General features: G+C 39.0%; 4 protein-coding genes and 1 non-coding gene across 5 annotated transcripts; 3 read left to right on the top strand and 2 right to left on the bottom strand.

Moving 5' to 3' along the window:
- Positions 1 to 32,793: 32,793 nt before the first annotated feature.
- Positions 32,794 to 39,109, bottom strand: creld2 (CRELD disulfide isomerase 2). Its single transcript, XM_030149510.1, is given in 11 exon segments — positions 32,794 to 33,152; positions 34,543 to 34,683; positions 34,775 to 34,870; positions 35,425 to 35,508; positions 36,144 to 36,242; positions 36,369 to 36,545; positions 37,736 to 37,827; positions 38,007 to 38,117; positions 38,509 to 38,591; positions 38,722 to 38,807; positions 38,810 to 39,109. Coding segments are annotated over 11 exon segments (1,077 nt in total). The 5' UTR covers positions 38,859 to 39,109; the 3' UTR covers positions 32,794 to 33,093.
- A 126-nt stretch (positions 39,110 to 39,235) lies between these two features.
- alg12 (ALG12 alpha-1,6-mannosyltransferase) lies at positions 39,236 to 43,489 on the top strand. The gene is given in 13 exon segments (XM_030149509.1): positions 39,236 to 39,531; positions 39,961 to 39,974; positions 39,976 to 40,091; positions 40,221 to 40,226; positions 40,229 to 40,393; positions 41,299 to 41,367; positions 41,370 to 41,492; positions 41,601 to 41,704; positions 41,812 to 42,035; positions 42,523 to 42,692; positions 42,784 to 42,859; positions 42,935 to 43,005; positions 43,008 to 43,489. Coding segments are annotated over 13 exon segments (1,452 nt in total). The 5' UTR covers positions 39,236 to 39,372; the 3' UTR covers positions 43,163 to 43,489.
- Positions 43,490 to 44,016: 527 nt separating this feature from the next.
- On the bottom strand, positions 44,017 to 51,726 carry zbed4 (zinc finger, BED-type containing 4). Its single transcript, XM_030149507.1, is given in 5 exon segments — positions 44,017 to 46,260; positions 46,262 to 46,408; positions 46,410 to 46,439; positions 46,441 to 48,773; positions 51,570 to 51,726. Coding segments are annotated over 4 exon segments (3,750 nt in total). The 5' UTR covers positions 48,592 to 48,773; positions 51,570 to 51,726; the 3' UTR covers positions 44,017 to 44,838.
- Positions 51,727 to 52,846: 1,120 nt separating this feature from the next.
- brd1a (bromodomain containing 1a) lies at positions 52,847 to 67,919 on the top strand. Its single transcript, XM_030149512.1, is given in 24 exon segments — positions 52,847 to 53,291; positions 54,600 to 55,588; positions 55,590 to 55,604; positions 55,606 to 55,912; positions 55,915 to 55,999; positions 56,442 to 56,613; positions 56,950 to 56,989; positions 56,992 to 57,080; positions 57,231 to 57,264; positions 57,267 to 57,325; positions 57,327 to 57,359; positions 59,030 to 59,113; positions 59,115 to 59,146; positions 59,148 to 59,265; positions 59,268 to 59,340; positions 59,475 to 59,513; positions 59,516 to 59,553; positions 59,555 to 59,783; positions 60,989 to 61,570; positions 62,113 to 62,254; positions 62,493 to 62,626; positions 63,304 to 63,413; positions 63,787 to 63,941; positions 66,231 to 67,919. Coding segments are annotated over 23 exon segments (3,726 nt in total). The 5' UTR covers positions 52,847 to 53,291; positions 54,600 to 54,616; the 3' UTR covers positions 66,415 to 67,919.
- Positions 58,753 to 58,825, top strand: trnak-cuu (transfer RNA lysine (anticodon CUU)). The gene has a single exon. It is a non-coding gene; the product is annotated as a tRNA-Lys (tRNA).
- Positions 67,920 to 72,089: the final 4,170 nt, after the last annotated feature.

Here is a 72,089-nt window from a genome sequence, read left to right as displayed (position 1 = left end):
GGCCTATGATTAATTCCGAAGAACTTATGGAATAAAAATCCTCATCGATTTAAAAAAATGTAAGAATCTTCAAGTGTTGCGTTTTCATTGGCACTGAGTATATAAATGATAAGTCGAGGCAGAATATTGATAAAATTGTACTTATATTTCTTAACAAATTTTGGACAGTTTGTAAATGTAAATATTGACATAATTGTTTTGGGGTTTTTTGCACTAAAATGATTTGGAGTTGTCATTTGGGGGCAGCCATCGCTCAGATGGTAGAGTGGGTCGTCCAATAACCGAAGGGTTGACGGTTTGAATCCTGCTCTGTCCATGTGCTGTTGTGTCCTTGGGCAAGACATTTCACCCTCCTTGCCTCCAGTGCTGCTACTCGCACTGGTGTATGAATGTTTGGTGGTGGTCGGAGGGGCCGTAGGCGCAGATTGGCAGCCACGCTTCCGTCAGTCTGCCTCAGGGCAGCTGTGGCTACAAATGTAGTTTACCACCACCAGAGTGAGAATGAATAATGGATCCTCTGTACGTGCTTTGAATGCGTTCAAAGAAAAGCGCTATATAAATCTAATCCATTATCATTATTATTATTATTTATTGGCTATCATGCTATTATTGGTCCGGCCCACTTCAGATTAAATTGGGCTGAATGTGGCCCCCAGAAGAAAATGAGTTTGACACCCCTGCTCTACAGTAACAACCATTGTGTTTCTATGGCACTGGTGTATAAATAAATCTGAAGGCGTTACTGAAACAGAGGAGTGTGAACAAAGCTCAGCCTGGTTGAATCAGTTGTTTCTTCACCTGTGGCAGTCGTCAAGGTGAGAAGTCCCTGTCTGGTGTGTGTGTGTGTGTGTGCGCACCTGTGTGTCACTTCCACCTCCTTCATTGGACCTTTTGATCCCAGCCGTCACCTCACATATGTCAAACACATCCTCCATCAATGCCCAGCCTTGTTGTTGCGATCATGTTCCCTCTCTCTTCTCTCCTTATGTCTTCTTCCACATTCATCAGGGTGAGCCCAATTTGACAGTTTGGATTATCTAATAATGACATACGAATCTCCCCATTAATCACCAGTGTGAGGAGATATTAAAAATAGTACAAAAATACAGTGGCCGACAGGTGCAAATGTGCTTCATATACAGAAATGACTTGGATATTAAAAGAACGGGATTCATATAAGAAAAGAAATGCAAGAGGAAAACACTGCAAATAAGGAAACACGCTGTAAGAAAAGAGTGATGCAGAAACTAAAACAAATGCAAGAAGAAAGCGCTGCATAAACCAAAGTGCTCCAGACCTCCAGGGGCAGCGCTGAGTTTTCACCTGAGAAACAGACAACGGCCAGAAGAACAGTTTATGGTGGAAGGATTGGAGCGATGTTTGATGTGAGAGAGCACACAGAGATGTAAAGGTACATTTTTTTTTTTTTTTTTACGTGTGGGCTTAATCTTTTACATTATTTTGAAGACCTTCCACTATGAACTGTTCTTCTGGCCATTGTCTGTTTCTCAGGTGAAAACTCAGTGCTGCCCCTGGAGGCCTGGAGTACTTCCATTGCATGAGTGGATATGCAGCATTTTCTTCTTGCATTTGTTTTAGTTTCCGTATTTGCAGTGAATGCATGTAGTTAAACTAAAGTCCTTCACAAACTGGACGCATGGACTAAAAACAGCACTAAAGTATCAGTAGCTGGGTTTCCATTACCCTCAGAAATGTGCAAAATGTAAATTGCACCATAGAAAACTGGTAAAGGAAACACTGAAATGTCACAAAAACTGTTAAAGATCACAAAGAAGTTTTTACATTCTCATTAGATGGTTTTTAGGACATTTTGGTATAGAAGTATAGTATACAGTAGGGATGCACCGATACCACTTTTTTCCAGACCGAGTATGAGTACGAGTACTTACATTTGAATACTTGCCGAAACCGAGTACCGATACAAGTACTTAATAATCCCATTCCAGTTCTTACTTCCTTTTGTAAATGTGCTTTATTGTCGTTGTCATTAGTCTGACTGGAAAAAAGTGCTCCTACTTATATTTAATGTGTTGGAATGAGCATTTCTCAATTAATCCACCAGGGGGCGCCGCTCTGAATTAACCATACTGGAGAAATACCACGAAGAAGAGTAAAGTTTTTGAGAAGAAGAAGAAAGTCAGTAATAACTTACATGGAGACGACAGAGGCAACACTAATGTGATACTAATATTGCAGCGTTTTCGCTGGTAAGGTTTAACAGCTTAGCTTCAGCAGGTAGAGAAAAGAGAAATGAGAGATAAGTTTCATTTTCACTTCCGCTGGCAACGGTCCTTACCACTCTGTACTCCTGCTGGTACTCTCATTCTGGGTACGCATCCACCAGCACCTGGAAAATGGATGGAATGTATGCTGAAGACGGACAGAACACTGCGTCCATATCTGTCTGTGTCTTTAACGTTACTTGCAGTCAGCATTACTTTTATCAACGTCATTTATTTTGAAAAATCTCCACACTCTTCACACTCCCCACACATTATTCCACCGCCGCATACCTGCTGCACTGAACTGTGAATGTCAAATGGCTGTAAGTGGTATCGGTGCATTTGTATCGGATATCTTTTATGAGTACGAGTACACACACTGAGTATCGGAGCCGATGCCAATACTCGTATTGGTATCGGTGCATCCCTAGTATAAAGTGTAATGGAAACACATGTTGGTCATTCTCACCCATCTGTGCACGGTGGTTTTGCTCAGACCAAACGTCTCCCCTATGACCCTGGACTCAGAACAGGTGGTTCTAGTTTGTACAGGCCAATAGACACTGGCTTTAGTGGAAGAACTGCTTCCAGAGGGCAGGACAAGTCTGGGGACACCACAGGTTCAAGAACATCACACAGATCATTAAACATTACCTGGGTCTATCAGGGGTAGTACAGAGGACCCAAAAGCAGAAACACCGCTTAAAGTCTTTAAACAGTTTATTAACAGACAGACTATAAGCAGACAAGGAGCAGGCAGCTGGAGAGTCAGAGACCGGCGGTAGGTCGGGAGCCGGGGGAATCCAATCTGAACCAGGTGGGTGCAGGCTGAAGATGTGGTCGGGGACAGAAGGCGGTTCAAACATCCAGGGCTCAGGCGGAGAGGCGAGGTGAAACAAAGGCAGGTCATTACCAGGGGACGAGGACAGGCAGGTGAGGTCAGGCAGGTAAGCGGGGTCGAATCTAGGCAGTAGGCGGAACGGGTCGGAATGGGCAGGGTCAGGATCTAGAAACAGGCTCGGAGAATAACGCTGGAGAGTACACACTAGGTGAGACAATCTGGCAAATGACCAGAGCAGAGAGAGAGAATATATATGCCCCCAACTACTGGGCCGTGGCTGCGAAAGGGTTAAGATGATTAGCAGGAGCAGGAAAGAGAGAATGAGGAGGTGTGGCCAAGGGAGAGAGAAGGAAAAGAGAGCAGAGTAGATAGGGATGTGACAGGGTCATTCGGAAATTCTGGATCCACAACTTGTTGGCGAATTCCTGATGTACAATTCTGTCCCATAAATCCATTCTGCGTGGGTGCTGCCATAAATAATACTCCTGCCTTGGGATGATTCTACGTTCCCTTCTTTAGTTTCAGACAGTCTGTGCAATAGCAGTAGATGAACAGACACTACAGTGACAACACTGTGGAGGTTTGTCATCAAACTCAGAGCAAACATCTTCCTTAAACCAGCATCTTGTGAGAATTATACAGTATTTTATGTGAATTATGACATGTTGTGAGACAGGACTTTACTAGAATTACAAATCAGAAGCCAAACACTCTTCAATGGAAACACCTACAAGTTGCAATTGTATTTTGTCGAAATTGTAGAAATATAACTTTTATTTTGTGGAAAACCATAATGGAAACCCAGCTAATGATATGAATTTGCGGCAGTTGTTCAATAAAATATTTAAATGTATTCCGACCAGGTTGTTTAACAGAAATGTCTTCAGTCTGCTTGGTTCATCATCCTCTGTTCCTCTGAGTCCATACCCAACATCCAGAAAAAAGGTGCATATGATTAATGTGATGTTATACAAACTCCTCACTGTCCTGATAGTTTAGTTGAGCGGTAGTAGGAGTACTAGTTATGTGCTGCTCACATATTGTCTGTCACTGCATTACCTTTATCATTTTTGTCTTGTATAGTAAACAAAGTGTGGCTGGAATTCAACAGGTCCAGCTCCATCATTATCACATCACAGAGTTCCATTAACACAAATGACTGGTTAATGCCTCAGAAAAATCTGCAGAAACAAAAACCACACCACTTTTTTCCTGTAAAATATTTATGTCCATGTAAAACTACTCTTGTATTCTTGTTTTTCATCTCTTCTCCCATCATTTGACCAACTATTTGTGTTTGTGTTATGTATTATTTGTGACATATTTCACTACGATTGTGCAATATTTGTCAAAGCGAATAAAACACAGATGACAAATAACTGGTATTGAGGCCATTTAAAATAAACCTGTGTCTGTATGAATAAAGTGAAATGCCAAAGTGGGACAATTTGTATTCAATAATCATGATATAGTAATTTATAAAATAACCTGTAGAACAAATTCTGGTCCACTGAGTATATAAGATGCCATTCAAGACCTTTGTCACCTTTAAATTATTTACATGATTTGAGGAGCAGCTTCTTCAGACCTCCTGCTGAGCTGCCACACATCCTGTCATGTCTGTGGCTGCTCTACATGAGGTCACGTAGAGCTGCCTACAGCACATAGATCCACCATGCATACTGTGGGCACTGGGGCTAAAAGCAGGATTTGGTCACTGAGTTCATTCCCTGGTAATGTCCATCCAGCATGTTTGCACTCAGTCACACACAAATGCATGAACCCCTCTGAACCCCACTGCCATATAAACAGGCAGGCATGTTAGGAATGCCCACGTGCATTTACAGACATGTTTTGTGCCACCGGTGGCATTTGTTTGGTTAATCAGTCGGAGCAGGCAGCAGGGTCTTTTGTTATTGGCTGGGGTGCAGGGCGGGGCCTGTTGGCTGAAAGAACCTATGAGCATCAGCAACATCCTGCTTCTTTCAACTGGGAATACAGGATGCATTCCTGTATCATACAGCATTGTCTTCACATATAATACCAGAGAGAGCAGGGAGAAGGAGGACACAGCTCATCTGTCACTGACACTCCTCCTCTCTTCTCCTCCTCCTCTCCTCTGTTCCTCCTCTCCTCTTTTCTCCTCTCCTCTCCTTTCTTCCTCCTCTGTTCCTCCTCTCCTCTCCTCCTCCTCTCCTCTTTCTCCTCTCCTCTTCTCCTCTCCTCTCCTTTCTTCTCCTCTCTTCTCCTCCTCCTCCTCCTATCCTCCTCTCTCCTCCTCCTCTCCTCCTCCTCTCCTCTCTTCTCCTCCTCCTCTCCTTTCTTCTCCTCTTCTCCTCTCCTCTCTTCTCTCCTCCTCCTCTCCTCTCTTCCCCCTCTTCTCTCCTCCTCCTCTCCTCTCTTCCTCCTCTCCTCCCCCTCTCCTTTCTTCTCCTCTTCTCCTCTCCTCTCTTCCTCCTCTCCTCTCTTCTCTCCTCTCTCTCCCTCCTCTCCTCCTCCTCTCCACTCTCTTCTCCTCCTCCTCCTCCTCTCTCCCCTCCTCTCCTCTCTTCTCCTCCTCCTCTTCTCCTCCTCTCCTCCTTGCTAACAGAATAAAAATATATTTAATCTGACTTTTCCATGTTTGTTTTTTCTTTGTTTTTAAAGTCAGTCTTTACTTAATGCTTCATATGTCTGTCCATATTAGTTCCCAGGTGAATTTTCATTCTGTATTGTCCTGTATGTATGTACTTGTTACCATCCCTGCAGCTATTTGTTTCCACTTCCAAGACTTAAAATGTCCTCAACACAAATAAATACTCTCATTAGAATTGCATGCCAGTATTGTAAAAGTTAATGCACACAGTTGTATAGTTATAGTCCGTACAGTGTATTTTTTGTTGCAGCTGATGTTTTAGTGAACAGCTCATAAGGAAATATATTCAAAATTGTTCAACTGTATGTATCACACAGGTTTTACAGGTCATTATTGGGTCTAAATAGATGCAAACCTCTCTCTGTGATAAAATCAAAGTGGTTTTGATATGCTTTGGAAGTATTTCCAGAAGATCTTACCTCATAAATCCATCTCTTACCTCTAACCCTCTCTTTGGGATTAACATAAATTTACCAGAATCATTCAAGTTCACTGGAAAAGAAGCTTGAATGGTGGTTTCTCCATCCTGTGACTGTGAGGGATTCCCAACAGTTGAACCTCAGTGGGTCATCACCACTTTGACATTACATGGGAATCCTTGAGGTCAGTTGTGACTCATTATGGTAAGACAGCACTCGTGAGAATCATCAAAACTCTTTCTCGGCCTCATCCAACCATGGGACTTTGTGAAAAGAACCAGTGTGTAAAGAATTACTTTCCGTTTAATTGCAACACATGCAAGGGGCGGTCCTCCACTTTGGAGCAGATCTGAACTAACCCCACAGTTACTCACAAGCAGGACGCAATTAATTTAACCCAGGGAGGCCAAATGATCAGCATACATGCAGGGGTCTGACTAAGAGCTGGGAGGAATTATGGGTTTCATAAAGGGGTGATTGTTCAGATAGCAGTTTGCATCAGATTTGATCATAAAACACTCACGGTGGGACAGAAACACCAAGTTAGGGGGAGGGGGAGTGACACAAGCCTTGTATTTACCTCCTGAGCAATAGTGCCAACACAACAAGGCTATTGTTTTGTTATTTGTGTGATGTGGCCAGGTGAGGGGGAGAAGGTGGGTGAGAACTCCTGAGACAGCACCTAATAAACAGAGGCGTGCTCTTCACAGCACATGTATTGTTTAAACTGAGGACAGGTGTGTCTTTGTGAGTTAAGGTATATAAACAAACTAAAAAAAGACTGAAACAGCATTCAAGACTGTCACCTTCTCATTTTTCCCACTTACATGCTCTGGTCACCCATGTCTGCAGGTCACGGTGGTGCTGGGTGAGTGGAGAGTCATGTCACACACACCCCCACCCCCATCCTCACCACCACTCCCCCACCTTCAGCCCTCCTGTGCCCAGACAGAGTGGCCTGTGTCTGATAGAGGAGCAAAAGGTGATGCCAGTGGGTCACACTGAGCCTGTTGTTCTGCGTTTGAGGAGCAGGGGTAGAGAGTAGGGGGTAGGGGGAAGGATGGGGAGGTTGTGGGAATATAAGTCAATGGTGGTGTGGCACAAATGTAGCAGAGGTTATGTATAAAGAGACAAGGTCAGAGAAGATACTGAAAATGGAATCCGAGAGGAGAGCAGGACTACGGGTGACTGCAAGATTAACAGGCATGTAAGCATGTGTTAGTTTGTGTGCGTGTACGTGGCAGAAGTTACATCTGTTCCCAGTTACTCAACCCACCCACCCCCCCACCTCACCCCCACTGCACCTCCATCTCCTTTCCTCCCTGGCTTGTAAATTGTAGCATTCTGTGAGTCATGTGGGGCTACGAGGGGCACAGGGTGTTCGCTGCTGCTGCTGCAGATGAGATGCAGCAGATTAACAGTCTGATCTTGTACTCCTGCAGCCTCTACTTGTGTAACCACCTCCTCGACAGGGTGAAAGTTGAAAACCATTACACATTGTTCACATTTCACTGAAAGCGGATGAGCAGCACTGAAGAGGTTTTAATGAGTTATGGGGGTTCAGTAAAGTAAACTGAAACCCATTACTCATTTATCATAGGTCAAGTGAGATTTGACCAATCATACCATGTGTAGAGGTAAATTGAGCAGCTGGCAACTATTGGATCTTTTTGGTGAGATTGGTATACATGGTAGAAACAACTGCGCAGAGGAATGAGAGAAAAAATAGATCATGGTAGGTAAATGTGAAAGTGAATAATAAAACCTCCTAAATGTGCATTAGAAATATCTATCCCAGGCTGAGCCACTCCTCGCACTAGTGACGCAAAGGTATGTGACCAACAGGGACTGCTTTTAGATATTATTTTTAGTTTAGTTTATTTGTTTTGAATATGCAACAAAACCAAAAAATCCCACTTAGTCTTTACAAATGAAACAGACTGTAACCAAGGTTATTACTGTTAACGAAAACGAACGAAATGATGAAAACCAGAATTGTAAAAACATTTTCGTTAACTGAAATAAATAAAAACTATAATTAAAAGAAAAAACGACAACTAACTGAAACTGTATTGTGTCCTTACAAAACTAACTAAAACGTATAAAGATTATGGATAAAATTCCCTTAGTTTTCATCTTCGTCAATGTCGGATTTATACGAAATCGATGTATTTTGCTCGAGCAATTTTAGCTGCTGGCACTGTATGATATTTAATGGAGTTGTGGTGAAGACCGGAAGGAAGTGGAGCGCCCAGGCGGCCGTACTGGATGCAGAGGCACGATTACGCCACAGAGACCTGGTGGGGGGTTGTGGCCCAGGGAAGAGCAGGCCTGGGGATGTTTCCAACACCGCACCACCACAAGGAGCGCCAGGGGAAGGAGAAAAGAAGGCAGATTCTGGAGGAGGTTAGAACGGCAGTGGAAGAAGTAAGAACATGCAGAGCGGCTGGTCTGAGACAGCAGGGGGCCTGGACCAGATGGGAGCATGCCATGGACCGCAAAGTTACATGGACGGACCTTTGGCAGGCTGAACCTCACCGCATCAGCTTCCTGATCCGGGCAGTTTATGATGTACTGCCTAGCCCAGCGAACCTTGTCATCTGGGGGAAAGCGGAGACCCCGGACTGCCCACTGTGTTCAGTGAGAGGAACTCTGGAGCATGTTCTGAGCTCCTGCCCGAAAGCGCTCGGTCAGGGCCGTTACACCTGGCGCCACAACCAGGTGCTGAAGCCAATTGCAGAAGCCATCAGCAAGGGCATCAGCAGCTGCAGCCGAGTGCACAAGGACACCCGTGCAATCGCTTTCGTCAAAGCAGGAGAACAGCCAGGGGCAGGCCGCAGGAAGACACCAGCAGGGATCCTGGCATCTGCTAAAGACTGGAAGCTCTCTGTAGACCTGGAGAAGCAGCTACGCTTCCCCCAGCACACTGTCAGCTCCACCCTGAGGCCAGACATCCTCCTGGTCTCTGAGAGCACTAAGAACATCATCATGTTGGAGCTGACGGTGTCATGGAGGACCGCTTGGGGGAGGCCCACGAAAGGAAGAGGGCAAAGTATGAAGACCTCGTCGTCGACTGTCAGAAGCAGGGCTGGAAGGCTAGATGTATGCCCATCAAGGTTGGTAGCAGAGGATTTGTGAGGGAGTCATACCACAAAGCCCTCAGCGCCTTGGGCATCACAGGAGCAGCAAGGACCAGAGCTATTAAGAACACCACCGAAGCAGCTGAGAAAGCCTCGAGATGGCTCTGGATCCAGAGAGGAAAACCATGGGGACGAGCTAATGCCTCCTGAACACAAGTCACGTCTTGATCAGTCGTGGCTGGGCCACCTGGGTGAGGTGTATAATGTTGAAAGGCCCGAAACACCTGTGACCCTAGGTACATTACTGTTCAGGTGCATCAGTAGATGTATGCAAGAACTATGGTCCATCACTTGTGGTCACTTGTGGTTTCCAGTCGTCTTCTGGTCCCCACTCTACCTGGAAACATGGAGACTAAAGTTGGGAGAAAGCAGCAGAGTCCTGTCTGGGATTCATTTGAATATGACGGAGAAGAAGAGAAAAGATACGACAAAACTAAAATTAATACTAAAACTAAACTAAAACTTAGCATTTAGGAAAAAAATTAAAACTAATAAAAACTAGCAAACCTGTTCTAAAAATGAATTAAAACTAACTGAATTAGAGAAAAAAAAGTCAGAACTAAATAAAACTAAACTATAATGAAAAATACAAAATTATCAGAGCCTTGATTATAAGAAAACAAAACAAACAAAAACCTGTGCATATACATGAAAACAAAGTATGACTTCATTTGCATATTCAAAAAGGAGTGGGAGGAAGTAGAACTTATTTAATCCCACCCCCTCTCCACAAAACAGTCTATCGTTGAGCTTCTTATCAGCGTAATATATTAAAAATCAAGTCCCTTGAATCAGTTAACCTCACTTCTCATCTTCATATACACATATCTACATACATACATACACAACCACACTGGCATACCAGAAAAATAGAAAATAAATAAATAAATATATACATACATACTTACATATACACCTACACTGACATACCAGAAAAGTAAAAAGATATATAAATACATACATACATCTTTTTCCCCAAATATATCCAGTACTGTGTCTTAGGTTAGCTTTGTTGTTTTTGCAATGAATTGAAATGAGCATTTGTGTTTATTTCTTGTACTATTTTCTTCAGATACAATAAGACAATACAAGAAATTTGTGCACAACCTTAAAAGACACAAAAACTGAACTAAATATGTTCTAAAGGTTAAAGTCACTATTTACTGTGACCCCTGACCCCACGACAACGAGTAGCACAAACAGCTAAAGGGCATGGCCAAGTGAAACTGAACATCAGGTTCAATTTCTTTTTTCTCAGCATTAAAGACATCGAGCCGAGGAAAAAATTATTAGACCACCCCTTGTTTTCTTCAATTTCTTGTTCATTTTAATGCCTGGTACAACTAAAGATGCATTTGTTTGGACAAATATAATGATAACAACAAAAACAGCTCATAACAGTTTAATTTCAGAGCTGATATCTATCTGTTTTCCATGTTTTCTTGATAACCAAAATCACTTCAGTTCTTACATCAATATCTATGATATTGTACTGACAAAAACAATGCTTTTAGGCATTCCATGTTTTCTTTTCTGTCTGTTTTAGTCACATGATACACACAGGAGTTAGTACCTGATTGCATAACCATTGTTTTTGATGACTTTTGATGGTCTAATAATTTTTCTGCGACTGTATAGCTATAGTTTAAAAAACTGTGTTTATTTAATTTGTACCTGAATTACAACTGGATATATAAGAAAATATGTGAGAATACAGTGTAAATGAAGAACAGTAAAGGCTGTAAATGAATGTATACAGCATAAATTCAGACTGTAAAATCGACCTGAGAACACCTGGGAATTTTCTTTTTTGACATAAAGTTTTAATTTCCAAATGTATCACCTCTTTGTACATAGCTTTGATTATTATTTCAGTCATTTTCAAGCACTTAAAGTAAAGTTCAAGCACTTGTCAGACCTTGAAAACACAACATTAAATAAATTAATATATTAACAGTAAGCAGCGAGGAATAACTACAGTGTCCAAAACCTAAATCCAATCCAACTTTATTTGTAAAGCACTTTAAAACAACCACAGTGGACCAAAGTACTGTACAGAAAAATAAATTAAAAACAATTTAACAGAGTAAAATACATGAATAGATTAAAAAAATAACTAAAAATAAAAAAAATAAAAATACAGAAGAATAGATAAAACCTGAATAAAACAATAAAATACAAATATAGATTAAAAATAAATTAATAAATAAAAGTACAGAAGAATAGATAAAACCTGAATAAAACAATAAAATACATGAATAAATTAAAAATGAATAAACAAATTAAAGTACAGAAGAATAGATAAAACCGGAATAAAAGAATAAAGTACAAGAATGGATTAAAAATAAATAAATAAATAAATAAAAATACAAAAGAATAGGTAAAACCTTAATAAAAGAATAAAATATGAGAATAAATTAAAAATAAATAAATAAATAAAAATACGGAAGAATAGATCAAACGTGAATAAAAGAATAAAATACAAGAATAGATTAAAAACATAAAAAGCGGTACAATTATCAAATACAAATACACAAATATCAACATTTTTAAGAGATGGCTGAATGGTGCAAACATACGTTCATATACAAGTAAATGTCTCTATGCATCTCTGTGTAAGTTTAAAGTTGGAGTAGTTAGAAACAGGTCTTTGTTATGTAATTCCTGTTCTGGTAGTAGTCCATCTGGGAGTACTCGACTGGCATGTACAAACATGTGTGAGAGTGTGTCAATGTGTGGGCGAGAGCAAGATGGAAAGAGTCAAATGAGTGAGTGTATGTGATTGTGAGCATTGTGGGTGTTTGTGTATTAGTGCGCGTGTGTCGCCTCTGTGCCGTCGATTCAGATTTTTTGTAAAAATTCAGAATTTAATTTAGTCGTTTCTAATTTTTTCACCTGATGATTTCATTAGATTGGTGCGCCAAAGCCATTGCTCGTTGTCGTGGCCAGAACTGTATGTAAGTGTTCCAGTATATTTGTGTGTGTGCGTCTGTGTGTGGGGGCACAAGCAGGCTGGTGAGTGGGCCGCTCACTGCCTTCCATTCTTTCTGCAATCAGAGACACTTCCACACTGTTTGCTTCCACAATGCAGAGCCATTAACAGCCATCACTAAAGACTCCCAGAGACAGGATGTAGGCCAAGCCGGAGCTGCTATTGCTTGGCTACAAGAACCCCACTTGGTTCCAGCATTATGTAAACCTGCCAGATCAAGCTGTGTAGTCATTTGGTCACACACTTAATTTACATTTTCAGCGATGGAATGAAGCTCCGGAAGCTGGTCTTTTTAGAACAACCAGGCAAAGACGAAAAAAAAAAAAGTATACCTGCGAATCAAAGGCAGACAGAGGGTGTTATGTCGTCGCCATTTATCATCTGACTGACTGCCATTCAGGCCAGAACAAGTGGGAGGAGAAATTGACAGCACACCAAAAAGCAGCAGCAGTGGAAACACACAGCACATTTATGTCTAAATTTAAGACGATTCCTAAAAATGTTTGACCTACTGTTTGAAAAAAATGTAAATGTATATGAAAGAGCCTGATATCTCATCATCATAACGTACAAAGTGAGACCATAACCCCCCCCACACATACACACCAAGGTTATTATTGTTAACAAAAATTAACGAAATGACGAAAACTAGAATTGAAAAAACATTTTTGTTGACTAAAATAATTAAACCTATAATTAAAAGAAAAAAATGATACCTAACTGAAACTGTATTGCGTGCTTATAAAACTAACTAAACGTACAAAAATTATGGATAAAATTCCCTTTCTTTTCGTCTTTGTCAACATCGGATTGATACAAAAGTGATTTATTTCGCCCTAGCAATTTTAGCTAGCGGCACCATACGGTACTTCACGGTTCGTCACTTGTCGTTTAGAGTCGTCTTCTCATCTCCACTCTACCTGGAAACATGGAGACTAAAATTGGGAGAAAGCAGCAGAGTCCTGTCTGGGATTTATTTGAATACGACAGAGAAGAAGAGAAAAGATACGACAAAACTAAAATTAATACTAAACTAAACTAAAACTAAGCATTTAGAAAAAATAAAAACAAAGAAAAAACGAGCAAATCTGCTCTAAAAACTAGTTAAAACTAACTGAATTAGAGGAAAAAAAGTCAAAACTAAATAAAACTGAACTATATTGAAAAATCCAAAACTATTAGAACTTTGCCCCACACACACACACTTAATTTATTTTTTTAAATTATTTTTAAATGACGTTTGATTATGTATCACTAGTCGCTTTTCCATCGGACATCTGCGCAAAACTTTACCGATATTCACTAAATGTCGAAAAAACAGAAGTGCGTATGTTGGTTTTCCATTAAATCACAAATGCGATGATTTGTTTATTTATTATCACGAGATGACACAAGAAGTCATTCCATAAGCATGGCGACAAATGTAAATATAGTGTTGACTTACAGATATATTCATTGTTGTCATATATTATCCCTCTATCTCGTACTAAATTAAAAAATTATTGGGTTTCCTGGTGTGTCTACACATACCGCTACATGTTTCTTCTTCTTCTTCGCTTGTAACGTACATCGGCATCTGTTTTTTTTAATTCATGTGACTCTAGTTGCGATAAAAGGTCTTTCAATTGCAGTTTTGCGTCATATACCATTTGCGCTACACCCAAAAAAGCACCTCTTGCCAGCGCAAAAACTTTTGATCGAAAAATGAGACTTTTGGCGAAATTGTTGTTTTTCCATTAGGTAAAATTTTATGTGCAAGTTATATTTGCGCAATTTGAGGGTCGATGGAAAAGCGACTACTCATACTCATTGACAGGTATTCAAGTCACTATTTGTTATATTATCTGTCCATTATTATTTTGTTATTTATTTTCATTGCTGTTTCAAAATTCAGAGGTGGTCAATGGGAGGGTTGGTTAGGGGGTTTATGCTCAGGGAAAACCCACACAATGTTACTAATTCATGTCAGAAAAGATATATAATGTGTTAAAATTTCAATAAAGATATGTGTTAGAAAAAAATGTAGAGTGAGGTGACACCTTTAAATATCAGTAAATATCACCCCTCAAGAAATGATGGTTTCACAGTATAAATATACACTTTACGCAGTTAACCCTTTCATGCATAGTGGTCACTCCAGTGGGCAGTTATTTTCCAGCTGTTCTCTTGTATATTCATGGGTTTTGTTGTTTTAGTTCCAAATCAGCCAACACAGTGGACGCTTATGCACCATCCCATACACTGACATTCATACCATTACTGTAACTTTACTGTTCTATATAATCCTGATCTGCAGTAACATGTCTGAGTGCAAAAAAATGCAAATTGTTATTAGATTATAGTTAACAGGATTGATTGATTTATTGATTTATTTATTTTCATTTTTAAACAAAAAGTTGTTGTTTTTTTTCCATATTATTTCAATGAAGTAAGTAATAACTAATATTAGAGTATGATAAAATGTGAGAAAACATCAAATTAGCAGCATTAAAATGTTTTTATTTAATAGTTTTCACACAGTATATCAGTAAATGCATGTTTCTTTGCCTTTAAAATTTAATACATGGTGTCCAGCTGAGTGGACATTTTTGTAACTCCATGAAAAATAGGTTGATGAAAAAAAATTAAATTGCATTGTTTTCTGTTTTTTTTCTTTTTTTTTTTCATGCCTAAAGAGGGATAAAGACACTCAGGAAAAAAAAAAAATTGATTAAGTTTCTCATAAATCGTGCATGAAAGGGTTAATGTTAGTGTGTTAAAAAGTCTAATTTTTGAGAATGACTAAGAAATCTGTACGTCTCCCACTCGAGGGGAAGTTAGGAGGTGATGAGGCTGGCAGTTGAGGAAAGGAAATGCTGATTAAATTTTTTTCATTTACATCTTTTTCAATACTATAGACAAGCAACATCAATGTTCATCCCATGTGTAATTAAAATGACGTAGCCTACCACTGTAACCCTGCCAAGAAACGGATCTGACATCATTCTGAGTTTCTTCATTTGTGCTACTTGATGCAAACAAACACCACCTGAGGGAATTTTCCACCAGGGGGAAAACATAAGGGAAAGTCATGGTGTTATTTGCGTTACTACATTTCAGATCAATGTCTTTTACTGGCCCTTTATGAGGCAGAAGATCAGAGCCCTGAGGTGATGAGCCCATGCAGGCAGCAACACAGGACAGTAAACAAAGACAGGCCGCCTGGAGGAAAACTCTGCACTAGATGATTCCTGTCCACAGCTGTGTCCAGCCTTTGATTCGCTTGTGTGTCCAGATGTTTCTAGCTATTAACTCAGTATGTGTGGGCCACGTAAGACCAAAGACAGACTGCCTTTCACAGCAAGATCACCACCTAGTGGGCAAATGTATAAACACAGAAGAAGAGAGCGTCAAATACCTCCTGTCAAGGGGACCTGAACTTTAACCCTTTCCTGCATTAATTATGTGAACCTTAGTCAAGATTTTTTTTTCCTGAGTGTTTTTATTCCTCTTTAGGCATGAAAAAAAAAAAACAATATGATGGAAATTTTTTTAATGAACCTGTTTTTCACAGAGTTACAAAAATGTCCACTCGTGTTTACCATGTGTTTAATTTTTTGAAGCAAAGAAACATTTATTTAAAACACAATATCAGAAAGTGATAAACTGTGTGAAAACTATGGAATAAGAACATTTTTAATGCAGCTAATCTGATGTTTTCTCACTTATTAACCCTTTCATGCACGAATTATGAGAACCTTAATCAAAATTTTTTCCTGAGTGTTTTTATTCCTCTTTAGGCATGAAAAAAAAAACAATGCGATTAAAAATGTTCTTCTGAAAAATAAATAATAATAATTAAAAAAATAATAATAATAACAATAATAATCTTTTAAAAAAATTAAAAATACATAAAAAAATAATAATGAAGAAAAAAATTTTATGAACCTGTTTTTCATGGAGTTGCAAAAATGTCCACTCAGCTGGACACCACACGTTTAATTTTTGACACACAGAAATATGTATTTACTGATAAATTGTGTGAAAACTATGGGGAGGGCTTGTGATTCTGGGGCTTTATGCTCAGGAGAGATCTACATAATGTTACCAATTCATGCCAGAAAAGATATGTAGCGTCTTAAAACTTTAATAAAGATATGTGTAAAAAACAACAACAACAACAACAACAACAACGAAAAGAACAACAAAATCCATGAATATACAAGAGAACAGCTGTAGAATAGATGTCCACTGTAGTGACCAGTGTGCATGAAAGGGTTAACATACTCTAATACTAGTTATTACTCACTTCATGGAGATAATATGCAAAAAAAACAAAAAAAAAAACACAACAAAACAACTATTAATTACAGTCTAATAACAATTAGCAATTGAGTTACACTAACATGTTACTGCAGGTCAGGTTTATTAACCCTTTCATGCATAGTGGTCACTACAGTGGACAGCTATTGTGCAGCTGTTCTCTTATCGTATTTTCAAGGATTTTATTGTTTTAGTTCCATATCAGCCAACACAGTGGAAGCTTATGCATCACCTCATACACTGCAATTCATACCATTACTGTAACTTTGCTGTTCTTGATAAACCTGATATGCACTAACATGTTTGAGTGAAAATCAGGCGGTTGTTATTGTTAGACTGTCATTAACATTAATTTTTTTTTTTGCATATAATCCCCATAAAATGAGTATGTTAAAATGTGACAAAACATCAGATTAACAACATTTAAGAAATTATTTCATAGTTTTCACACAGTGTATCAGTAAATACGTGTTTCTTTGCTTCTAAAATTAAACACATGGTCTCCAGCTGAGTATACATTTTTGCAAGTCCATGAAAAATAGGTTCATAAAAAACAATTTCAATCGCAGTATTTTTTTCATGCCTAAACAGGAATAAAAACACTCAGGAAAGAAAATCTCAACTAAGGTTCTCATAATTCTTGCATGAAAAGGGTTAAGAACAGGAACGTTACAGTAATGGTATGAATTTCAGTTTAATGGATGGTGCATAAGTGTCCACTGTGTTGGCTGATATGGAACTAAAACAACAAAACCCATGAATATACAAGAGAGCAGCTGTAGAATAACTGTCCACTGGAGTGACCACGATGCATGAAAGGGTTAAATACCAGGGAATAGACAAAAACAGGCACCTAATACCAACCCTCTTACAACAGTTGAGCTAAATAGAAATGGGCAAAATTTTATACTTTAGCTTTATTTACCTGTTTACCCAGTCTCAGTGGGATCTTTAAAATCAGGCAAATTACACATTTTCAATGTCATATCAATCCAGTACAGTCCAAGGTTTTAATAGTTTTGGATTTTTCCTTATAGTTTAGGTTTTATTTAGTTTTGACTTTTTTTCTAATTCAGTTAGTTTTAATTGGTTTTTAGAGCAGGTTTGCTTGTTTTTATTAGTTTTTTTTGTTTGTTTTTTGTTTTTTTTACATCCTTAGTTTTAGTTTAGTTTTAGTGTTAGTTTTAGTTTTTTCATATCTTTTCTCTTCTTCCCTATTGTATTCACATAAATCCCATACAGGACTCTGCTGCTTTAGTCTCCATGTTTCCAGGTACAGTGAGGAACAGAAGATGACTCTAAACCACATGCCAACAGCTAAAATTGCTGGAGTGCAATAAATCGATTTCATATCAGTCCGACATTGACAAAAATGAAGGGAATTTTATCCATATTTTTTTTTACATTTTAATTAGTTTTATAAGCACACAATACAGTTTCACTAAGGAATTGTTTTTTTCTTTTAATTATAGTTTTTATCTATTTCAGAAAATGTTTTCTCAGTTCTACTTTTCGTCATTTTGTTAGTTTTCGTTAACGATAATAACCTTGGTACAGTCACATAACCAATATACAAATAAAACTTTATATTCCATAGTAACAAATAATTCAGTGTGTTTTGTTCATGGCATGATAACTATATCCCAATGAAGCGGAACTACAATTAATTTCACCTTCATCTACACTGCAAAAACCTAAATCTTACCAAGTGTATTTTTCTCATTTCTAATCAAAATATCTCATCACACTTAAAATAAGACATAATCACCTAAAGAGTAACTTTTCAGTGAGATATAAGAACATATTTTTAGGCAATACATCTGGAAAATTTTATTTCAAGAAATCTTACCAAGATAATTTTCACTTGTTCCATTGGCAGATTTTTTTGTTTAATTCAAGATTTTATTTTTTTTTTTTTGCTTAATTCAAGCAAAAGAAATCTGGCAATGGAACAAATGAAAATTATCTTGGTAAGATTTCTTGAAATAAGATTTTCAAGATCTATTGTCTAAAAATAAGTTCTTATATTTCACTGAAAAGTTATTCTTTAGGTGATTATGTCTTATTTTAAGTGTGATGAGATATTTTGACTAGAAATGAGAAAAATACACTTGGTATGATTTAGATTTTTGCAGTGTATATTTACCTTTAGAGAACCTTTCATACAATAAGCAGCCCAAAATGCATCCCAGAACAAGGCCAATGCGAGATTATATAAAGATTATATATAGGTTATATGTACTCAGATATTATATATAACTTGTCTGTTTGTAAAAATCTATGTGACTGAGCCTTAAACCTGAGTTCCAAACTCCTTACGATGCTGAACTGTAGCTGTTACATTTACAATGCCAAACATGAAATCTGTTAAAGAGATCTGTCAGTCAACATCCTGATGGGAGTTTTCCAGCTCTGAACACTGACAGGCCGCTCATGCAATGAAAACTGCTGTCAAATTATTGCACACTTTGAAGGAAACAGAATGCTAAGTAGGCAAGTAGTCTTTAAAGAATCTACTGTGTGTCCATATTAAAACCAACCGATTTAAGTATGACATGTCAAAAACAGTCAAACTTTGCAGTCAGTGTTTTGATTGATGCTAAAAAACACCAAGGTGAAAAAAAGACACAACAGGAAGTAGACTGCCTCTTTGTTTGTTTGTTGCCTAAAATAATACATTTTGGCTCAACTATTGTTTTCTAACTGTGGAAAGTGGGAGTAGGAAATGGGAGGATTTAGCAGAGTGGGCTTCATTTGGGAATGAGTGGCATGTCACGGGCCTGGCAGCTCCACATGGCAGATATATGTCCAAAAGTGCTGAGCTGACAGAGGAGTGACAGGCAAGGCTTAGCTGACCCAGCACTGCTGCTCACTCTCTCTCTCCCTCTCTCTTTCTCTCTCTCTTTGACTGCACTGACTGCAGACTCATCAGCACAGCCTTCTATACAAAACGCCCTTTCTTTCCTGGAAACCTGAATGTCTCATCCACAGAGGAGAAAAATAGCCACAAGCAAGGGCTAATTCTGACCAAACATTCAAAGTACAGCATTAGACATGATCAAACCTGCCATTAAAAGCTTCACAAGGGTTCTGTTTATGCTATGAAAATGTAGAATTGAATATGAGTCCACGCTGGCATTGACCGAAAGTAGCTTGGTCAGTTGCATAACGGCCGTCAGTGTGGTGGTCAGAAAGGCTAAGCTGATCCCGTGATCACTGCGCTCTCATTTCTAGGGTTCCCATCCAGAAAAAACAAAGCCATATGAACTGATAACAGCCAGGAAATGAGTTCCACATAGAACGACACAGAGGACCAGGCCTGTTTCATATCCAGTCCATTATAATATGGAGAAAATGGAATTGATGCCTGTTGTTGTGACAGGCCCCTTTTTCCTTTCATGTGGCCGTGCAGCTTCGAAGGCTCATAAGGGACTCCTGTCCTCTCTTATTACGTAGCAATGAAACACACTAAAGCACCCAATAAAACACGGATCAGACCCAGTCACGTTTAGGAAGCTGGAGGAAGATGTGAGAATTTTTTTTGCTGACCTGGTGCTGCTATGCAGTCGTGGCCTCAAGTCTCCATGTGTAAATGACCAAACTGAGATAGAAAAAAAAGTGTCCTGACTCTAATTTGAAGCTAGACTATGTAGTAAATGGGCCAGATTTAAAACAACAAAAACAAAAACCGCAAATGAGACTTTGGAGAGTAAAATTACACACATTTATATTTATTTGCAGCCCTTCAGCCAAAAGTCAGTGTCCCACTTGTTCCTCCAGTACTACAGTGTCAGAGTCTCATAGGTCTACATATTTAACTATTAGATAGATAGATAGATAGATAGATAGATAGATAGATAGATAGATAGATAGATAGATAGATAGATAGATAGATAGATAGATAGATAGATAGATAGATAGATAGATAGATAGATAGATAGATAGATAGATAGATAGATAGATACTTTATTAATCCTGAGGGAAATTCAAGTATTCAGCAGCTTTACAAACAGGATGAGACAAAAAACAGACAGACCTAAACACAACAGTGGGTTAGTAGCCAGGTTGGCATAAGGGTTAATATATATACTCTAAAAGATATTATTTAATTTTTAGATTATTGTGAACTCTATGTTGAAGCTGTTGCATGCCTGATTTGAAATTCCAGTTATTCCCAAATTTTGCCTGTTGAGGTAAATTTTCTCTCGGTTTTCCTCTGTTTTGATGTTCGGATGTAACTTATGTGTTTTTTTTACTCTTAACTTGTATAAAATCCCGTATTGTGTGCCTTACAGTAGATACACAACCTATGACCAATCACATTGAACAGATGAATCCTTTAAGCTGCCTGGTCTGTGTTGTCTGTCTGATCCTATGTGTGAACTCCTCTGTCACATGCACACAACCTCCACCTTGCTGCTTCTCCTCCATGTCTGTTTATATCCTCCAGTGTCAACAATCCCTGATCTCCATGGCAACACACACCATTTCTACAAGCAGGGGCGAACATGGGTCTCTGCTTCCACTAAGCTTTTACAACTGGATTTAGGGAGAAGGTGCGGAAACATACTTTGAAGTGGTGTCCAACAGAGTGAGAGAAATATGCCTTTGATGTGGGCAGCAGGCTAGTGTTTTATATTTCTGCAGGTGTTAAAAGAACAATACAGGACACTGTCTGCTCATACCAAAAATCCACTTTTACAACTGCAATGTGAAATAGGTCATACTATCACTTATTTGATGACTAATGCACATTTTGTGGCTTATTTTTGATTTTAACTGCCTTGTTTTTAGCATTATCAGACTGAAAAAAAAAGCATAAGGTTTTAGATTTTGAATTATGGACAAGATCTTGACATGCTATGTATCACTGAGTAAAGCGCTTATCTATAGTTTTCTGGTCAAGCGCCCAGATTACAGTTCATTAACTACTTAAAGGCCCAATCCCTTTTCACCCCATGGCCCCTCCCCCTTACCCTTACCCTTCCATTTTGTGCGTTCACATGAAGGAGTAGGGATGTCCCGATTCTTGATGAGTCAGAGGGGAAGGGCTAAGGGGGAGGGCTATTTGGCCCTCCAAATGGAGATTTTTAAGGACCACACCGTCAATGGACGATTTGAGTCCCCAGACGATGTGAGGCATACATGCGTAGAAGCATTTACCTCTGTCAGCCATTTTTTATGACTCCCTACAGCAACCTCACAAGGACAAATCACTGTTGTAGGAGTCAAATTATGTAAAAGTACAGAGACTTTACCTTCAAGGAGTATCTTTGTAGCGATCAGAAGTGATTTCGAGAGTGAATTTATATGCCTATTTTCAGTTTCTTTCACAGCTGAGAGCTAAATCTGAGGGAAACTGAGCAGTGGAGGGTAATTGCAGTGCCGTAGCGAGTCGTTTGTCCTTGCAAGGTTGCCGTAGCGAGTAGGGATGGGAATCGATAAGAATTTAACAATTCCGATTCCATTATCAGTTTTGCTTATCAATTCGACTCCTTACCGATTCTCTTATTGATTCTCATCGGGTGAGGGAATAAAAGATTACAAATGGGTGTGTTTGCATTAACTGTCTTTTATATTTCCATCTGCACAGAAACTATAACATATACAGTATGTACAAATAATAAATAACAGATGACTCCGGGCCAGGTTGGGGGCGGGGCGTGGGGGGTGTGCAGTGAAAGTGAAACTAAAGACACTTTACTAATTCCTCTATTGCTGCACGTCTGCTACGTGGAACCGGTTCGACTCGGCCAGTCTCCCATTGTTGTGCACCTCATTTCCTTTACCCTACCTTTGGAAACTTGTATTTGAAGGAGTACAACATTTGTTGCCCGCACCGGAAACGGAACTGGGCCCGGCGTTCACTCTGCTGCATTCACAAGTGTTGCTAAGTAGCGTATCAAATATGTGACATTTCTGTAAATGAATCACATGCTGTGGACAAATGTTTGAGCATATTGTAGGGATTCCACCCTTTTGAAGACATGGAAGCTTCAACAGTGTTCCAAGTAAGTGGACCTGGTGTCGTCTTTTTAGACCGTTTCTGCCTCAACACCATGTTGGTTACGTTCTGACCAAAACAATGCAGTGTACACGTGACGTCATCGCACATGTGCAACGAAGGCAGAATCGATAAGCAGAATCGTTAAGCAGGCAGGCAAACGAATCCAAGGAATCAAGCTACTGGGATCCAGTTCTCTAAAAGAACCGGTTCTCGATTCCCATCCCTAATAGCGAGTCATACAAGATGGCCGACAGAGTGCGACTCACATCGTCAAGAGACTCTAATTGTCCTTTGACACACACTACAAACAGAGGGGCATGAGAAATCTCCCATAATTCTGTTTGAATCATCAGCAAGATGGAGGTAAACACAGCCAAAAAGTTCAGCAGTGTGATGAAAGAAACACACAAATGTATGTGTTTTCTTTGTAAACAACTTAATCATTTGATCGATCGTTTAATGCCGTTTCAATATAGATCGCATTTCTGGGGTTCATGGTTGATAGCTGTAAAAAGATGACCAAAGCCCATGGAACAGAGATGGTTACAGCCAGAGCCGTTGGGATAAGGTAGGCAGGGTAGGCAGCTGCCTAGGGTCCCCTCGCTGAAGAGGGCCCCCGATGGCCGCATGGTCATTTATCTGTACAACTTATTAAAACCATCCATTATAACCAAACCACCAGAGTGAGGCAGCGCTAACCCTCTCCTGTACTGTTTTGTGACTGGGGCCCCCTAAACTAGAGGGATTCCCCCTATGCAATGACAAACACTATGAGGGTCATGTAGAAGTGACCTCCGCCCTCGCACACCCCCCATCACACCCCCCACTTGCTGTCAGTGGGGGAACAAACATCTGTCCACACTGAGCACGGCGGCGGCCATTTTAAAAGAACAGCAATGATGAAGCTCCTACCTTTCAGGGTTTGCAAAAAGACAAAAAAGAAAGAAGAAGAGGAAAAACACCAATGACACAGCAGTAAACATTAAGTAAACCATTGTTTTCTCCAAATAGGCTACAACTGTGTGATATGTTTGAAAGTGTGCGAACAAAAGCCCTCACATCAGTGACCAAACACACAGATAGATGTTAGCATGAGAGGGAGAGGATTCAGTTCAAGAACTGATCATATACACACAACACAACTGTGTTCTGTTGGAAGAATTTAAGGAGAGAAGAAACACAACTTCTCGATGGCCCTTTTCTACTGTTGTACAGCGTTCCAAAACTTCTTTAGAGCTAAATAATTTGGATGTGGAGGACCGAAGTACGACAGCATTAACAGTATTTAGTCCTGAAAAGCCAAAGCTAAGCCTACTGAAGTGTTTTCACTTACTCTGGACGGTTGTCTGCCCCCTGCTGCGGTCACCGACACAACTTTATTCCAAACAAAATCGTCTGCTCCTATGAATCCCATCCAGTTTGGCCAAATAATCCATCCTGTTAAGTGGACATTTTCGGTTAGCTAGCAGTTTCCGCTGGTGATCTGTCCATCCCATTAGGAGAAAAATGTCCCTTTTCCATTGCGTTTGTCCGTCTCATCAGTACGTCTGTTCCTTGTGTGTCAACTGGTTTAGGCACAGAAGAGGACTAGAGTAGGACTGCAGCAAAAGTTTGTATTTTCAAGCCAACATTTGTTCGAGTCCCTCACATCAGCTCTGTGCCATCACGATGTAACCGACTTTTTCTTCATGTTCAAGGCAAACACACAGTAACAATACATGAGGCGTTCAGGAACAATTAGAATAATTAGGAAATTACAATACTTTTCAAAATTGTCAAATATTCAGAATATTCAAATACAACATCAAAAAAATAAATAAAAAAATAAAAGAATGGCGGTGTCTGTGAACCATCTCTGTGAACCATGTAATCACAATCCTACATTTTAAACTCTGTAATTATCTATATTTCCCACACTTGCCTATCAACACATCACAACACTTTGCACCATGTGCTCAGGTAGTTTTGCTGATGAGGTCTGACGTTACATGTTGGTGCATTATGGGAAGTGAAGTTCTTCTGCAAAGTTACTATCAAATCCTCCGCACTTTAATCATATACTTCTAGAATAAGGACAAAAGGAAGCCTACTCACCAAATGCCTTTTTTTTTTTTTCTTTTTTAGGTGCTTTTCTTACATTTCTGTCAGCGCCAATTGATAGTGACAATACCACCTCCTCACAAGCTGAAGGTATTTATCAGGCTACATGGAATTAGTTACATCACAGTCTAGGAAAAAAAATCTTATCATTATAAAATCTATCACAATCAGTACTAATTGCATATTGTTATAAAATAAATAGGCCTAATAATAATAATAATTATTATTATTATTATTATTATTAGTAGTAGTAGTAGTAGTAGTATTTAAATAATTTTATTTGTTTATCCTTTTATCATCAGTAGTACTAGTACTAAATGCACCAGAAAACAGGAAATCACATCTGGATTTTATTTTTCTTCTTCGGTGATTCAACCGCCACATCTTCGCGTATTAGGGGCCTCACTTTACTTTCTTGCCTAGGGCCCCCAGATATCTTGAAACGTCCCTGGTTACAGCTGCAGACGACATAGGGAATACTTTTGGAAACAAAGTTGTTGCATTTGTTTATAACGAATAAAAAAAATTAGACAAGATCTGCACAACCTGTGAGCTCCCAAGAACGTGTTTTTTCACAACCATCTTCTTGGGAGCTGACAGGTTGTGTGGATCTTATTCACTGCTCTTTTGGATCCTGCATACCTTTTAGCAACTGAATGTGCGTGTCATTATCTTTTTCCATGCATCTGTTTGTAGTGACATCGAGGACTGCTGATGACGTAACAGGCCTGAAAGGGTTGTCTCATTTCATAGAGGAATGTTCCAACCACTACCCCTGCAGCTCTGTTTCAAGGGGTAGTGCCAAGTGCAAGGGCCAAGGGGTAGGGGTAAGGGGGAGGGCCAAGGAGTGAATTGAGATTGGGCCAAATTCTGCAGATTTTTTACAAAATGAAGTAGGCTTTTCCATGGTTTTTTTTGGGTGTCCATGAAAAACTAAGATTTTAAGAGGGACTGCAGCATCTCTTTAAAAAAAAAAAAAAAAAAAACATCACCATGAGATCAAAGTCGTCCTCTTGTCTCCTCTCATTGCTGATGGCTGCAAGAGATCAGAGGCCAGACGCTGCAGTCACACTGTAGAGATACACACTCACATGTACACACAAAAGCCAAATCTCACCATACTCCCATGTAAGCACACACATACACACAGATGCCTGCACATGTAGATGGATATGGGTGCTGGTTTAAGATCAAACAAAGGTGGAGTAATGTCAGTTCATCATACTTGTCTGCAAAATCTCTGCTCAACAGAAAACGTGCCAGCTAACATCTCACCACTCCCCGTCTCCTCCCTTCTCTCTTCAAACTGAACACATGAGAAATACACCCTGACAAACTTAAAACCTAGTGGGAATAGTGTTTTTCAGTCACTTCTCAGAGCGAGCATAGTTTTACATTGAAACCAGAGAGAAAGAACAGTATTTTTTCCACAACCATTCATTTCCAGCAGAATGGACCAACAAGGCCACGTAACATACTGAATAATTAAAAATTGCTTAAATTGGTTTTACACCCTAGGTCTATTATAGAATGGAATTTCTGCACATGAAAGGAAAACATCTGTGTTATTGAATGTTTTGCCGATCTATTATTTCATTGCTGCTTCAGGCTCAGGAACACCTTATCCTGTGTGCTGAGAAAAATCACGAACACATGATGTAAATAATTCAGATTCATATTATGTTTTCTTGTTTACTCTCATCAAAAGTCAATTGAACATCCTATAGTGAGACATGTTCATCAGTCTAAAGCTGTAAATACACAGCAGTGCTACTCAATTTCTGTAAAGAAAAACAACCGTAATCTTCTTTATACACATTATTATTAACAAATCAGTTGGAGTTATTGAACAGCAACAACATACTTCTTTAGAAATGACAAATGAAACCGTTATTCTTATTATTATTACATATATTAAGACTGTGTTTGTGTAAATTGGACAGTTTCAGCTATCATAACTACTCTTGTCATTCTGATTAAATGTGACTTTTTTTTTTTTTTTTTTTTTTTTTTTTTTTTTACAGGTATATGACATTATATATCTTACATTTCTTATACTGTGGCAGAAAATTCAAGATGTTTTATTTACAGGGTTCATATACATTTTTCAATATCAAATTCTAGCACATTTAAGAGTCAGCTTCAAAGTTTTCCAGCACAGCACCTTATCACTGGGGTAAAATACATATCTATAGGAATATATATACTCAGGATTATTTTTTTCACTTTTTATCATAATGATGTACATTGTATAATGTTATAAACACCTAAAATTACATTTCATCATAGCAAAAAGTTTAGAAATTAAAGGAGAACACAAAGTTTTATCCAAAAAAAATGGAAGTCACTTGACGTTCTTCAGACAGATTAAGATAAAAAGAATGTACCAGGAGTCGACCTGAGAACACCTGGGAATTTTATTTTTTATTTTTCAAAATGTATCACCTCTCTGTAGGTAGCTTTGGCTTGAGTTAATATTAAAAATCTATTTTAAAAAATCACATCACAGAGTCATAATTGCAAGCATATTCAAGCACTTAAACTGAAATTTAAGCACTTTCCAGACCTTGAAAACACAACATTGAAATTCAAGCATTTTTAAGGATTTCAAGCACCTGCACGAACCCTGTATTTATGTTTGTTTTTGTTGCTATTCTTATGTTAACCCTTTCATGCATGAATTATGAGAACCTTCGTCAAGATTTTTTTTCTTGAGTGTTTTTATTCCTCCTTTGGCATGAAAAAAAAAACCAAAACAATGTGATCGGGTTTTTTTTTCATCTAGTAACAAAAATATCCACTCAGGTACACCATGCATTTAATTTTTGAAGCAAGGAAACATATATATAAAACCCAATAGCAGAAAGTGATATGGAAACAATGAAATTAAAACATTTTTAATGCTGCTAATCTGATGTTTTCTCACATTTTAACATGTTCCAATACTAGTTATTATTCACTTCATGGAGATAATATGCAAAAAAAAACCTTTTTGTTTGAAAAACAAAACAAAACAAAACGTTTAAATACAGTCTAACAATTAACAATTGATTTACCCTAACACATGTTACTGCAGATCAGGTTTATCAAGAACAGCAAAGTTACAGTACTGGTATGAATTGTAGTGTATGGGATGGTGCATAAGCGTCCACTGTGTTGGCTGATATGGAACTAAAACAACCAAATACATGAATATACAAGAGAACACCTTTGAACAGCTGTCCACTGTAGTGACCACTATGCATGAAAGGGTTAAGTTACACATGTAATCTGATGTGTTCTTGTTCCTACATCTAAGGGGTCTTTATAAACAAATTTTTACATGTTTCAACAGAAAAAAAAAAAAAAAATCAAAGCTGGGTAAACGTTGGTGTTGGGAATCAAGGAGCAAAGTTCATGATGGACACTCACACTGCTAGACGACACTATGACACATTCCCCGGCAGGCAGACAGGTCCCCATCTGCAAATTTCAGCTAACTGTTTGTTAATGAGTGGTGTATAGATGTCCTTGCTTGGACACTTTAAATGCAAACCACAAAGGTAAAAACAAAAGTTCTGCTCTGCTGTAGTTCAGCCCTGGGGTTCATACATGTTTCAGGGTTCACACAGACTTCACTGCTGTATCTCTTTTGCACACAACACAATTTCTAATTCCTCTCCTTAACCCCAGGGCAGACATCCACAGTTCTGCATGCAGCCCCAGTCCTCCACCTAATGCTCCTTCTTCCTGCCAAAGTCTACAGTTTATGAAGCACCTTGGAGCAGACGGGCTGCAGTCAGTTCATTTAAAGACTCTCACAGATTCTCAAACAGCACCTTGCAAAGTTCTATATTTAAGCTCCAGTTGGGTTAGCTTTGCAAAGTTTCCAATTTGTTTGGCTTAATCGTCGGTGGTTGGGCGTCCAGCTGGGTGAAAGGAAGGCAGACCCAACCGCATCACAGAGGGCAGCAAGTTTAAGGAGTGCCTGACATCAAGGGGCGGTGCAGGCCGCTGACAGCTGAACAAAAGCACATGGTACCACATCTGGCTTCTAGTTTAGAATGCAGTTTCTTTCTCGGTGTACCTCAGCACTATGATTATCTCTGTCCCACTGCCTTACAATGGAACAAAGGGGATTGTTGTCAAAAGATAGCTATGGGAAACGGCAGTCGAGAGATTTTACTGCTGATGAATGAGGAAGAGGAAGAGAATCATATTCTCAAATCGATGCCAGAAGGAAAGGGCAGGGTGTCCTGACCAGCTCAACTAAAAAGCATCTCTGAATGGTAGAGATTACAAAGCTAACAGCTCCCTCTCAGCATGCATGCTCCTCAGTTACCCTGTCAGTGTCCTCACAGTCACCCCGTTACAGCTGGACCATGTGCTCCACAGCTGAGGTTTACTGGCAAAAGAAAACCACAATAAAGTCTAGAGAAAAGTGCACGGTGCCCCTCCAACCGCAGAGCATGGGCGCTCATGCACATGCCGCTCCAGAGTGCGCAGACCCATGCGTGCACGAGGGAGGACGTGCACGTGCGCACACACAACATGAATCCACTTCTTGATGCACATTTTGTGTTCTGAACTAGGATTCTGTAAGCCTCATGAAAGTGGAGACATTCAGTGACGATACACATTCTCATTTCAGGACAAAGTGGTTTTAGCAGCAGTCTCAGACAGGTTATAACCCCAGGAAACTTTGTTCTTAATTAGGTACCTCCAAACTAAACTGACAGAACAGATTTGTCATTGTCAGTGACTGTGATATATAATGTCTTATAAGCTCCTTAAAAACTCACACATCATCTGTTTAGACCCTCTGAGTCCATAACTTGATGAAATACTTTTCTATGCACATTGATACAGACTCTCCAACTTTTGCTTTAAATTTTGATTAACACCATTAAAGTGGAAACAAATATTATTATTATTATTATTATTATTATTATTATTATTATTATTATTATTATTATTATTATTATTATTATTATTTTTAAATATTAACAGGACAATGTGATACAGGTGCACTTTGTGATTAAGCAGTACAGTGTGCATTAGCCCATAAAGATCCAGCACTACTTTGTGGCAGTTCTCAAAGGAATTTTTCTCTCTATTTTTCTCTAATTTTTCTCTCTACCTTTCTTAAGTGATTTATCACCATTTATTACACTATTATCCTCTGTATTTCGCATTTGTCTCAGTGCAAATCAGGTGTTTTCCTGTATTTTATTCCCTGATCATGTAAATGGTCATAAAAGCTCAGATTAAAGTTGAGAGTTATTATATCAAAAACAGATAAAACTGAAGAAAAAGTGACTTTTTCAGCAAAGATATCAATAACTGAACGTAAAAACAGCTGTCATTTATAAAACTCCATGAGTTTTACTGGTGAATCAATGTTGTAGAAGATGACAGTGTTTCCACGGTAACTACAGAGCCTCTGAATGTCCAAATGGGTCATATCTGATGACCATGAAAAGATAACAAACTGCATTTTACACCAATTATTTACATGGATTGATTGAATTAGTGGATAAACATTGTACATCCGTAGATGGTTTCGGTTGCCTGCAGATGTTTGGGTCTTTATGGGTTCATCAACAGAAACATACGAAACTCTAAATGAGCCAGTAGGGCTAATTTTCATCTGTTGTCTCTGGGCAGATGTTAAAGGGCAGAATAAAAAGAATCAAGAAAAGAAAGAAGACATCACAAACAATCCTAAACAATAATGACACAATGGGGGAGTAAATGTAAAATATCTTGCTCCAACTAAAATCACCAAACCTGAGCTGTTGCACCATCTATCAGTGTGAGAAACATCCCTCAGAAAAACAGATTCATCTCCCACAGTTACTCCCGGTACCCAGTTACTCACAGTCAGCTTGTGACATTATCTCAAATTTTCCTGGACGCTCTGTTTTCTCACCTTGGTGTGGGAAACAGAGAGTCTTTCTTGTTTCCAAGCAATGAAGCATTGTATCAAATATCTCTCCTTCCTGTCACTGCTCTATGAAATGATTAACTTCACCTTGATTAACGTGGTAACATGAACAGTAGGTAGACTGAGTCAGATGCTGAGTCATCCACTCCTCTCTTAGGACTGTCATCTTATTGAACCTTGTTCATACAGACAAACAACTTCTCCTCTTGAGCTGCTGATGACACATTAGTTTTACAGGTGACTCGTGAACCTTTTAATTTTACTGTTTGTGTTGTTTTGATCACACATTTACCGGCAATGTGCTGATTAAGACACTATAAGTTGATGAGGATTTGGAATCTGAAGTATTTCAGCTTCTACAGTCACAGAAAAAATTATTCAACCATCAAAAGTCATCAGAAACAATGGTTATGCAATCAAGTATTAACTTCTGTGTGTGATGTAAGAACTGAAGTGATTTTGGTTATTATCAAGAAAACATGGAAAATGGATAGATATCACCTCTTAAATTGAACTCATGAGCTATTTTTGTTGTTATCATTATATTCTTCCAAACAAATGTACCTTTAGTTGTACCAGAAACTAAAATGAACAAGAAATTGAAGAAAACAAGGGCGGTCTAATAATTTTTTCCGCAACTGTACTTAACCCATAAAGGCCCAGTGTTACTTTTGTGGCAGTTCCAAAATATTTATTTTTCAACATTTAACTTTTCTTACATGATTTATCAGCATTTATTTATAATACTATTTTCTGATTTTGCATGTTTTCAGGGAAAATCATGTATTTTCCTCAATTTAACTTACAGATCATGTAGATGTTCATAAATGTTCAGATTAAAGTTGAGGGTTATTGTATCGAAAACAGAGAAAACTTAACAAAAAGTGACTATTTCTGCAAAGATATCATTAACCGAATGTAAAAACAAGTGTTTCCATCCACTGTCATTGATCCGACTCCATGGGTTTTACTGGTGAATCAATGTTGTAGAAGATGACGGTGTTTCCACGGTAACTACGTAGCCTCTGAACGTCCAAATTGGTCATATCTGATGACCATGAAAAGATGACAAACTGTATTTTACACCAGTTATTTACATGTTTTGATAGGATTAGTGGATCAATAGGTATTAAACAGTTTAGATCAGTAGATAGTTTTGGTCATCAGTGGATGTTTGGATCTTTATAGGTTAATGCATTTGTGGAATAAAATCATATGCAATTCTGTATATTCTTATAAAGAGAGGCTCTAAAAAAAAGTGCATAAATTTCTGTTTAGGCCAACGCGGCATATGTTATTCTTGGATTCTGATCTTCACTGATAAAGCCTTTCCATATGTCATTCAGAGTTAACATCCAGGGGTGAAAACTGGAGGGGTGGTGGTGGTAGTGGTGTGTATGCTGGGGGTGGGGGTGTGTTGCTGTGGAATGATTGCATCTCTGCTGCCTCACTACCAGCTCAGACAGGTCTCAACTGGCTGCTCCTCCACCTTTGCAGACCAGCCAAGTCAAAACAGCTGACATCACCCCTCAGGAAGCTGGGAAGTTTTATGGTAAGGTGAGACTTGGGTTAGAAAAATATGCTTTGATCCAATAGGCCACAGGAAGGTCTAACCAGAAAAGATCCGAACATCAAACCGCAGCCTAATTGTAAAAGGAGGTAGATGTCAGTGATAGTATACGCTGGTAAATCTCAAGATAACGCTTACTGTGATGTGTTTAATACTATAAAAGGCCAAGAACCAAGATGTGCAAGTATGAAACACAGCTATAGGTATTCATGATAAATCACACTCAAACATGGTCATAAATGTAACACAGCTCTGAGAAAGGAGAGTGAAAAGAGACAAGCAAAAACAGTGAGGTAACACTGCTTTGGCCAGTTTAAGTAATGCGCTCCTGTCTGGAGTGTTAATAGGGCAACAGTGCCATCTCGTGGACATTTATTATAACTACATCTTCACCCACTTCAACCCATTCATTACAGATACAGCACACATGTTGTCCATAAAGTTGGAATAATTGTGTTTTCTGATAAAATTCCTCTGTATACACATTTATACTGAGGTCCAGTTATATTTCATCCAATAAACCACATTATCACAATCAGATGAGAAGAAGTAAAAATATTGTATTCCAACTTTATGGGCAACAGTGCGTAAATGTTTAAGATAAACTGTAAGATAAGATTGAACATTATTAACCTTTATTCAACACTTTTAATGTTTAAAACCATACAACAAACACAAGTGGTACTTTGCACAGAAGAGAAAAAGCAACAATGACCAGAAAACAGCATAAAATGTCTTTTTTGTCCATTAATCCATGATCCACGGGTAGATAAAACGCTGTCATCCCCGCCTTTGTCGGTTCTAAGTGCAGACGATACACCAAGTGCTGAAGTCAATAGTTTTAAAAGGAGCAGCTTCAGGTTTGCACTAATTCCAACAGCTCTTTCTGATTTGCCTCCACTGGTCCAAGTTTTTACATCAAAGCTCTACATGTGGATTTGGAGTCCCCTCAGATGTTTCAGATTCCTCCTCTTTTTCTGAAAAGAAAAAATAGAACATCTGCACTGACAATGGACAGTAAATGAACTGAAATTTAAACCAAGCACAAGTGGCTGTTGAGTCCTTCAGTCACATCATTTATTTCTAAAATTACACCATTCTGGTGTCCGTTTGTTTCAGTTGCTGTAGTGTTAAAGTATCCGTTCACATTAGGGATATATGCAGATAATTAATTAGTCAAAACATTAAGCACGAATTTTTAACTAATTTTTCTTTGTGTGGGGGGAGATTTATGTTTCACTTCACAGAGATGTAGAATTAGGTTTATGACACTGTTTCTGAATACTGTATATGTTAAGTAATGTCTAGAGAAAGTGTTTTGAAAAATTAAATGGTTTACTTTATCCACTCCTTGGTTTGTCGGGTTTTCATTTATTTATTTAATAGATAGTATAATAATAATAATAATAATAATAATAATAATAATAATAATAATAATAATAATTATTATTATTATTATTATTATTATTATTATTATTATTATTATTATTATTATTATTATTAGTAGTAGTAGTAGTAGTAGTAGTAGTAGTAGTAGTAGTAGTAGTAGTAGTAGTAGTAGTAGTAGTAGTAGTAGTAGTAGTAGTAGTAGTTCCCACTTCTTCCAAAAAAAGAAAAGCAAATCAATTTGTCAGAATAGATAAATAGAATAGATTAGATATGCAAGTGCAGCTACTAATCTACAAATCACTGAATGGTTTGGGCACAGAGGACATGTGTGATATGTTTAAGGAATATAAACAGTGGGACTGTTAGATCTATGGACTCAGGTCGATCCAGACTAAACATGAAGAAGCAGCGTTTAGCCGTTATGCTGCAAACAACTGGAACTAATTGCCAGTCGAGCTTAGATTCTCCCCAAATGTACAATTGTTTTTATCCAGGGTGAAAACATTTCTCTGTTCCTGTCATTCATCTCATTCCTATGAATGAACTCAAGAACTTATATTCCATTGTTATCACAAGTCTTAATTAGTAACTTGATTAATGCTATGCAAGTCTGAAGGACTGTATATATTTTAAATCACTTTAATATAGATTTTATAAATTATTTTATTCTTATCAATTTTCTTCTGATTATATTTTTAATATTCTGCTCTATTACTGTTGAAGCACTGTTTTTTTTTTTTTTTTACTGGATGTTCCTTTAGTTTATGTAAAACAGATTGAATTGCTTAATATGGGTACATTTGCCTTGCTGTGCTTCATGTTTCCTTCTTCTTCTGGTCTGGGTGGAGGGCACACATTAGCTATGATCACAGCTCTTCAACTTAGCTTTACTACTCTACTTTAAAGGTCATTAAAATGTCTATGCCTAATTCATACATACAGACATATCCAAATGAGTGCACTGAAGTCTGTCCTCACCTGGTTGTGGCGTTGGGACACACTCGCCATCTTGTTCCTCAAAACCACTTGAGCAGATACACAGATAACTGCCCTTAGTGTTGACACACTCCTGATGCTCCTTGGTGCAGAGCGGCTCCTCCTGGGAGCACTCGTCGATATCTGGCCGAACACATAAAGATGTCACAATTACCAACATTATGTAAGTAGCAGAATAAACACAACCCAATTGTTCACGGTCACAAACCCATACCTGTGCAGGTGCCCTCTGTATCTTGGTACCCACTGGCACAGGCCTGGCACTTATCAGGACCTGATCCTGTGCAGCCGGAGCACACTTTGTCACAGGCTGTGGGAGATGGACAGAACACACTTTATATTACTTCAGAATAAAGAAAACTATTATTTACTGGGGAACTAAACAGCTTCCTGCTTGTGAAATGTGTATTGTGAAAGACTTCAAGGCTGCTCCAGATATGATAATCACTCAGTACTTCATGTACTATTCATAAGGTCTGCATGATGAGGAATCTACAGTGTATATAACATTGTTCGACACTACAATGGCAATATAACTTATGATAAGAAGTCAACCTAGTGTCAAAGCTGCCACCAAATTGAAACTAATTAATGACATGTATTGGGGCTTCATCTGATTGGCCAAAGGTGGGAATACATGGTCTGTATATCCAGGTCTCCGTGTGGACGGTCAAATATTAGCATGCTAAATGTAAATGCCTGGCATTACATACACACCCACCAAAAATATATGTTACATGTATATATGCCTGATTCATTGTGTTTCAGGCAGTCTGCGGGCATGCACACATCACAATGATGATGATGATTTTTGGTCAATACATACTGTGTTTCGAAAAACCCAAAGTTTTTCTCTTCTCTCACCTTTGCAGGAGAAGGAGCCTTCTGAATTAAGGCAGTACTGATCTTCTCTACATGAAGAGGGATCTTTGGAACACTCATTTATATCTGCAACACATCAGAAGACTGCAGTGAGGTAAACGGATCTCAACAAGCATAAAGCCTTTTACTACCTGTAGCAAATGGATTCCAAATCAGTCAAATAAGCTTATATCACTCAGGATTTGTTAGTTTTATAAAGACATACAGGAAATCAATCAATTACAACAGGGTTCCTACAGGTTTCCTTTTAAGACTACTTAGAACAGAATTTAAAGCCTATTTCATGGCCATACTGGCAAAAATTCATGACTCCTAGAATTTAGGAAAATCAATTTATTTACTCCAACGCCTTGATTCCCACTGATCCGAGTCATTTCTCACCAGGGGCTGCATGGTTAGCAATAATTGGTTCCTAATTTTAATAAAAATCGTCGGGCTGGAACAGGTAGAACTGAGTCGACTAACGTTACTTTCTTTGCAGTTTGGACATTTAAGACACATTTAAACAACACAGCAATCAAGTTTATGGCAACAGAACTTAAGACCTACCATATAAAATTTAATACCCTTTAAAGACTTTAAGATATGAAATGTAGATTGTAAATTCAAGACTTTTTAAGACACTGCAGGAACCCTATACAAGCGTTTTTATATTCAAAGTAGGAGGAAATGTAATTTCTCAAAAGTCATGATCCTCTTACCAACACAAGCTTCCTGATCATCTTCCTCCCACCCATCTTTGCACTCATCACAGTCCTGATTGGTTGCTCCGTTACAGGTCTTACAGGAGGCATGGCACTCTGTAATGGGCAGGAAATGCTGAATTCAGAATCATGACACCATTTTCCGTCTTGTGTACTGTGCACACAACTGCTGGTGAAATACCACATAAAACATGCAGCGACTTTTTCTGAATCAATGAGTACCTGTGCATAGAGAGAAGGTGTCGTTTCTCACTTCATTGAAATAGCCATCGATGCAATCTAAGCAGAACTCCCCTGTATAACCGTGGTCACAAGTGCACTTTCCGTTACCTCCGCGAGTCCCATCACCATCGCACATTCCATTTCCATGACAAGGCCTCTCAGAGCCCCCCAAGCAGGCTTTAAAAAAACAGAGTGTGCATTTAAGTAGGTTTGTAGAGCTTATACAGCAGTGGTTCTCAAACTTTTACAGTGGAGTACCCCCTGAAATATACTTTTTTTAGCCAAGTATCCCCAACTCTCACTTCAACATTTTTGACTGAAAAAAAATTGGCAAAATTTGTTCGTGTACCAAAGGTGTTTGTTTATATTTTCAAAACTTTGTAAACAAACAACATATATTTAACTGTAATATATAAAAAAAAAAAAAAAAAAATTTAAAGTAAATTTTGTTCAAATATAAACTGAAAAGTGCCCTCTTTCATTGATAAGAAAAATAAATAAAGTGGTCATTAATTAATAAATGAACCTTTCATCAACAAAAAAAAAAAAAAATAGTTAGCTATTCAAATAAACTCATTTTGAATATTATAAAATAGAAATGTTCTTAAAATGTTACTAAAGCTGAAACAAGATGATAGACAATAAAACTATTATATTAATGTGTTTATGGTGAGTTTATACTTCAGCATTAATTCTCAGTATTTATTTTGTATTCGGTACGTGATGATAATTTAATGTATTTTTCCAAACAAAATTCAAGTACCTCCTGGGCTTCTTCCAAGTACCCCTGGGGGTATGCGTACCCCACTTTGGGAACCCCTGTCCAGCTGTATATGACCAAATCTTTCATATGCCATTTTCCACCACATGATATGGCTTCAACTTAATACTTCTCTACTCAACTTTTTCTTATATTATATGGGATGAAAAGTACATATCTGTTAGCTGGTAATTTTTAAAAATCATTTTTGTTGAAGTTAAACCAAAAGGCCACATCAAAACACTGCAGACTATCATTATGAAAATGGGACTGAACAAGCATGCATCTTGCAATAAATAAATATCAAAACCATATTGTGGTCAAATGAGGAGGTGCTAATGTTTCAATTTTTTTTTTTGTTAAATGGCACTGTATACGACATCACAGCAGCTTATATGGTCTGTCACTACTAGTGAAGCTACACTGAAGTAGTGATATGTCTGCAGTGGAAATCAAAGTACCTGATAGATACCAAAAGCATGAAGAGTTAAAGGATGTCAAGTCCATCTGAAGTGAGCAAGAACCAGTTAGTGGAAAAAAAAAAAAAAAAACACATGTTTTCTGTCATAAAGACAACCAAATATGTGTCGTCCATGGTTTTACTCACCATTGCAGTCAGGTCCAAATGTTCCCTTTGGACAGCACACTTTACTAGTCTCAACACAGAACCATTTGTGCAAATCAGGATTCTTTGTTTTCCTGCATTGCAACAGGAAAACAGAACAGACAGGCATAACAGACAGATGCATTGTGTGTCATGCTTTGTGCAAGTTATTCTGAATAACCATGCTTGCAGGACAACATATTTTCTTCTGTCATACTGCTTTAATTCCACTGTGACTGAAATAACATCTCACTGTATTTTCATTAACACTGACCTCTTGAACCACCAAGTCTCAAAGTGATCTTCATGCTCTTCTACCATTCGATTGCACTCAAAGCTGCTGCTTTCACACAAGCCCTCCACGATCTCCACCAGACGGATCTCACTGTGAAGCAGAGCAGGAGATAATCAGCAAAAACAGCAGACTGACAAACAACATCAACAGAAAGAAGTTTGAAGGTAGATTAAACAGTCACCTCCAGAAATAAAGGTAAGTGAAGGCAGTGCTGCATGTAAAACATCTGAGAGTAAATACAGGAAAACAAACTACACAGTCTGATCATACTAAAAGTAGGAAAGTAACACATACCATATATCAAATACTGGTTACCTAAGGTCTGAAAGCATTCTTTTACATGGTACATTCTATTCTATTATCCCCTCAACTTAATCTACAAGGCTGATAAGTTTCTGCAGTCCGTTGCTGTGGCATAGGGCAAACACAACTTGTGTCATTTTGACCTGTAGTTTGTTCAGGACAGGATGCACCGTCTCACCTAGTTTCATATTTAGACAGTTTTCTCTCCTCCCAGGCAGTGTTACCTCCACCAAAGTTCTGCTTTGCTGTTCTGTCAAAGCCCTGAAACACAGCACCACAGTCAATACTTGAGGATCATAAGAGCATAGTGGAGTAAGGACTCCATTTAACATCCACATATGAATGAGACAAAAACAACAGAGGTTTAACAGGTTTCAATGAGATATCTGACCTTGTTAAAGTTGTCAGTGATTTGCTGGCAGGTAGAACACGCGCTTTTCAAGTCTCTTTTGCCGTCGGTGACTTGAAAACTTAAACAAGAGTTACACAGGCCAGCAGCCGCAGCTGTGGACCGCCGGTGGACAGCATTTCAGCCGGTACACAGTCCCACAGCCTCACATCAGGACACAGCCTTCAGACACTCGCCAAAGCGGGTTTCCTCTATTACTAAAGTGCTGCACGCGTCCGACACATCTAAACGAGCGGGTCTTAACATTAAATCTAAGTTAGCGTTATCTATGCAAAGCGTAGTAAAGTAATATTTACATGCCGGGTGTAGAAAAAGGATGCGGTTCTAGTTTTCCGCGTCAGCCTCTTGGTCGAATTGTGGCTTGTGCTGATTGGCTCTGTATGCCTCTCAATCACACATTAAACCAATCACAAGCCGCCACGCGCGGGACAAAAATGATCCTTCCGCACGTGGAAAATTCAGGAAGCGTAATGGGAGTGTCAAAAAGGAAATCGTTTTTCATTTTTACGACATATATGAAAACATTTATGCGAAAAATCTTGATCGTTTGTCTAGCAAATAAGACAAACGCTTTTGAACACGTTTAAATTAACTTCCGGTCTCACCGGAAGTAATGATAATTCCTCAGCTGTCATGGCTGAAAAGAGGAATGTTTTGGGGCTGCCTCTGCTCTTTTTGCTTATTGCTGTGTCTCTCCTGCATTTATTCATTTGTCCGTTTACCAAAGTAGAGGAGAGCTTTAATTTACAAGCGACTCACGACATTCTGTATCACAGACTTGACTTTGATAAGGTAAGAAGCTGTGAAAACACAAGACGAGTTGATAAGCTAAAGCACCTGTAAATGCTTTATTATTGTTATTACTGCAAATCATACATTTAGGAAACTTTACATAAAGCTCTATAGACAGCACACAGTCATCCTGCATTTTACTTGCTGACAGCTGGAGTGGTTTTGTGACGGAAAGCATTGTTTTATATAACACGTCACTGCAGCCCAAAAGTTTTCTTGAAGTAAATTATCTTGAAAAAAATACAAAGCAACGTTCTGGTCATACTAACCTATACTAAAAATGTACTTTTCACTTTGAATATGATACTCTTATACTATTAATCATGTTTAAAAAAAAAAAAAAACAGTTTTCAAAATATAACATATGACACCAATGATAATCATCTGTAGTTTTACAGAACCCTGTAAAGCCTTTGTCCTGCTTTTCAGTATGACCATCATGACTCCCTGTGTGGTGCCACGAACATTCCTCGGCCCCTTGTTTCTATCTGCACTTTGCTCTCCTGTTGTTTCTCTATTTAATCTGTTGGATGCATCAAAGTTTTATACGCAGCTGATTGGTAAGAATCTAACATCTACCTATCATCATTTTCTAATGTTTTTGTATGTTAATCTTAAATGTTCATGTATTAAAACTAGGGATGTTTGAATTATTCAGATAAAACTGTATCTTGATGTGTTGTTTGCAGTTCGAGCCTCCTGGGAGTGTGTGTCATTGGTTCACTTTGGCATATGCAGAGAGAAGTGAGAAGGCAGTTCGGCTCCACGGTAGCAGTGCTATTCTGTCTGATTTGTGCCTCACAGTTTCATCTAATGTTCTATAGCACCAGGACCCTCCCTAATGTATTTGCACTGCCAATTGGTAAGATTTTTAAATAATCATAACAATAATAATAGGGTCAGGTCAAGGGAACACGTACATCTATCAGAAAAATCAAAGTTTCCTCTTATCCTATTCTGTATGCACTCATGTGTTAGCTTATTACTGTGATGTATAATAAGTGCTTGTATTAAAAAATATTTGACTTGTTTTCTAGACATATTGGTTCTTACATGATAATAGGATCAAGAATTGAAACTGTACCACTATGCTCATTGTAACTGTGTTACTTTAAATCTGTGTTAAGTCCAAAAGTTTCTAATATATTTTATTAAATTTTGACATCAGTGTAGCTTAATATGTTATTTAACACATCATAGGCAATTTTAGTGAATTCCTGTGGGAACCGTATGTTAAGCACTTTGGTGTAAACTTTGTCAAAATCAGTGATATTTTGAGGAAAACTGTTATAGAGCACATTTTTAAAATATTTTGGTCAAAAATGTTATTTTATGCAATCATCATCCTTACTATGTTTTAAGTACTTACAATACCTACTGAAATATGCAACACACATTGATATAGGTTATATGTACAAAGTTAGTGCCCATTGAAACACAATACATGTAACCGTGTCACTGTTTGACCTGACCCAATAATAACCGTAATGTTGACTCTCACTTGATTTGGCATCCCTCTATTCCAGGGTCACCAACCCTGGTCCTCCAGAGCTACTGTCCTCCATGTTTTAGCTGCATTCCTCTTCCAGCACACCTGATTCAAATGATAAGCCTATCATCAATCTCTGCAGAAGCCTGATAACGACCATCAGGTGTGCTGGAAGGGGGGAACATCTAAAACATGCAGGATAGTACATCTCGAGGACCAAGGTTGGTGACCCCTGCTCTGTTCTGAGGTACAATTAAGATGTACATTTTTCTTCCCAGTTCTTGTTGCATTTACATCTTGGATGGCTCAGAAACATGGTTGCTTCATCAGCTTCTCTGCATTAGTCATCATGTGTTCCGGTCTGAACTTTGCATCTACATGGGTCTCATGTTGCTGATATCATTGCTGAGCAGAAGGCTTGGACTGCTCAAACTAATTTACTATGCTGTTCCAGCTGGTGTCTTGTCACTAGGTAAGTAGTGAATACACAGCATTTATAAAACACATGCCAGTTGAAAATGAGTAACATTAATTGATTATGTACATGATGATAGTTTTCATTTCCTCTCATCTTTTGCAGCTCTGACAGTGGCTGTTGACACCTTCTTTTGGAGGAAAACTCTGTGGCCTGAGGGTCAGGTTCTGTGGTACAACACTGTTCTCAATAAAAGTTCAAACTGGGGAATATCCTTTACTTTTGTGATATTTTTCTGTATGGATTATTGGAAATCAAGCCCTTGTTCTTAACTTCTGTATTTTCCAGTTCTCCTTGACTTGCTTCCTTCCAGTAAACCTCTCCCTTTTTGTGGTACTTTTACTCTGCGGTGCCCCGTGCTCTGGGTTGCACACTGTTCTTTGTTCCCCTTGGCCTCCTCGATAGGCGGATGAGGCTACTTCTGCTCCCCACAGTAGGCTTCATACTCATCTACTCCCTGCTGCCACACAAGGAGCTTCGCTTCATCATTTACACGTTCCCTGTGCTCAGTTTGGTGGCCGCTAGAGGTTGTTCCTTCATGTAAGTGACAACATAATGCAAGTATGACATTTCCAAAAGTACAGGGTAGGAGTTTGTCTTCTTAATATTTGTTGCTCTGTCTCTGCAGACAGTAAATGTCACAAACTATTTTTTTTTTATTGTATAATCCCCCCAACCTTGGCTGAATATGAAAAACCAAAATCATAATCCTTTTTTTTTTTTAAATTTTTTTTATATAATTTCTGCATTCCAAATGTGAAATAAATTGTGACCAATGAGAAAAACATGCCCAGAATGTTATTTTCTATGACACTGACAAGATGCTTGATCATAGCAAAAAATAAAATTTGGGGAAGTTTTATTTAAACAAATTTATTTTAAAAAAGTCTCAAATGAATTTCATTGCATTTATTTGACACAATATGCCATTAGTATGACATACTTGTTGTATATTAGTGAGTAGTTTAGAGTGAGAATTACTAAGGACTACATTCTTATTTTTCTATACTTTTTCCTTGTTCTTCAGTCTGTGCAACTACCAGAAATCATGGATGTATAAACTGGGTTCTGCAGTAGTAGTTGGCCAACTGTTGACCAACACAGCATACTCTGGTGTCTGCCTTTACGTGTCGCACCACAACTACCCTGGAGGCCGAGGGATGCTGGAACTGCATAATCTGTTGCCTCCAACAAAAAGTAGAACTTATTTCTTAAGTTAACTTTTGCAAGATGAATACATCAGAAAACAAACACTTATGAACTGTAATTGTTGTCTTTGCTTACACAGATGTCTTTGTTCATATTGACACATTTGCTGCTGAAACTGGAGTATCACGCTTCTTAGAGCTCAACAAGAACTGGAGGTTAGTGGCTTTTTAATTACTGTTTGATGAAATCTTGTCAACGCTTTGTAACACTTTATCTTCTGTTTTTAACAGGTATGACAAACGTGAGGACATGCACCCCACAAACCCAGACATTAAAATGTACTCACATCTACTAATGGAGGCCACGTCACCAAGATTCAGCTACTTCAACACAGCCATCAGCCTATGGTTTTTATAGAAGGTTATAGTAACATTGCCTTCAATGTATTAAATTTTCCTCCTGTCACTGTGCGACTTGAACAAAAGGCTGTGCTGATGGAACAAATCAATGATGTGTGACAAGAAAAAGCAATTTTACAGATAAGATGTTGAATTGTGACTTCTAGTGACCAAAAGTGATGTGTACAGGACTGGTGGTTTTTCAGGTTGGAATAGTATAAATGAGTATATAATGGATATTTATATGGGTATGACACTGATGCAGGACGATCGTTGACATATGCTACCTGTGCAGAGAAACATGTCACAGCTACATTTACTGCTAATGTACAGTCACAGAAAAAATTATTAGACCATCAAGTCATCAAAAACAATGGTTTTGCAATTAAGTACTATTGTGTGTATCGTGTGACTACAACAGACAGAAATGAAAACATGGAATGCCTAAAAGCACTGTTTTTGTGATAACAATGCCATAGCTATTAATGTAAGAACTGAAGTGATTTTGGTTATCAAGAAAACATGGAAAATGGATAGATATCAGCTCTGAAATTAAACTTATGAGCTCTTTTTGTTATATTTGTCCAAACAAATGTACCTTTAGTTGTACCAGGCAGTAAAATGAACAAGAAATTGAAGAAAACGAGGTGGTCTAATAATTTTTTCCACAACTGTATCTTTACCCATAATTTTGGAAAGGTAGCACCAGTTTCACCATCATACTTAAAATGTGTTACTTAGATTTTGCTGCTTTTGATTCCAGAAAAACTGTATCCTCAGTGCTCTATGATGTAATGTTTTGATATTTTTATACAGACACAAGAGATGGAAAAAAAAAAGTGAGTGGGATACACACAGTAAACCATTAAAAACACCCTGAGACCATCCAGGCTCCAGGTTTGGATTTTTTTGCTGTGGAGCAGAAAATAAACTCCAATGTTCTACACAGCTTCATCAAAAACAAAATCCTGCAATATCGCATAAGGAAAAACCTTTATTTACAAATGACCACAAAATTTGCATGGTTCCAGTCTCAATGCTAAAACATTTATCAAATTAGGTTCAGAAGTAATTTAATATAAAAATGTACAGTACATTGTTTTACTCAATAATAAACCCATAATTTAATCCCCTGGACATAAACTAAAATTGTGCTTAAGAGACAAATTGTATATTCCAGACAAACTGCTTATTCTGAAAATACAGCAATATTATACACAATCTTATTAAAACATTTCAGCAAGGAAGTAAAAAAAGGTCTATTTCTAAATGACAGTACCATGAGCCACAACTTCACAATGAAAATTAAATAACATTAACTTAACACAACTTTCAGTCACAGCATTTATTTTTGGGCCATGTTTCATTCAGAAAACAACTGTATCTATCCTTAATCCATATAATAATCAAAAGCATCCTGACATGATCTGCGCAATTTAACAAAATATTTACAGCATCTTGACCTGAAGTAGTTTTGGATAAGGCACAAGGAGAGAGTAGACACAAAACAGTAAAACATTGATTTACAAGCAAACACGTCACCAACCCCTACAGCTAGAAAAACCCTCCCTCCCTGATACACTTTTGACTGAGACTTTTTTTTTTTTTTATCACAACAGCTCTAAAGTGTTTAACAGTAGTACTCAGAATACAATAAATCCTCCAAGTCTGGCCTTTGCATTGCGAATCAGTGTATAAATTGATATTTTACATTTCTGCTCAACATAAAAACCCTATTTCACAGCTATGTAACTTGGTCCTTGTTAAAGGGTGTTCAAGTTAACGCTCAAAATTCATCAGTACTGAAAATAAATCAAAGGGAGGTTAACCTTGAGGAATAGCAGACCCTCCATGTTTTCCAGTAAAGGCCTGGGCTGATTTAGGGCACAGTTGACGCTTGCTGTGCTAAACAGTGTTTCTGCTGGGATGATGCTGGGAGGGCAGCCCACGTATCGGGCAGCTACTTTGGCAAGATCGGGCCACAGGAACTTTTTCAAGTTCCAATAGTCAAGGGGGTCACAGCTTTGATCGAGTATGTCTTCCTCAAGGTACTCCAGCACTGCCAGCTCTGAAGACTTGGACTTTTCCTCGTTTTTTTAGCGGTTGTCGAACATCAGCCATTAGAGACCGAGGCTTTCCTTGTTTGAGTCGGAGGCATCGGACGACATTGGGAGCTCACTGCAGCCGTTGGCCAGTGGCAACTCAACTCCATCTGAGGTAGAAGAGGACAAGTCCAGTTCTTGGATTAGGTCTTGTTTACAACGCTCCGCTTCTTCCTCTGTGAACAATGAAGTCTTATATCGTGGGTCCAGCATGGTGGCCCAGGTGTATCGTGGGTCATGCAGTGTTGCGGACATTCTGCTGACCATGGCTTCCTTCAGAGATTTCAGCATGGTATCTATGCCCACGGTCTCATCAAACAGCATGTCTATCTTTCTGTTGAGGATGTGTATGAGTGGTATGACCTGTCCCAGAGTGGCAGTGCGGTTGCTCATCTCCCTGCAGGCGACTTCAAAAGGTTTCAGTGCATTGCAGACTGACAGCATCACCTCCCACTGATCACAGCTGATTATTTCCCTGAAATTGCACTCAATTGACATTTCGTCAATGGCTTTCTGCTGTTCCACCAGCCGCTCCAGCATGAAGAAGGAGGTCCTCCATTTAGAAGGAACATCCTGAATCAGCTGGTTCTCTGGCAACTGGTGAACCCTCTGGAGCTCAGCAAGCTTCTCCTTGGCCTGCGCTGAGCGCTGCACACGTTCACAGATCTTTCGTGCAATACTCAGAAGGTTCTGAACCATTCTCTGGCTCTTTATGGCTTCGCTAACAATGAGGTCTATAGTATGTCCAAAACACTGCATGGTGACATGGCCATGGTCCTCTAAAATGTTTCTGATGGTGTTGTTATCGGTTACAGTGAACCCCTTTTTCAGCCCTGATGAAGTGATCCAAGAATCCCACAGGTATTCAAGCTGTTTAGGGATGTCATGCATATCATGATCACAATCTATTTGAGAGACACTTAGGAGAGCGGAGCAATGAAAGTCCTGACCCTGAGGTCTGACACTTGACTCATATGTTGCCCAGTGGGCAGTGAGGGTCAGGTATTCCCTTGTCTGACTACTGACCCAAATACTAGTTGTGAAGTGGACGACACCACCTTCAGCCTCTTTCAGGTGTGTCAGCACAACATCCTTCACCTTTTCATACATGTTGGTATGGCAGTGCTGGTAAGTAAGAAGAAGGTGGTAGAGAATACTGAGGCTGCAGAAACTCTAGTAGTCTGTACAGTCCAGCGTTCTCCACCATAGCTGATGGCTGAAGATCCAGTGCGAGCATTTCTGCAATAAGTTTGGTGATTTTTTTTGGCAACCGGGTGGTGTTCATCAAACTTCTCATGGGTTCTCCTCATAAGCAGAAGTCTCCATGAGCTCTTGTTTTACATGTATTTCAGCAGACGGCACATCACCTGAGATAGCATTCTTACTTTCAAGAACATGTCCATGAAACCTCTGCATGTGCCTAAAAAGGCAGCTTGTGCCAAGGTTTGTAGTTTTTTTGCCTCTGCTTATTGTGCGGCTACAGTGCAAACAAACCACCTTTGTGGGGTCAGTAGGTGAAATGGAGAAATGATTCCACAGTTTTGATGTCTTTTTACTGAAAACAGGCATGGCCTGTGTTTTCTGCTCACTGGAAGGGCTTTCAGGTTCTTGGGCAGAAACAGCGTCTGTTGCAGCAAGGTTGATGAAGGGATGTGGGGAGGATTCTTTGTCATCTGTGCTTTTTTGGTTCTTGAGGACATCTGGATGGCGCCTCATAAGATGCCTCATCAGACAGCTTGTACCAAAGTCACCCCTTTTTCCCCTACTGATAACACACGGACAGTAACGGCACAGTGCTTTTAACTGGTCAACTGGCGACACAATAAAATGGTGCCACACTTCAGATTTCACTCGTTTCATTATTTTCTTATTTTGTTGAAAAACTGAGTGATCCAGAGTGAGGCTTGGGCCCTCAGACAGATCACATGGAGAGGACGTTAAAGGTGTATCCTCCCCCTGAGGTCTGAATGAGAGATTGAGAGAAGACTCCTGCCCTGAGAGAGCCAGCACCTCATCAGGTTCCTCTTTAATATTCATGCTTTGGGGTAATTCGTCTGACATGGTCTCTGGTGAGGATGGAAAAAAGGGTGATTCTTTTTTTACTTCAAGTGGATCCTGTAACTGTGGGCGGGACAAAAGTGAGGGTGGGTTTGTGTAAGGTGGAGGAATATGATTGCCCTGCCCGTTTTCCTCAATTACAACCTCTTTGTGGGCTCTCCACATGTGACGAATGAGACAGCTCGTCCCCAAGTCTTTCCCATTTTTACCCCGACTAAATTCATTCATGCAATGGATACATACTGCTTTGGAACTGTCTATAGGGGAAAGGTAGAAGTGTTTCCATACAGCTGATCTGCGACGTGAACTAGCACTTTTTGGGGTCCCAGGAAGGCGTTCAGGCCCTACGTCTAACATGTCTTCGCCATTGTTTTCAGTGGAATGTGAGGATGAGAGTATGCTGCAAATAGTGTCTGTGTTAATATACGGTTCGAGTTTTGGCTCAACTTTGGGTAACACTTCTTTGGATGACAAGTCTGAATTTTCAGCTGAGGAAGTGGACGGTGAAGTGATCTTTGAGGCAGAAGTAATGACACTATTAGTCAAGTCTCCATTATTTGGTGAGGTTGGGGAAGGAGGTATCAAAGATGAGGCAAAAGAGCTAGTCAGATGATTTGAGGATGTGTCTGGACCATCTTGTAAAAGCACAGTGGGGTGAGCCCTTCGTACATGCCTCATCAAACAACTTGTACTTAGGTCTTTCTCATTCTTACCCCGACTAAACTCTTTCATGCAGTATAAACAGATTGCTTTGGTACTGTCTCGTGGCGATATGCAGAAGTGATTCCATGCAGGAGATTTTTTTCTAGGATTGGCATGACTCCTAACGGATGACAAAAGGCTCTGAGTGACGGCATCCATGGCAACATCATAAAGGGTACTTGTGTATCCACTTAGGAAATTACTATAGTCATCACCATCTCTTGTTACAAAAGGGCCAACTGAACTACCAAATGCCAACCTATCATCATCCTGAATGTCATCCTCCATTCCATTTGCATGCCCAACCTCTTTGATATGTTGGTTTTCTTCATTACCATTTTCATACTGTTCATTTTCTATATTTCCTTCAGTTTCCATCTCCAAGCTTCTGTTTGAATGAGCAGGAGAAGCTAGGTCATGCTCTTTTGCTTTGTCTGACTCCATTTCTTTGTCACCCTGAGAAGATAAATATATAGAATTGGGATAGTCTTTATCCAGTGTTATGGAGGAACAAGCAGGTGACTCTGCAGTCTCATGAGGGTGAATACTGTAGGATTTGAACACATAGCCATCCTGACCCTCAATTTTTAGACAGGTCCCTTTTGCCTCCCTTTTTTTGCTTTCGATGGAGCCATTCGGTTCACTGACCATGTCCTCAAAATGAGGAACCTCCTCTTCCCCATCCATAGTAGCAGCTTGGGGTTTTATGTCGAATAATCAGGTCTGCGTTGTCAAACAAAATCAGTTTTCGCAGCTGTCGTCATGGATACCACAGCTCTCAAGCAGGTGTTGTGGTCTGTGTGTAGCTGTCTGGGACACAGGGTGTCTGCCTGTCCTTCTCCATTTAGGATCTCCACCTCTGCACACAGCTTTAAGAGGAAGAAAGAAAAACAACAGTAGATCAGATTCGTATTCCACAGAAAACAAAAGATAACACACACATACAGGTATGTTGTAATACCAGTATGCTGAAAGGTTTGTTATGGACAAAACTGCCCCCCCCCCCACCACCGAAAAAAAAAAAAAAAAAAATAACTTTAAAAAAATCTGGAATTTTGTCAGTGTTATGGATGATTTATGATTCAAAAATACACTTTCTTTTACTAAAACTAGGCCATATTTTGTAATTCAGGAGTTTTTTCAACTATTTTCCCAAGACAAAACCATGAGTAATCAAATCAACTTGATTTATTGCCAAGCCTTATGTATATTAGATTTTACTTTTAGTTTCCAAAACTCATGTACCAGACTTTTGATGTAAAGTCTGCTAATTAAATTTTAACTTATCAACACCTACTATATGAATTTCACAAGGACCTTCACAATTAGTTATTGGTGAGGATTAAGGCTGAACAATATATAAACAATTATGTTAGACTATATCTCGAAAATGTTAACATGAATCACAGCCAACTATTCATTAGGGCATTTTACCATTATCAAATAATTGCAACTCCTGCAATTCAGGGTCAGGTTTACAGCGAGGCACAGTTTTCAAAAGTACAAGAAATCCAATACAATATGAAATGTGCTCAATACATTGATGAAATACATACAAGTAATGAACGTGTCTGTTTATATTATATAAAGGGAGGGGTTGCACTGTATTTGTAAAAGTGTGTAATTCTGGATGTGCAAAATAGTAGTGCAAAAACAGTGGAATGCAGGAAAGAATATCTGCATTATACAGAGAGGCGTTATTGAAATACAAATATCCATGAGGTGAAGAGGTCTGTGTCAGCAGGGCCCTGTTGATGAGGACAGCAAGTTTATGTCCACGGTGAGAGGAGCCAGCCACAATCTTACCTGCATGCCTAAGAGTACTGAGGCCAAACAGGTCCTGAAGGGATGGTAAATTGAAGCTAATCTTGTTCTCATTGGAGCAGATGATGGACTGCAGTTTGCCCTTATCCTAAGCAGATGCTGCAGCATACCATATGGATTTACATATTGTACTGGGCCACATATTAATATCTGTAATATCTGATTATGTGTTCAGCCCCAGTTTAGACAACTCTCAAAACCAGCTGTATTCATCAAATTTGCAAACATTTCTTCACTCAACCCTTTGGTTTAATGGAGACAGGACTAAACAGGTACAGGTTCAGCCTGACCTTCAGGTTCTGTTTAAGCACCAGCCTCTTCAGCTGTGTTCCTTCTGACAAACATTTAATATGCAAACTCCCATTTTAGAAATGGTGATCCTGGAATAATTAAATTAAATCTGTATATGCATGTTTTAGAGTTTTCAATTAATTGGGGCAGTCTAATGTCTATCTTCATTAAAGTTATGTGACAAAATGTTTTTATCACCTTTGGCAGAATGTAGATTATTTTAACAATGTATATAAAGTACAATATTAAATATACCTTCCACTACATACACACACATTACATAAAAAAACATCTACCCTATACACCTTCTAATACAATAACATTTACTCTAGTTCCACAATCAGAAAGTTTTGAATCAACATTTCTCACTTCTTATAACCACCCTGAATTACAAATTAATTACAGGCCTGTTTAGTATTTTTTTCTGAATCAATAATATCAAGGCCATGTTCTCATATTCTGTGAAAAGGATCAGGTATACCCGCTTCTTCAAATAAGAAAAAAAAAACACTTCTCATACTGATCTAACGATTTAGTCATTTTTTTCATTCAGTGTAAATACTTTGCATGTTCTGGTGTATAATAACACAGTAAGAAATGCGTGTTACATGTTCCAGCATAAATGAATGAAAAATCTTCTAAACAGTCCTATGCCAAACGATGCAACGTAGTCTTCGCCCTGTTCACCTGCTTCTGTGTACACAGGACACACCAGTTCCGACTACACTGGCTTAGGTACACAAGCACTGACCAAACGCTGATCAGTCCAGCTTCTCCAATAATCGTAAAAATCCGAATAATCGGTCATTCATATCTTATATCTAAGACGAACACGACATTTTTTTTAGCTGAGCATTTAAAATGGGTTTGTTTGTTTAGAGGTCCATGGAAGAAATAGGCCGTTTCCTAAGTCAGGAATGACAGCCAGTTTTTCCGGGTTTGGCTTAAGTGCTAGTCAGGAAGATGCGAGAGGACAGCAGAAAATAGCCAACGCTGACTAGCCTTCATCTTCATTGAATCAACTTATAAATGGCACACCGGCTTAGCTACAGCATTCCTACACGACATCCGTGAACAACAGCGAACACAGACTCTCAAACATGTATTTAATGTTTAACGCGCCAATAAAACATTAGTGGCATTTGCGCTTCATCATCAGTAAACACCGTGGCTATCTTGGTGCTAACTAGGTTAGCCGATAGGCTAATACACACACACATACACACACAAAAACAACACACAGGTACAAAACTTGTGTCACATGGCTTTGTATCAGAAATATTCAAGGAATTGTAACTTAGACACATATAAACATTAAAGGTATCAATGGCCCAGAAAAGGCAGTTAGCACATTTCGGACCACAACAGGACTGCTAGCTGGTTAGCTGCCAGCTAGGCCACACACAGGACATACTAGCTAACCTGGCGAGGCAGAACCCAGCCGTGGCAACACACGAACCACACGGGATCCGAATCAGACCAGCACTCACCACGACGTCCTGACTTAACTAAAGCCTTTTGCCGTATGTTTATCACCCCAGAATACTTACTGTGAAGTGTGGTGATGTGATCACTTGGTTTCGGCTCCGAAATAGTTAAATATGACACATTTGATTGATCCGGAGGGGGGTCACTTTGTTGCTTTTGTCTCCTGGTTTGCTCGCAGTTCACGTTCGGCCGGAGCAGCTCCACACAGCGTCGGACGGAAGGAACAAATTCTAATGATGTCACTGGGCTCCGGGTCTTCAGTATAAAGGCAGGGGCATTCATAATGGAGAGCGTTATCAATAGAAATACACGGTCAGTTCATGGACATAAAAACAGTCATTACAAAAAAAAAAAAAAAAAAAAAAAAAAAAAAACAGTTCCCACGTTCTTTGAATAAAACAAGTGGAAAATATAAAATTGCATTTAGTACATGGGGACTATACAAAATAACCTTTTAATATTTTATTGTCCATTTAAAAAAGGAGAATAAAACACTGTAGTATGAATTCCACACAACCACTTTTTACTATGATTTAACTTATGAAATATTTAAAACCTTCATCAGTTATTACAACTACAAGTAGTAATAGTGATAATAATACTAAACTACTGTTATTACCATTCTAAATAACCTTCTTTAGTCCTCAAGTAATGTTGATTTTTATTGATATTTCATTTATTTTTTTTAAAGGACATCTTAATCGTATAATTTAATTGGACTGGTATACTTACCATTCATATTTCAATCCATATATATATAATGTTTTAAATGTATATATGCAGGGTATATTTGATATTTGCTTTACATACTGTCCAATATAGTCACATACTATGGACCTATGATCATACTGATATGAGTTCCCATTTTGTAAGCTTAATGTTACCATACTACCACTAATAATAATTATAATATTAATGATAATAATGTGATAATTAATAGATGGGTCTAGAATGTGCCAGTCATGTTAATTTTGGGGTTACAATTTGTACTTTAGATGATGATAGTTTAGTCTACTGTTATTATTTTTGTAATGGAGGGGCTTTCTTGACCTCGTGGATGTGGTCTGGAGTGGACTGGTCATTAGGGTGGGGCGTGAAAAGCAGCGGTTTGTTGTTCTGGTTGCGTCCTTTACCGTCCTCTATCTGTGTCTGCAAAAGTGCTGAATCAAAACCTCGGATCATGACAGACACACAGACGCATCTGAAAGTCATATTCGCTGCCTCTGTCGTTACCAACGAACACCAGCCTTTGTCATTAAAAAAACCCAGTGAAACGTCTGCCCCCGATTCCGCCTTTGTTTGGAGCTTTGTCTGAGTATAGCTAGTAAGGATCGACAAAAGGCGATGCATTGATTGTGTGACAGATGGGCTTTTGTATGAATACTACGACTGAACACCAACATGACCTCCACCGTCACACGTTGGGCTGTGCGTACGGGTGGGAGTTGTCTGGTGAACGCATTGTTGTGTTGGGGGATGAGCCGTCCTTACAGCCGCTGCTATTTGCTCTTGGTTGACTGTGGCTAACGAGTGACTCTAGCCCCTTCAACAGTCCATAAAGCAGATAACTGTGTATACACTGTAGGATTCAGTATCGAAGCCTTACAGCCACAAAGCAGGCTTCATCATCTTTTTAACAGTATTGAAAAGACCTTATTATCGGCTGTTGGATGAGGACATTGTGTGCGGAATTAGAGCCACTTAGCAGGCCGTATCGCCATTGCTTTGTAAAGCTGCTGGCTAGCTTTCCTCTTCTTCTACTAGCAAAACTTGGTGAATCCGAGGTACGTTGCTTGGTTTTATTTACATTCGTGTGCTTTAAGTTTAGACTGTCTGGAGGTGTGCATTGCGTGTACAAATGTGTCTTTAACGTTACATTCATAAAAGTGTTGTAAAACGTTAAAGAGCCCTTGTTTTGTTTGACGCCATTTGCTCCGTTTTGGGGGTGGCTAGCTCCACTGGCTAGCTAGCTGACTAGCTAATGTTATTGTTAGCAACTTGGCCACTTGGACGAGTAGTCACTATAGAAAAAAAAGAAATTGTATCTGTGCACCAAATGGGCAAGTGTTAACTCCGGCGTAATGTAAGGCAGACTAGCCCGTGTGACCGCCTCCTGCTCTATTTAAATGGCCCAGTTCATTGACAAAACTGTAAGGTACAGCTGGTAGGTGTTGCATACAGTTGGACTAAACAGCACTCAAATCACACAATGCTAAACCTCATTTAATTATTTTTGCCCTTTGGAAATTATATATATCAAGTATATAAATATAGCTATATGCCTCGTGTCAAAAGGGTATGTTGAAGTGATAGATGTATTGTACAGCTGTCAATTCAACATATCCTGTGGTTCGTCTCAGTGGATCATGTAGATACCATTGAACTGATGTGTAGTATTTTTCTCTGTGTACTTTTTCTTCTTGATAGCTCCTTCTATCTTTTCTTTTTCAGACCCAGCAATGCATATTTGTCCTCTGTAAGGGACAAGAGTTTCATGGCACTTTATCCATTGCAATGAACATTCCATGAAAAAGAAAATGTATCTAGAAAAACTGTTGCATTATGCTGCTTCCAATCAAGACAATTATTCACTGTAAAACAAAGCCAAAACTTTTACTCTCTTGGGTCTCAGGAGGATATGATGTTGATAGAGACTTTTGGACAATGTAAGCATTGGTTTATTTCATTAATGTGTGTATTATGTAGCAATGAAGTGTATAATATCAGTGTTTTTTCAGGAATTTTAATTGACATACTTTGAAAAATAATTGTTGTTTTGACACAAATTGTTTAGGTCTTGGTTAATTGTAAATTAGAGGTTATAGTGTTAATAATGTACATAATTAATTGATAATCACTATTTTGAAGCATCTGGACCACACTTACTTTATTTATATGTCATAGACACATATGTGTGCTGTGGTGGTACACCACTGTTACATGAATACAGATGAAACACTGAATATCTATTAGAAGAGTACAGCCAAATGAGCTGACATGATTCATTTCCAATTCCCTTGGCTTAACTCACTTGACCAAAACAAAATACAAGCAAGTCTCAAACTTTGTCTCTTTGCTCTGTGTCTCTTCAGCAACACGGAGCATCAAGATGAAGAAGAAAGCTCGGCACCCTCGGGTTGCGGTGCCGCAGAGGCCGCCATCTCCCATCAAACCTTCCCCCAACAAACAGATCTTAACTTACGCACAAGCACAGCGTATGGTGGAGTTCGAGGTCGATGGCCGCATCCATCGGCTTAGTGTATTTGACAACCTGGATGTGATATCAGATGATGACCCCATGGTCCAGGAGATGATGGAGTGTACAAGCAATAAGGAGAATGCGGAGAAACCACAGCAAGTCCTTTTGAGGTCAGTTCGATTAAAAAATAACCAGGAGAAGAGAAATGCTGCTCTGGGCATCACTGGTCACAGGGATGGAGGAGCTCATCACGCTGGTCCTGCTACTCCAAAACTCCCAGAGCCTAAATTTCGTACAGTGGAATACAACCTTCCAGCAGTTCCTAAGCGCCCAGCTGCCTTTTATAAATATAAAGAAAAGACTGAAGAAGAGCTGGATGAGGAAACAGAATATGACATGGATGAAGAAGATTATGCCTGGCTGGATTTGGTCAATGAAAAACGGCGATGTGAAGGCATCAGTCAGGTGTCCTACAATGTTTTTGAGTTTCTGATCGACCGCTTTGAGAAGGAGTTGTACCTGGAGACTTTGGATCAAGACAGTGAAAAGCTTACACCGATTGATGAGGATGCAGTCTGCTGCATCTGCATGGATGGTGAGTGTCACAACAGCAATGCTATTCTGTTTTGTGACATGTGCAACGTAGCTGTGCACCAGGAATGCTATGGTGTGCCCTATATCCCTGAGGGCCAGTGGCTTTGCAGACACTGCCTCCAGTCACCCACCCAGCCAGCAGACTGCATTCTCTGTCCCAACAAAGGTGGAGCTGTGAAAAAGACAGATGATGACCGTTGGGGACATGTGGTGTGTGCACTCTGGGTTCCTGAAGTAGGCTTCTCTAATACCACCTTCATCGAACCCATTGATGGTGTCAGCCACATTTCCTCCAGCTCGCTGGAAAACTTACCTGCTACCTCTGCAAAGAAAAAGGTGTTGGGGCATGCATCCAGTGCCACAAAGCAAATTGTTATACTGCCTTCATGTAAGCTGTGCCCAAAAGGCTGGCCCTCTTTATGAAGATGGAGCCCGTCAAAGAAATTACTGAGACAGGAGAGCCTACCTTCTCTGTGAAGAAGACGGCCTACTGTGGGGCTCACACACCTAATGGCTGTGTGAGAAGGCCTCTTAATATCTATGATGATGCCAAACCCATAAATGGACTATGTAAGCACGTGGACAAGGCAAGTGGCAAAGGGCGGTCAAAGGGAAGCACAAGAAGAAGAGTAAAAAGCCGGAGCCTGAAGTTGAAAGTGAAGCTGCAACCCCTGCTACTGTGCCTACATTTCTGTCACAGGTTATAGCTATTGAAAGTTAGATTGAGAATGGAAGCTGTGGTCTGTGGAAACTCATTAACGTACATTTACTTCCTAGACAATTGGTGATATTGAGAAGGACATTCTGTCTCTCAAAGGTACTGACAGGACATAAGGCAATTGTCTTACCTTAGTTGTTGCAGGGTTTAATTATATGATAAACACTACTATGTAGTTGAGAACAAGAGCACCCTACAATCTAATGAATGCATTAGGTCCGGTGGTGACCTTTTTTTGTTTGTTTTGGTTTTTTTACAGTTGTGACAGCTACTACAAGCATAAGTAATCTACCACAATTTCTTTTATTTTTAATATCAATTGGTGAATCATTGAAGCTGCAAGAGATTTTTAGGATGTGTTCATTGTCGTGGAATTTCCCCCCTTCCTCTTTACTATGTAATAACATGGCTCTTGTCTCTCCCTAGGTTACAGACCATTCTCAACCAGGTGTCAGTCCAGAAGAAAGAAGGCATTTGTGGAGCTGTCCTAAATTACTGGACACTGAAGAGGCAATCCAGAATGGGGCTTCCCCTCATCAGGCGGCTTCAGACAAGCCTACCAGTCTCAGAAGAATGCACAACGGTTTGTTCATCAGTCAGTTAACCGCTGAAGAATTTCAGTCTTTTTTCACTTTTACCGGTAGTTTGTAGAAATGAACAAATGGTGTTTTTTTTTGTGTGTAGTTAGTCATTTTGCATATTCTATTGCACTTTCTTCATATTAATATTTGGTTGTAGTGTGCTGTTGTTGACACTGCACTGGCATACTAGTTCGCTGGTAACTGTTAGGTTGTGGGCATCAAGCCACACACTGAGACCAGAAAAAGTGAGCTTCCATTTAGGCATGCACAGATTATGAAAGGCTGACTTGACTCTGTTTTGCTTTTTTAAATGGTGGCATTTCAACTTTCTCTTCATTCTACATCCACAGAGGCAGAATGAAGAAGAGAGCAGAGCACTAAAGGACCAGCTGAGGAGTGGCATCGTCTCCGACACGATTTGGAGAGAACCCGGCTGCTACTGGAGCTAATCCGTAAGAGGGAGAAACTCAAGCGGGAAGAGGTATTTGCGGAGGAAGTGACTGTTAATTAATAGAATAGAATATATATATTTTACTAATAGTTCCGAAGGTAAGGGCCAGTTGGAAATGAAAGATTCTCCTCTGTTTTCTTTCTTTTTTTTTCTTTTTTTTAATTTTGGCACGTGTTGTAGATTAAGCTGCAGGAGACCCTTCTTGAGATGCAGTTGACCCCTTCAGTATTTTGCTTAGAGCCCTCTTGGACCAGCTCCAAGCAAAAGACCAGGCCACGGATCTTCGCTCAGCCAGTTGATGTCAATGAGGTGAACTTGAGTTACTACAATGCTTTTGTTGTGTTTGTCCTCACATAGGTATGTGTTCTGGTCTTTGAGTGGAAACATATTCTTGCAAAACCATCCATAATTCTGCAATATCGTATGTGGGTTCTTCCATGAAACTGGGTTTATTTTGATCTGGCACTTTGCAGCTTTTTAGACCAAATAATTGAAGAGAAATTTAGACACATTTCCCCCCAAGATTTACCTAATGATGACCCCAGATAAATGCAAAAAAAATTTATACTCTTGCTCTGAGCCATCCCCAAAATTAATGAATTTTAATAAAATATTGGGGCCAAAATAGGACCCAAATTGAGACAGGAAAAGCTACCTAGGTGCATTGATCTTGAAGTGGTCTTATATACCACTATAAATAAAGGACACTGTGTTAAATGTGTTGATCCTTGTGGTTTTTCTAATCCCAGACATGTGGGTTTTTCATGAATCTCAGTCTCATTACAGGTTTTGCGTGTAACCACTCGTGTCCACTTGTGTTACATGCAGAACCTGCCTCATTTAACCACAAATAAATCGCCAGTGATTTTGCAGCAGTGGTCATTTTGTGAAACACTCTGCCTTGCATATTTACCTGATTTGAAAATATACCTGTGAGAGAATAAAAAGATATTTAAAAAAATAGTAGCACGCATTTTTCGTGTCCTTTTTATCATGTTACATGAGGATTTTTGTATGCGTGCATCAAATAAAAATGTTCTCTGAAAAATAGTTTCTCTGTTATCTCAGTTAATATTTATTTTTAAAATAAACCCAAAGTGCTTCCAAACTTGCTTCATAACATTAGTCTACATCTGGTTTGAATTTTTAGCCCAAGTCCTGTTTTTAGGGACCAGTTTCATAGAAGCACCCTGTGCAAATACATTGCCTTTTTTGTGTGATAATTGTTTGATTTGATCATGTTTGTGTCGACCAGTCTGTCATATTTTTATTGTGTATATAAAATGTATAGGTTTTGCATAATCATTGCTGTAAAAAGGTGGTTCTGGTTTCATGTTTACCGTCACCTTGCAGCAACATGGCTGCGTGCATTTTGTTATTGTGCTGTTGTGAGGATGAAAGTCCAGTCACAGCAGTACAGTGGGTCAGTTTAAACTGGTTTCCTAATGATTGCCTCAGGAATGATGTCACACTGGCAGGTATTCATTTGTTTGCTCTTAGTTAAGATCAAATAAGTAATTGTATCTCCAACAGTCCCTGCAAGTCCTCACACAAAGGCATTCACTCCTCAGCACATGTTGTAAAACAGCCCTGACTGTGGGACTGTTGTTGTAATGTGACCTCCTGTCAAGTGGTCAGTGTAATGTGAGATTGAAATCCACTGGCAGATGGTGATATCAGGTGAAGAAAGAGTATTTACCAAGCCCGGCTAGCTCAGTCGGTAGAGCATGAGACTCTTAATCTCAGGGTCGTGGGTTCGAGCCCCACGTTGGGCGGAAGTTTTCCCTCTCTCTCAATACCGCAAAATATGTTGTTCATTTTTAACAATTTACTACAGTTGTTTTTAAGTAATATTTTACTATAGTTGCTGTAAGAGGTCTTCTTTACGCCCCTTTACATGACATTTTTAAGTATTTGGGTAACATACAAACATGAAAACTGGTTTTAGTTACTTCACTCATTGTCTTTTTTTCCTTTAGGTACCTGACTACCTTGACCATATCAAGCACCCAATGGACTTCTCTACTATGCGACAGCGCATTGATTCCCAAAGCTACAGCAACTTTAACCTGTTTTGAGGATGATTTTAATCTATTATGACAACTGCATGAAGTATAACTCAAAGGACACTTACTTCTACCGTGCTGCTCTTCGTCTCAGAGACCAGGGCGGAGCCTTACTTAGACAGGCCCGGCGAGATGTGGAAAAAATTGGTTTTTTGACAAAGATAGTGGCATGCATCTGGATGAAATTCCTGAATTTAAAGCACCTCCTGCCTTTTCTTGGGAAGATGGTAAAGATCAAACCACCTTTATCTGTTATGTATTGTATATATCTGAAAGTAGGACAAGTTAAAAGGGATACATTGTAACTTGTGCTCAACAAAATGATATTTACTGTCCTCCTCATTGTTTTGTCCTTGACAGTTTGACCGTCTACTAGTGCCAGCCAATCGGGAGCATCTAATCTAGACATACAGCTGCAACAGCTTCTGGAGAAGTTTGGACCTCACCTGTGCTATGAAGTCCAGTCCCTCTCGCAGCAAACGACTAAAGCTGCTCAAAAAGACCATCAATGATGTGCGCAATGAATTGAGCCTTAAAAGAGTTGTACCCTCCCATCGTCACTGCTCCTCTGCCACGTCTGCATTATCATCAGCTCCTGGCCTTCCAGAGCTGGGTAAAGCTAAAGAGGAGAGATTAAAGTCCAATGGACATTCTCCCGATGATGAAGGTATGCATGAATTTGTTTTGGCTCAATTAGTAGCAACTGTGGAAGTCAGTTTCCCACAAGAGTAAGCTTTGTGACTTGCAATTTTGTGATGTTGTGCTCATTCAGCATCCTAAGTGATTATCCCTTTGAAAATTTGCTTTTATACTTTAATATAACAGAAGTTGTGGGTTTGTGATTTATGTAAATAAAAATTGCTCCCTTCTACTCTATACCTGTAGCTGGTAAACTTCTCAGCATATAAGGATGGTTATTTGGAATTATTAGTGACTCATAGCATCTTTTGGGAGCTTTTCATCCCATTTTCTGAGCGTTATGGCCAAGTGCTTAACCAGATGTTAAGAACTTTAGGATTACATGGAAGTGATGATTTCTCTCAGAGGGTGGCTCTCTTCATTCTTGGGTCTCCTTTTTGGAACTAACTCCTTGAATGCACCTCATAAAGAGTTCAGGCTCAGAGGTATAAAATGCACCATCCCAGAATCACTGTGAACATAGTAAACAAGTTATAGTGATAATATCACACTGTGTCATTGTAGCATCTTTCTCAGGCTCTCACTCATATTAAGTTTGGTGAAGATGGCATTATAATGACATGATATAAAGAAGCAAAGGAAAAAAGTCATTTTGCTCTCATTTTTTATTATGAAAGTGCTTTGGTGTTATGCTAAACAGTGTCTTGTTTTACTTATATGGTAAATCTAAAAGCCATATCATCACCTGCAGTGTCAGCATTACTGCAAGCATGGAGGCTGCACCACATTACTGCTGGCAGCGATGAAAAAGCTTTTTTTTTCTTATATTCTTTTTTTTTTTTCATTTTTATTGAGTTTATTTTGTTATTGTATGTTCTTTAGTATGCAGGAGGCCCTGCTATATTCTGATACATAACTTTCTTTGCAAGAATTAAATATTTTATTTCTTTAGAACTTTGTTGTAATAATGATGGAGATACAGTATTATATATAATATAACCTTAAATTTGCCCAAAGAACTTTGCTGCAGCTGTACCCTCAAGACCAAGAAAAAAAACAATTGTGCACAAGGAAGTAAAATTGGCAAGGACAGTAGGGAAAGCCCATGCACCATAGGATGAGTAATGGGTGTTTTACTTATGGTTATAGTTTAAATGATTAATGTTGGTTTCGTAGTGAAAGTTACACATTTAAATGGTTTGTCATTGTGCTTTCTGTGCTTTCTTCCCACAGGAGATAAATCTCTTCCTCCAAAACTAGAGCCTTCAGACTCCATTCCTCCTCTCATCCACTCTGATGCAGACCCTGAGCCGCCCACCCTCAAACCTATTGATGCTGCCCCAGACTGTGAAGACAAGAATCATAGCAAATGTACAGAGTTTGATGGGGAAATACCAGACCTGCTGTCCTCTGCACCACGCCTCAATGGCCACTCTCATGACAGCCTCCAGAGTTCACTGTTGGACGGAGATATGAGTGTCGTGGCCACGTCAACTGTAGCAGAGCCCACGGGCACAGTCAACCGTCGGACTTCAGTGCTCTTTCGCAAATCGAAGACTTCCAGTCCCCAGAAGCCCCCTAAGAGTGAAGACGAGGGCACTGACAGAGCTGACATAAGTGAAGGCGAGGGAGAAGAGGAAGAAGACGAGCCACAGCTGGGCTCAAAATCCTTCCTGTCAGTGGTCATACCCAGGCTGGAGACCCTCCTTCACGGCAAGAAGAGGAAGCACAGCGGCAGCAGGCATGATGAGGAAGAGGGAGGAGAGGATGGGCATGAAGAGGAGGGCGAGTCCCCTGTTAAACGACTTGACACTGGTGAGAAGTCTACTGAGGAAAAATAAAAACGGCATTAGGATCTAGTGCTTTAGAAACAGAATGTAGAATGTTGAAGTGTTGGTATGTTTTCCTCACTGGATTTAAGTCTAATTTAAATTAACTTCAACCAGCTTAAATTAACAAGTACTTTTTTGGGGGCGTGGGGAATAAAATGTATATTTTTTGAGCAGCCACAGACAGAATTGAAATGGCATTTCTTCACATGCCTGATAAATTACTAGAACAGAATTTAGCTCTAGTGCCAGCTTTCAAACCTGGCAGTAGAGCTAAATGCTACAATTATCAGGTACACTGCTTACATTGATCACAGTCAGATTCCCACTGTTCATTATAAGGTTTGTAGTGTTGGAACTGTACATTGACACCTGTTTATTTATTTTTACATCGAGTTGCTTGCCTAATTGAATTGGGCCAGGATGGTCCCACATTAGATTCTGGCTTTTTCCTTTTGAGGATTTCAGGGTTATGAAAAAATACTAATACATATTTTTGTTCATGTGAACTTTCGTGTGTTCTCCCAGGTTTGTCAAGTGGTTTCCTGGAGGAAGAAGAGGAGAAACAGCATGAAGATCCCAGCAGAGCAAGTAGACCTGTGGAGCCACGAAGACGCTGTGCATCTGAGTCATCCATCTCCTCATGTAGCAGTCTGCAGGGAAGCACCAGGTAATGTCACACTTTGTTTCTGTATCATTCGGTCACAGAGGACTGGCTGGCAAATGCAAAATGAAAGCAGTGAATAAACAAACACTGCCCTGGTACAATGAGGACCTGAAGAAATGCCACTTCTGTCAATATTTGTGTTACATGGCTGAACACCAGAGCAAGATCAATTACATCTGTTACAAAACCTGACATTTTATTTTCCTAATACAGTTTGATATGTCCTCTGTTTTACATTTAGCACCATTCTCAGTCTTCCAAAGTGTGGGAAGGGGAAACCTGCCTTGGTCCGGAGAAACACTGTGGATGACAAAAGCGAATTAATCGCCTGCATCGAAAACGGGAATTTTGCAAAAGCTGCTCGAATTGCCGCTGGTATGTTGACTGCATTTTTTAAACAGACAACATGTGTGCTGTCTCAGAAAATAAGTGCTATAGATATTTACATGCATCTTCAGTCAGTATTATGGCATTATTTGAAATGATTGCACGTAAGCTTCTTGCAGTTTTATGTAAATTATGTACCAAGTTACACACTAATGTAAATTTCCAGATGCCTTTGTAAATATTAAATGAGCTTAAATTAGATCAGGTGAGTTATGAAAAGTGTAGAATTCTTTGTCCCGTCCAACTGGAGAATTTGTTTTATATGTCATTCTGTCTTCAGTATCAGTAAGGTTTTAAAAGCTTAACTTGATAAAACTTGCAGACACCTGGTCTTCTCACACACACACAAGTAAACAGGGTTGGAAATAAACAGCAGCTATTAGCCAAACTGGCAGTGGCTGGTGAGCCTTTATACTGGCCTTACCCCCATGGCATCTAACCAGTTTGTATCTGGAGATTCTCTTTTCATCTAAAATCCATGTTTGGCTAATTAAATGAAAAAGATGGCTGAAAAATTATATCTGTCATTCCTACTGGCTCTTAAAGTTCATTTCCCCACCCTGACTACTGTGTAGTTCTGCACTTATAGCATGGCTTTGGAAATGTGTTTCCATGTGTGTTTAAACCCACACATAACGTGTTTGGTGTTGTTCCCGCTTCCATAGAGGTTGGCAACAGCAATATTTGGATGCCCGCTAGTGCTGCAACAGTTGCATTGGAACCCCTAAAGCTAGTTTGGGCCAAATGTAGTGGATACCCTTCCTACCCTGCCTTGGTGAGTGTTTGTGGAAGAGAATGCATGTCAATCACTGAATAAAGTCTAAGTCAGAAGTGCTTTTCACATTGGGGCACTTTGGAACCCACATATGGCACTACCAACAGGTTTAGAAGCATTTGCAGTTTCACCAGTTGTCACTTAAAGACAGATGAATTGTTCACCTTCCAGTGTGTCATTTGTTTTTCCTCTAGGTGGCAGCCTTTCACTGCTGAAGTGACCTTAGCATGAAAGGACAATTGTGGAAAATAATCCAAATTGCACTATTAGTCTGCATGCATCATGCATTTGTGTGTGTGCATTTAACACTTTCATTATGTTATACATTGAAGAGGAATTTGTGTGTAATGCTCGCCTCTCCTGCTGTGTATAGATCATCGACCCCCACATGCCGCGTGTGGGCTGCCAGCACAATGGGGTGTCCATCCCCATGCCCCCCATGGACGTGCTTCGCATTGGAGAACAGATGCAGTACAAAGCCGAAGAGAAACTCTACCTCGTCCTCTTCTTCGACAACAAGCGCAGCTGGTGAGTGCTGGGGCCTGTAGGAATGATTTAAGCCGACACAGGTCTCTACAAGGGTAAACCTGTCAACCTGTCTGTCGGCTGATCATTATTCTCTTGTGGCTGCATGGCATAAATTGTTAAGAGACAACAAATTACGCTCACGTTAAGAGGCTTTTGGAAGATTTCCGCTGTACTACATTCATCGGGGAAAGGTTATAATATACATAGAGCAGTCTTTCTTTATAAGTGGTACTACGGCAATATGCAGAATTCTACATGTGTGCCAACATTTCAGTTAAGGATTTGTCACTGCCCTGTCCTTTAAGTCATTTGCACTCCTAGTGCACTCCACATTCAGATAGTATTAGTAGTAGTGGTATTCATTCTACTAGTTACACCTAGGAGTAGTAATCATAGTGTTTAAGGAAAGCCAACCTATCCCCTATAGCCACTATATGGAAATTCATTATTTGCATTTAACTCATCCTTGTGTCTCATGAGATAACCCATTAGCACTGTGGCTGCTCACTGCTGCTTAATTACCTGTAATAACTACCAATTCCAGTTAACGGCAGTTTGTGTGTACAGTGGAACTTTATGAGATTTACAGACAGTTAACAAATTAAATGAAAACCTTAATAAATGAGTGGAGAAACAGAAGAAACACAGACACTTCCCTACAGGTGCACTGTTTGATACAAGTGACTACCATGTAGTGCGTGCACAGGTCCAGTTTAAGGGTCATTTATGCTCGCTTTAAGTATATAAATAGCTACGTCCGTTTCCAACGTTATCATCCGTCACTGCCTTCATACTTCCATGTGTCTTGTGCGTTGGAATGAGCGTTTCTCAATCAATGGACCAGAGGGCACCGCTCTTAATTACCATACTGGCCAAATACCACGAAAAATAGTAAAGTTTTCTTAGAAGAAGAAAGTCAATAATAACAAACATGGCAACGACAGTGGAGGTTTTACGAATGTGGATACTAATGTAAATATTGAGATGAGTAGTTGTCATAAATAGGTTGGTAGTTTTTCACTAACTCACATAGTCGCTCTTTGAAAGCTGTTATTTATGGAAGTTATTCTGTTCTAATCTCAACGCTGCCTCCACTGTTCCCAGTGGTACTGCACCGTTTTGTCTGTCTGAGTATGCATCCGCAAGCTCCCAGAAAACGGACAGAATTACGCATATAACGTATGCACAGGATGGACAGAATGCTCCGTACGTATCCATCTGCGTCTTTAATGTAGAGCATAAATGAGCCCTGATACTGAGTTTGGATGAAGATAGCAAGAGGAAAAGATCGACGTGACTTTGAGAGAGGGCTCATTGTTTGACTATGGAGGGCATTAGCTTCAGTCTAAAACACTGATCAATGTCTAGCGTTTCAACAGGAACAGTGAGTAAAATGACATCTATTTTTAGAGGTTTTGGAACTTGGGGAAAATCATTGGTGTGAAAGACATCATATTTAAGGAAAAATAGAAGAGCACGTCTTCTTTAGGTGACTGAGAATGTCAATGCAGGACGTGATCAGACTGTGTCAGCAATAAGTCCATTGACAGTTACATACAGAGGGATATTATAGTGGGGTGTCAGTGCATAAATATTTCATTACAAAGCTGAATGCACATTTAAGAGTTCAGTGGTGCAAAAACCATTGGTACTGGTCTACAGAGATGTGCAAAAAGTGACATGGTCAGATGAGTTGTCCTTCACCATATTCTCAACATGTAGATGACGACTTGAATATAGTAAACACCAAGAGAACGATACAGGCCTGAGTGACGGACAACTACAGTGCGGAGGTACAGCAGCTTTGTTCTGCCTTGGGGACATTTACTGCTACGATTTGGAAATCTGTTCCACAATGACAGTGTCCTCAACCAGTGGGCATGAGAGTTGACTGAATGGTTTGATCTGTTTGAAACTGATGTGAATTATATGCTATGGCCTTCACAGTCACCAGATCTCAATGCAGTTAACACCCGTAGGAGATTTAGCAACAACGTATTAGATAACATTCTCCACCACCATCATTAAAAAACTAAATTAGGGAATATGTAGAAGAATCATGTTCATCCTTTATGAAGAGTCCACAGACTTTTGAAGAATCATTTGAAGCTGTTCTGCTGGCATGAGCGAAGACGCTTTTTGTTGGTCATTTGCCATCTGTCTGTGTGAGAAGTAACACTTGAAAAAGTCCATAAAAACTTAATACTGTTCTCATAAAAACAAACAAAAGAAAAGTCTGCTAGCTTCTATTCTGATGATGCCATATTGATGTTGTTTCCCCACCTTTAGGCAGTGGCTTCCTAGGTCCAAGATGGTCCCTCTGGGGATGGATAAGACCATAGACAAGATCAAAATGATGGAAGGCCGCACATCGAGCATTCGAAAGGCAGTCCAGATCGCCTTCAGCCGTGCCATGAACCACCTGAGCATAGTCCAGGACGAGCCAGTCAGCGACCTCAGTGATGTGGACTGATGACACTCACTTACTCTCCCCTCACACACAAACTTGTACCTCTCCTGTACCAAATACCCTGTTCCTCCCCCTCTCAGTCTCTGCAGGAGACTTAAATGTTTACTGGACACCTGCCTTAACAGGTGGTGTCTCTCCTCATCCATTCGTGCTCAAACATGCTCCTACCATTTGCCGATGGGAAACGGCTGCTGCTGAAATGAATGTGTCTTTCTTCTCTCCATTTACGGGCTCATAACTGTGCTTGGAGACTGCTCTCCTTATCCACACCACCCTCACTCCAAACATCATTTACATAACATTTACACATTTCACAATACTGAGCTGATTTTTTATTTTTTTTTTCATGCATTCTAATCATCTTTTCACTGTTACAAGTTACTAAAACATAACCATAGGGGCTAATGAAATAGCTAAAGTGGACAAAACCTTACATTTCCTGCCTACATGAAGGCTTTTCAGTTCTGGTCAGTTGAATCAACTGCAGCCAAAGCCCACATTGTACTGAAGTCATCTCTTTTCGCAATACCTTCCTTTGTATTAAATTGTAAATTAAATGTACAGTTGCCTGGCACTAACTTATTTTGTAGTTTTGACCTAAATTGGGACTGTACAGGAGTTTTCTTAGTATTTATACTTGATGCATTCTTGGCACTAAGTGAGTGATATTTTACGAGTGCTGTATGATCAAGAAAAAAAAAAAAAAACAGTGCAAAAGCCTTAGTGTTACGGAGCTTAGGGCTAAATGTCACATTCTTGAGAAGTATGAAAGTATTCCTTTTTCATGTTTTAAGTTATTGAAGTTTATAATTGTTACCTTCCATTTGGCATTAATCATTTTTGTATTAAAACAGTTTTTGTATATTTTTGTTTTATATATATTTATATAATTTCAACACACGGTATATGATATGTTAAGTCTTTGCAGCTCATACAGGCAGTCTAATGTTATGGACCCAGAGCATAAATTGTTCTCAAGAAACCAAAAATGTTGCTACCCAGAAGTTTTTGCTCATTCATTTCTGTGTGATGTGTGAAGTTCTTGCCAAAAAAAATAAGAAAAAAATTGTATTTTCATGTGATGCATTTGACTGTTACTTGGTTTTGCTGTAGTAATAGGGAGATGTGCCTGTGATAACTTATTGTAAAGTATTTGCATTACTTTATATCTAAGGAAAGATGTGCAAATTGATTGTGGTAAAATGGCAAATTTTGTGGTGGATCTTTGCCTTCTTTTTAAGTAACCTTTTTTTTTTTTTTTCCTTTTTTTTCTTACAATGTAGCTGTAGACATTTCATTTTATATCATTGTCTGTTTTTTTTTTTCTGGGTAGCATTGGGTAGTTTTGGTATATTTCATTTTGTACTTAACTGTTGTAGTTTTTTTAATCAGGTCATGAAAATATTGCTGGGACTGTTTTTTTTTGTTTTTTTTTTTTCTTCTTTTTCTTCTTTTTTTGTAGCAAAATAAAAGATGCCGATACAGTTTGAACATGTGTTCCACTCCTTTAAAAAACATACTAATAAAAAATATAATAAAAATATTGTCAGCATTGCCATGTGTTTTTTTTGGCCTTCTAAAACTAGGCCATACATAAATGTTAATGGTTGGTGAAAAACAGTTTAGAGAGGATTTATAGTACAATCACTTTTGCATGCTTTATCGAGAAGCTATTTTTATTGTATTATTTTTTTCCTTCTCTGGTGATTTCCTAGTACTGCATGTACAAACCTTCAGCTTGTGACAAGTGGAATAATTTTATCCAATATCACCGTCTATGATTGAATCCTTCTTGCATCTTTACTGTGTCCACTGAGAGGCACTGTGGCTCCACACAAAATCTCCTCTGTTTTGCCCAGATACCTTAACAAAACCCCTTGCACAGGAGCATTCACCTGCTCATCTGAGCCCCAATGTTCCTCTCACTCAGGCGGGTATCAGTATTCAGCTTCTGAACCGCCTTCATCACTGTGTTCAAATGGTGAATGCACCGATTAGAGAGAATGTCAATTAATGCTAAATCAGTCTGGAGACATGGTGCCTCTCCACCGGCTCAGCTAAAAGTCTGCTAATACCAATCACTAACCACCACACTACTCTGCATTTTCTTCTATTCTGAGAGTGGGTGTACAGTTCTCATCATAAGTGTTTTATTTGTTCATATGCTAATATTCATTTGAAAGTTATCTGCTGGAGATGGAGGAATGTAAGCCGTGGTGCGTGGGTGGAGGGCCTCGGCCTGCACCGTCACACTTGTGGAGCCCGGTCTGTAGGTTCATTCATGAAGGCCAAAGTGAAGCACGTTTTAGATGCAAATTTGGATGAAAACTGTTGAAATATGCATTTAACTTAAGCCAATCTGACTTTTATTATTTCGAGCTACTGACATTCAGAGAGGTAAAATAGCTTTATGGGGATTAAATGAGCTAGTAATGGTCCCTGCGATATAGAAAGCCACCTTCAAGCCACGATGAAAGACATCTCCCATCTTTATAAACAATTGGAGCTAATGTAGTCGCACAAACACACAGCTCAGAGTCTGACTCCATCCCTCTCTCCTCGCTGTGTCTGTCTGTCTTCAACAGATACTAATTGTGTGGGGAGGTAAACACAGCAGTCAAGTGGAGAGGACGGCGAGTCAAGCGTGAATATCAATCTCCCCACATCAGTGTCATCAGATGACTTTGACTGAGTTGAGGCAGGCTCATTAGCCCGGTGGAGCAGGGTGCCACGGGCGGCAATAACATCCAGGTGGAGGGGTCTGAAGTAACGGAAACCTGCAGAGCTCGCCCCTGTATTGGGGTGAGTGTGTGTGTGTGTGTGTGTGACAGTATGCTGATGTATAATCCAGGCCCCCTGCAAAGACGTGTCATCAGGGTTCAGGGAGGAAATGTCACATTCCCACACATCCACCCTCCACTGTGTGCATGGAGACGCTCATGGAAGCACACTCCTTCGTACCTGCATCTGTGTGTGCTCATATTTCATATTCATGGATCTGATTATTACGAACTTGTGCCCCCAGTAGTTCTTGGGATCCACGTCAGGAGGTGACAGCCAGAATTGCCTGTGTTGCACGTTGGTGTCAGACCTGGCAACTAATTCCTGATAACTTTTCTTCCGCCTCAGAGATTTTGGCAATAAGGGGAAAAGAAGTGGTTATTTTCTTAGATTTTCTTGGCATTCTTGACTTTCCTGGCTGGATTAATTCAGGATGAAACTGACATACTCCATGAGGCATCTTGTGTTTTTTTTTTTTTTTTTTTTTTTTTTTTTTTTTACCTACATGTGTTGTTGTTTTTCTAGTAACATGCTTAAAGCAGAGACTGATTGATTGAAATCTTTATTTTGAACATGTAGACAGTGAAATCAAAACAATAAAACAAATAAAATAAATGAAATGAAATTATATATGCTCGAAAAGGAGTAGGAAGAAGTAAAAACTTATATACTCCTACCCCCAATCTCTATTCCTTATGATCTCTACATAGCAATTATTATTTTATATGAATATCAATACAATAATAAATAAATAAATAAAAATAAAAAAAAAATATAATAAAAAAATAATAATAATAATACACTGCTGAGCAAATATAAGTTAAAATGTTAAGCATCTTGATACAAAGGTGGGGGTCAGTCATATTACATTTCCTCTTATACCTTTGAAGCAAACACTGTCATTTCATTTGGTATATAAACTGCCCACCTACATCTGGCTTTAACTCAGCAAATAGTCCACATCCTTCCATTGGATCATTACTGCAGTGATGAATATGTTTCAGCTGCAACAGTTTTTTTTTTTTTTAACCCTAACTGATGCAGTGAGTAGTTTCTCATTTCTTAAACAACCATCGATAACATGAAATATTAGAGTGGAGACATTTCTTGGCCAGACTGTGCATGTTTCCTGTACTTGGTGCATTAGATTGCTTTAATCAGGGCATCTGCGGATCCTTACAAATGTCTTAAATTTTATAGTCCTAAATAAAGGCCTTAATTATCCTTAAAATTGAGAATTAATCCTTAAATCTGGAACTCAAAGGTCTTTAAAATTCCACAGATACAATAAACGATATTACTATATTTGCTTTTGAAATCTTTGTGAAGAATTTGCTAGATTTATAATTAGTGTTTAGCATTTTAGCATCACGCAGATAGGAATGAGGGGAGCCACCAACAATCATTCATGGGCATAAGGGGTTCAGGTATGAGCTTCAACTTGAACATCAGAAGTAGAAACATTAGTCATGGAAAAAATGGATATGTAACGTTGGCTGGATTGAAGCATGATTTAGACTGGTTCGAGGTAACACCTATGAGGCCTGTTGTGCTGCTATTTTTGTGAATGTAAGGTCTTGAATTTGACTACAGACACCTTAAAAAATACCTCAAAAAGTCATAAATTTGGCCTCTTCACATCTGTAGATACCCTGTTTAAAGTTATATTATTTCAGAAGGTTGCCAATTTATATACACCTCCCTCAAATTTTGAATTATGCAGTCATGGAAAAAATTATTAGACCATTAAAAGTCATCAGAAACAATGGTTATGTGATCAAGTGCTAGCTTCTGGGTGTATCATGTGACTAAAACAGACAGAAAAGAAAACATGGAATGCCTAAAAGCACTGTTTTTGGCAGTACAATGCCATAGATATTGATGTAAAACATGGAAAATGGATAAATATCAGCTCTGAAATTAAACTCTTATGAGCTATTTTTGTTGTTATCATTATATTTGTCCAAACAAATGTACCTTTAGTTGTACCAGGCATTAAAGTGAACAAGAAATTGAAGAAAACAAGGGTGGTCTAATAATTTTTTCCATGACTGTATACGGTATGAAACATGTTTTCACTTTGATTAAAAAAAAAAAAAAAAACAGGAATAAATGTTCTCCACAATCATAAATATTCCTAAAAAAAATGTTGTTAAGACTCTTCTTATTTGTGACTAAAAGTTCAGGGAGTGTGAGGTGACTCCTTAAGGAGGTACACTCTGAACCCTGGTCCAATCTCCTGCATTAAACATCACACAAACCGTCCACTTTCCATTCTGAAACACGCACACAAAAATATTATCCTTTACCACCCCCTTCCAGCTCTCGCCTCCCTCTCTCCTTCCCCGTATCTTTGTTTCTCGGCGGGTCCCTGATAGGCCCAATCTCCAGTGGCTATGTTCAAAACACTGGGCCAGAATAGCATGGGCCCTAGGTAGATAAATATTTATGGGGTGCGTTTACTTCTTACCACTGAGGAGAAGTAGAAATAGTGTGTTTCCAAGGTGAGCAAAACAAACAACTTCAAAGGAATTTAAATGCAGCTCATGTAAATTTCTCCTACAGTCACATGTTTCTTTGCAGATTATCGTTAGATTGTTAATGAAGGATTCGCGCCTTATGCCAGATGACCTGATTATTGTCTGTTTGCAGAGCAGGAGCCCAGAGGCATTGCAGATGATGTGCATGAGCTGAATCAAAGCATATGCACCTAAATACGTGCTGCATGTTCTTCTCATGCGTACAGTGCCTATCGTTAAGTTGTGGCTTTTGGGCTCTGATCAAGTACTCACTGACTGGAGTGGACTGGGATCAGAAACAGTTTGGCTCATGGATCAGATGAAAGAGCTGCTCAGCATGGATGAAGCCATAATGGCCTGAAGGAAGAAAATATCAAT

Source organism: Sphaeramia orbicularis, chromosome 12, assembly GCF_902148855.1.
Source record: "Sphaeramia orbicularis chromosome 12, fSphaOr1.1, whole genome shotgun sequence".
Classification (NCBI taxonomy): Eukaryota; Metazoa; Chordata; class Actinopteri; order Kurtiformes; family Apogonidae; genus Sphaeramia; species Sphaeramia orbicularis.
Note: the sequence above shows the minus strand (reverse complement) of the source record. Positions and strands in the feature narration are given on the sequence as shown.